Here is a 72,089-nt window from a genome sequence, read left to right on the forward strand (position 1 = left end):
CCTTCAATCTGGCCTGGAGCCAGGTGACGGGTTCAGCGCAGGAGCCTGGCCTTCTCTCCCAGCTCTCGATATACATACTTACTGCAATGGGTACATGTAGTTAGTGCTGAAAAAACAGGTGTGGTGTGGAGCAAGTCCAGTGGCTCTTTAATTATTTGCAAACTTGAAGTCAGTTAAGTTTCTTAATTATTAATGATCATCCTTTGGACATCAATATGCCAAGTACTGCACTTGTCACCCAGAAGAGGAGCCGGGATTGTGACGTTTCAGCGTTTCACTAGGATGGAAGAAGAATCAAGCATGAAGCCACCAAAGAAGGACATGGAAGGTCATCAGAATGGCAAAGAAAGCAGTGTGAAGGGAGTGCTAAAGGGAAAGTGTGTCAGTGTCCTGGCAGTGTAGCCAGGCTGAAGTTGGAAGGAGGCATGAACAAAGCCTGGTTCAGAGAAAAGGGTGACATTATTGTCACCCTTTGGTGACATGTGATGACATTATTGTCCAGGCAAAGGGCAAGAGTCTTCAGGTGCATGAATGACTGGATAAATAACAAACATGATTGGAGCCACAGGGCTGTATTGTGCCGCAGCAGGGGCTGACGAGGTGGGGGAGGGTGCTGGTGGAGATAACAGGAGCTATGCATGGGTTCTGAGCCAGATATGAAATGGACTTTGAACCTAGTTGGTCTGAGCAGCTGCATGTGGTATCAATTAGCATAAAAAACAGTTGAAACCAAAGAAATCTGCAAAAGGACAGCTCTCATAATCTAGCATTGAGAAACATAAAAACTGAACTTGTGTTGAGACATTTGGAATGGAGAAAAAGACCCTAAGACAGGACGTAGGGCAGAGGAACAATTAGCCAGGGCTCAGCAAAGAAATGGTGATGGAATTGGAGGAGAGATACTGCATGTGTTTTGTCGCCTCTTGGAATTTTTGAGCTGGAAGAGACCTTAGTCTAATATCATTATTTTGCAAATGAGAAAACCAAAGCCTAGAGAGGCCAGTGAAGAAGTTGTCCCTATAGACTTACACATGGGCCAATGAAATTCAATTAGGTCTATATTTTATTTGGAAAATGACATAAATATGTTTTAGGTTTCAGACACAGAAGCTTAATTAACTAACGCCGTGTGTCCAGCAGAGCAGTGGTTTTAGGCTTTTGACTTTTGCATTCTGATTCCAGAAAACTTGACCCTTGATAAGCTCTGACCCTTGATCCCTGGAGACTTTTGGGAGGTAGTGAGTTACTTTGCACTGGGGCTACTACGGATAGAGAGGATCAGGTTCTCCAAAAGCCATTGGAAAACATGGTGGGGCGGAAGACTGGCAGAATCTCAGAGCTACACCCTGCTCCCTGGGGTTCTGAGATCTGGGAACGGTCAGGCTAGACTGAATCTTTCTCAGGATGTCCCATTCTGGTCTGGGTCATCTGGCTTCTACCCAGACTCACGTCAGCCTCCACACTGTGATTATCCATGACACTTCAGCCAGCAGCATCTCCACAACACAGTTTATTAAAAAAAAAAAAAAAAAAAAAATTAAGATCCTTTCCCAGGAACTGGGAACGCGTTTCATTTAGCTTCATTTAAAATACATTGTTAAAGCAATGTGCCCCACAGAGCTGCCAAATGCTATAAATATGTATGAAGTCGCGGTGGCCTCCTACACCCATGGAGAGGCCAGTTTTGGGATGGATAACAGACAGGGGGAATTTTAAGTACATCCTGTTCCACTAACACTTGCTTCTTTTCCATTCTGTTCTTCCTTTTGCTCTCTCCTGCTCACCCCAGCAGAAAAAATAATTGTATGAAGGCAGAGCCTGAAAGATTTCTTCTTCTTTTTTTTTTTTCCTTAAAGTGTTGCAAAACCTTAAAACTGTAAGGGAATAACAGCTTTCCCCACGACACACAAACGCAGCTCTCCTCTGGCAAACAGGAAACCATCCCAGGGCTGTGGGCTCCTGAGCCAGGAAATCGGGCTTTGCTGCTCTGGCTACCTTCCCCTCAGGTTCTTCCTGGGCATTCAATGCAGTTAAAAATAGTAACCACCAAAACCAGAAAAAAAGATGATTTCATTGTCTAACCGCTGCAACTTGTGGCCTGATTTGGGTGGTGGCAGAGAGGGAGTTAATCCTCTGAGTTGGCACCTAGGGAATTCTCTTAGGGTCGAGCTGGTCCCTCCCCCCGCCCCCATGTCAACACCGGGTGTCCCTGAGGAGGAGCCCAGCTCAGGAGGGCGGCGTGTTAGGCAGGGCCAGCTTGCCACACTCGTGCACACTGTGGCTGAGGCAGCTGGTGGAAATGCAAGATCTCCCCGTGGCCCAGCCTGTGTGCCATGCAGGTGGTACACACCTGCCCTGGCTTGGGAAGGCAAGGCTGGGGGCAGAGCCGCTCTGCTATCTGAGCTAGTCACTCCTGCAGTGGTCTGGGCAGTGTGCATCCTCAGCTGGCCCTGGCAGGCTTAAGAATTTGTAGAATATGCTCAGTTCCACTCAGCATGGGGAGCTGTCACAGTGACAGGTGTGGAAGGGACCCAGTGGGCTTCTAAGGCTCTGTGAAGAGAAAGACAGCTTGAGAAGGTACTTGAGGGTCTCCAACAGTTAATCTCGTTGAATAAAAGAGAAATCAGTTTTTACCATGAAGAACCTTGCTCCACCCCTGCCATGCAGATTAAAATCCTCCAAAGCAGAGGTAAATTCACAATGATGAAAAGATCCACATCCCTCAAAATAGGCTTATGGTCCTTAATTTTTAATTTGAGTTTTTTTTTTTTTTTTTTTTTTTTTTGAGATAGGGTCTCACCCTGTCATCCAGGCTTGAGTGCAGTGATGTCATCATGACTCACTGCAGCCTTGGACTCTTGGGCTCAAGTGATCCTTCCATCTCAGCCTCCCAAGTAGCTGGGACTACGGGCATGAGTCATCATACCCAGCTATTAATTTTTTTTTTCTAGAGATATGAAAAAAAAGGGTCTTGCTATGTTGCCCAGGCTGGTGTCTAATTCCTGGCCTCAAGTAGGCTTCCCAAAGTGCTGGAATTACAAGAGTGAGCCACTGCACCCTGCCTTGCCACTCATTGGGCAAGAGTTTTAAAAATAGGTTCTGTGTGCCTGGCACCTCCTGAAGTGTTGTGGGGATACAGAATAGATATAAGAGCTGTTTGCCATCTTTGAGGACTTTATAGTGAAGGTGAGAGAACGAACTCAGCTGAAGCAAACTGGAGACAAGACACACCAAGCATTCAGCCAGGAAGCACTGAGTGCCGACCAGACACTGCTCCGGGGAGGGCAGCTGTGAAATAGCATAAAGAAATGCCTGCTCTCAGGAGCTCATGCTCCGTGCGGGGAGTAGGTGGAATAATAAGCAGGATATATGCCATATGCTGGGTAGTGCTGGATAATGGATAAGAGTTAAGCAGAAAAATAAAGTGGCAAAGGGGGATAGGAAGGGTTGGGGAAGGGTTGCAATTTTAGAATAAGTTTCTGGAAAAGTTCTTCCTGAGACGGTGACATTTGAGTCAAAACATGAAAGTACAAGTACTGAGACTGCATGGTTCAGGCTGGAAAAGGACAATCATAGAGGGGTAAATGGGGAAATAAGCAGAGGACACTCATGCAGAGGCTGAGGCTACATCCAAACCCTTGAAAGTCGGAAAGGCTTTAACTAGTAAGAAGAAGGGATAAGAGGGACAGAATTGATATCATTACCTTGAAATTTGTACAATCCAATAAATGTTTTCTCTGCTCTGTGTCTCATATGTTACACACTTTCAAGAAAAACAGTTCTATTGCCTACTTATGCCCTTTGGGTGGATACATCAGCACTTGGACTTTTCCCAGGGATGTCCGTCAGTCCCCATCACAGCACTGGGGACTGGGAGGCAGCACGGGGATGGGGTGTCCCTTGCTTAGCAGTGTCCACCGGGGAGGGGCCCTGGGTGGAAGGGCGGTGGCTCTACCCTCACCCAGAGAGATATGGGGTTGAGAGTTGCTCAGCCACTTTCTAACCTTGTGACTTGGTGTGCTAATTTTCTCATCTGTAAGTTGAGAATATTACCTTATTATTATTACTTTTTACAGGGTTGTTATTAGGCACACATTAAGAGCTCAGCAAGTCATACCCATCATTATTGTTATCATGATATCACGTAACTATGTGAAATAAAATGACGAGCTGACAATTGTTGTGAAATCTGTCATAAATCTGAAGGGTGCTAACATCAGTCAAACTTGTATTTCACTGTAGAACTGCCAGCCTCGGGTCAATTGGGCACAAAGAGAGGCTAAGCAATGCACCCCTGTCCACCACACTTGGTAGGTGTGGTTGGATGCATGTGCTGACCTGGGGCGCCAAGGTGGAGCACTTTGAGGGTTTGGGGCCAGTCCTGGGGGAGAGGAGTGGAGAAGAGGTGGGGAGGAGTCAGATGGGGCTGATCAAGATGTAGTTCTGAATCTGGCATCAGCCTCCGGGCCACGAGCTCCTGTGAACCTTCCTACCAGAAGGTGCTAGCTCACCAGCATCATGGGCTGTCCATCCACCCTTCCCTGGGGAGTGTCACTCAGGAGGGGACCTGGGGAGAGCTGGCACTGGGACTTCCACTTCCCCATGCACTACCTCTTTCCTTCTTACTGATCTTGACAGTTCACCCGTGTGAGTGCTCAAAAGCTTATGATAAGAAAACCTGATCAACCTGAGGGCAAAGCTGTAAGAAGTTTCAGGCATTTAAAACCGGTCTGGATAAGGCCTGGGGAAATCCTGTGGTCAGCGAGTTAAGAAGGATAGAAGGCCCTCGGAAGACTGAGAAAAGAAGCATGGGGCTGCAGAGAGCTGAGTGTTTCAGAGCAAATGAAAAGTCCATGGCGTGTGCTAGAGGCTCACACTCTGGGTGGCAGGGAGACCAAGTCCTGCCGCAAATTTAAAATGTGGCTTCTTGAGTGTTTAAGTCACTTTGCAATGTCAGGCTCATCACTGAACTCTGGTCTCCCTTTCAGCGCAAGGGACAAGCCAGGCTCCTCACATGCACAATTCTGTGTCCACTGCTGATGAAGGTTTCTCTTGACTTCCCACAGATAGAATGGGCAGGCATTCAAATACTTGCTGATTCATTGACCAACAAGGCAGTAACTAGGACTTTTTAACGATCTGTTTTTAAGGTTTATCAAGCACTTATTACATGCTAGGCACTGTGCTTTACACACATTATCTCAGTCTCATAAAAACTTTATGATACATGTACTCATATTTGTTTTGCAGGGAAGGAAATGAAGCCTCAGAGAGGGTATGTGATATGCCTCGGCCTCACAGTTTAGTAAGAAGGAGGACCCACATTCAAATTCTGCCTCACACAGTGGCTGTGAGCTTGAACACAGTGCAATATTGCCTCAGCATCCACCAGTGTTTAATTTTTGACTTGTTTATGTCCATAAAAGTAGGTTACCAAGGATGGGTAGATGTGTGATCCTTTGGGGCGAGTAGGATAAGGAGATAAACATATTTATATAGTGCGCTAATGTTACAACCAATCCATTTTCACAATCTTTCATTCACTTATAAATCGATTTTGTTCAATAAAAATAATAGAGCACCCACTATGCTTACGCATGGCTGGCCATTGTTGAGGGTTCAGAGACGAAAGATCATTCCTGCCTTCTGGATCTTGCCCTCTCTTGGAAACAGGGAGACAGAAAAGTGAATATTGGTAAACTCAGGTGTACTTAGAGGCTGTGGGAGCTCCAGGCGGGGCATCAGATTCACACTGGGGCTGCGGGTGTCTTCCTGGGGATGCTGATGCCCAGGCTGAGTCTTGTAGACTAGGCCAGGCAAGGGAGAGCAGGCCAGGGGAAAGGGCATTTCATCTGGCAGGACATGGAAGGCTTGGAGGTTTCAGGCTCAGGCACAGAGAGATTTCAGTATGGCTGGGACATAAGGCAGGGAGAAGAGGGTGACAGGCTTGTGGGCCTGAGAGATAGGGACAGTCAGGCCAGGGAAGGCCTTGTGTGCAGGCCAAATAGTGGGTCCATATCCTGGAAGCAACAGGGTGCCATTGAACAGCTTTCTATGGAGGAAAGACTTGGTAGTTTTAGAAAACCACTCCGAGAGCAGAGGGGATGAACCAGGACAGGGCAGCTGGAGAGGGGAGACAGGCTAGGAGGCAATGAGAGGATCCAGGACAGTGAGGTAGGAGCAGGCTGCAGAGGGCTTGAGTAGGGGAGACAGCTCTCAACACTCAATTGCCCTCCATCCCAAATCATAAAAATACATATAGTGTGTTTGTTCTCATAGCATTGTCATATTTAGTTCAAACTGGTATCTCTGTTTGTTTACATCTAATGCCTATTGGTTCTAACAAATAGTCTACAAACCACAGTATTGGGAGCCTCAGTGGCAGGTACTCTTCAAGGCCTTTACATATGTCATGTCATTTCATCCCCCTATCAACTTTGTGGGATAGATTTCATTGTCTTCACTTTACAGATAAAGAAGTTGAGGCTTAGAAAGGTTAAGAATATGGCCAGAGCTGGACGTGGAGAGAGGAATAATAGACACTGGAGACTCAGAAGGCGGGAGGGTGGGAAGGCAGTGAGGGATGAGGAATGAATCAATGGGCACGATGTGAACTGTTTGGGTGATGGTCACACTCATTGCCCAGCTTCCCTGCTGTGAACTATATCCATGTAATAAACTGCACTTGTGCTCCCTAAATCTACAAAAAGTACAAATAGAAAAGAATTTGCCCAGAGTCCTTCCAAGTGACAAAGCTGGGATTCCAAGCAATCACAGCATTCTCAGTGAAGTCCCATGGTGGGTTTTTGTATTTGTTTGGAAGGGGGTGAATTCCTCCCTTTTTCAGCCACATCCACACTTTATAACTGTATGTTAGCAATCCAGGTCCTTTAAGAAATTCGTTTTTATATCTTCAAATTCTCCTAATTAAAGAAGGGTCAAAGGTTGCACCAGACACTAAAATGGAGGTTTTGTAATCTGTAAAATGTTTTCATCTATGTTGCCTTTGTTGGGTCCTCCTATTTTCCACTGAGCTTGGAAAGACATTATTATCTCCATATTATTGATGAGGAAACTGAGGCAGAGAAGCAGACGTCATACTATTAAATGGCATAGCTTGTCCTTCATGCTATGAATTTATCCTTTGCCTTTTGTCTCTCACTGACTACACTCAGGCGGCAAATGGTGTCACATGAACATTCTTTGGCGCATAAAACTGGGGGGAAATGCCATTTAACTCTCCGAATGTTTCTGCCTTGGCCTCCAATGCAACTCATTCAAGAAACACTGGGTACCTAAGGTGTCCAGGCACTGGGTGTTCAAAGATGCCCAGATAGGCCCTTAGGGAGTAAGTGGTGCACAAAAGGATGGACACAGGGGAGCTGAAGGTGCATCAGGGTGGTAAGTGGCATCCTAGTGGTGTGGCCAGAATGAGCCAGCTCCTGGGGTGGGGTTACTCATTCTGCCTAGGGCGAGGTGGAGGGACGAGATGGCCTCACAGAGGAGGTGACATTGAGACCGGCTGTGGAGGTAGAACAGCATTTCTTTAGGGAAAGAAGGGCAGAGACAACAACAACAGGATGACTGGTTAAGTCCTTGCTATGCGCAAGTCCCTATGTTAAGAACTTTAGAGATATTATTCATTTGCTACTTTCAGTAACCCTGTAAGACATCAACTGGTATTAGGCCCATTTTATAAATGAGGAAATGAAGGCTTAGGGAGGATTTGCACCTAGGCAGTCTGATTCCAGCTCATTCTCTCGACCACTGCAGCACAGGGCAAGCACTCAAGCTGGAGAACAGAGCTTGAGTGATGCCTCAGAGGTGTAAAGGTGCCCGGCTCACTCAAGGTGCAGGGTGGGTGCAAGGAGGGAGGAGGGCATAGGCTTGAAAGGGGGATGGGGCCAGCGTGCCATGGGCCTTGCATGAGTTTATCTCCCCAGCAAAGTTAGATAGCAGTCATGTGATCCGATCTGATTGGGTCTGTGTTTCATCTAGATACTCTGGTGCCACAAACTCGGTGCCTAGAGGGGGCCAGGCCCATAAGGCAAATGAGGCAAGCAGGCCCAGCAAGAAGGAGGGGGTGTTTGGCAAACCAAAAATTTTATTTGAAACGTCCTGATTTTAAAATATAGGAGACTAATTCAGATTCCTTTTTTAGAACTCTTTCAGGACCAACCAAACTATGTGTGTGGGCTGCTAGTTTGCTACTGCTGACATGGAGGATGGATTGGAATAGAGAGAGCTCAGAGGCAAGGGGCTCAGTGTCAGGAGCCCATTGTAACAGTCTAGACAGAGGAAGAAGCCTGGAGCATCGGCCATAGCATAGGGAGAAGTGGAGGGGTCAGGACTCAGATAGGTTTTAAGTAGATTAAATAGTGTTAGTTGACTTTGGATGTGGAGAGTGGGAGAGGGAGGAGTAAAGATTGACCTGGTGGATGATGGAGCCATTCATTCATTTAATTTTTGAACAATTATTTATTGAGTACCTACTATATCCAAGATATGGCCTGAGGAGCACAGCTACCACAAGGAATAAGACATGATACCTTGCTGTGAAGAAGCTCCAAATCTACTGAGAAGGTTTGTTGAAAGATAAGTTCTGTTGAGAGATTTGGGGGCATGTAGGAAGAGCACCCACCCTAGTCTTAAGCAGCAGTGTGCTAGGGAAGGCTCTGCTGATGCAGGAGAAGTGCAGGTGTGAGGGAGAGGGGCACACATTGGATTCTGGATTTGTTGAGTCTTAGCTACAGCTCAGGTAGTTCTGTGATCTGATACCACTGCTCTGTGATGCTTTTAGTTTTTTTTTTTTTTTTTTTTTTTTTTTGAGACGGAGTCTCGCTTTGTCACCCAGGCTGGAGTGCAGTAGCATAATCTCCATTCACTGCAAGCTCCGCCTCCCAGGTTCAAGCCATTCTCCTGCCTCAGCCTCTGGTATAGCTGGGACTACAGGCACCTGCCACTGTGCCTGGCTAATTTTTGTATTTTTTTAGTAGAGACGGGGTTTCACCGTGTTAGCCAGGATGGTCTCGATCTCCTGACCTCGTGATCTGCCCGTCTCGGCCTCCCAAAGTGCTGGGATTACAGGCGTGAGCCACCGCGCCGGGCCGATGCTTTTAGTTTTACAACAGGTTAGAGTCCACACAGCTTGCTCACCCATATGACACATTCCTTTCTTGCGGTCATGCATTCCCTGTATCCTCTTTTAAGATACTTGGCATACATGTGTACACAGTTGAGAGTGTAGCAGTTGCTGGCGTTACTGTCAAAGTCCATGTCTTTCCTGGGTCCCTGCCCACTTGTCATCCATCTTAGGTGTTGCAATATTTGTAAGGTGAACCTGGGCTTGTTTGTTTAGTTTACTCATTGCTGTTGTGGAGAATGATCTGCTTTCTTCCAGGTATTATGACTATCGTATGGTGGATTAATTATGAGGAAGATACCCTGTGCCGTTCGTCACTCCACCTCGTATCTGAGAGTGCCACACATTCTTTGTCCAAACCTGGGCAAGATTTTGCTTCATTCATTGAACACACATCTGTTGGGCACCCACCATGTGCCAGGCACGGTTTTAGGAGTTTGGGATGCATTCATGAACAAAGAAGGGCTCCTACCCTCATGCAGTCTTGCTTTCCTGCAGCCTAAATGATTTGTTTGTGTGTATTTCTGTGTTGCTCTTTTGGGATGTGCACAGATGCATGGCCCCCTCTCAGCCAGGAGGATGTTCCCACCTGTCCCCTCTCAAGTGAGGCTGTGTTCCCCATCATCTGAGACTCTCCATTCTGTTCCCCTAATATGGATTGTCCGCAGCATGACAGCTTCTTAAATCTTGGCTGTTGAATCTCCACTGTCCCAAACAGAACCTTAAACACTTTGCCCAAGTTCTAAATATCACTGTTCCTCTATATACTCTGAAAACAATTTATGTTCTTTTTTGATAAGATAATTTAACTGTATCCTTATGTCAGACCCTTTGTCCTTCCCATGGACCTGCTCACCAGATGCACACATTCTGTCATAAAGCCCTTGTAGTCTTTTGTTTTCTGTCCTCAGCTAAAAGTCTTCCTATGGGAAAGTGTCCAGATAGACCCAAAAGAGGCCTGGAACTCAGGCTTGAGCTGGTACGCTGGTATGGATTTGGCACAGCAGGATACTCAAGAAGACTTTTCTAGGGAGGTTGGTTTTCACCAGGTCACCTGGGATGCAAAGATAACCTGGGGATGAGGAACCAAGAGGCCACTGCAGGAATCATTTGGGCTGGGTGAGTTCCCTGCTCAAAGAACAGGGGTGTAGAGATCTCTGAGTCATAAGCTGCTCTGTGAAGGTCTAGGAAGCTCTGGCTTGGATTGCTACCAACAGTCGTAGTTAAAAAAAAAACTACTCCTCATATCTGCAATTTCTTCACCTATTTGTACCATCTTTGATGTATGGCAGACACTTCATAGCTCCCAGGAGCCACGAAAAGGCAAGCAGTGTAAAGGAAAGAGAAAAGTTAACAGCAAATAAAGAGTTAAAAACTCTAAGAAACTTGGATGCTGTCCTTTAATAGGTCTGTGGCCTCGATCAAGCAAGTAGACTTCCCTTAGCCTTGATTTTACCTGCCCAGTAAGATTTTCTTTTAAAGGTTGGAATAGGAGCAGTGTGTGTGCATAAGATGTTATGCAAGTAGAAGTTGTTTTTGCTGTTGTTGCGATTATTATTTTTACTTTTAGCAGGCTTCCCTCCTAAAGCCTACATTAATCTGGACCTGGATCTTCAGGGCTGCTCCAAGGGCTGTCCTTCTGTAGCCGAGGACAGTCCAACAGCCATTACCCAGTGAGCCACCCCCTGTCCTGCCCATTAATCAGTCAGCACTGGGCTGAGGAATCTGTGTAGCTGTAACCTTGCCACCAGCTAGGACGGACCTTGCATTTTCTTGTTTCTGCACCAAGGCTGGAAATTCCTTGGCAGGGGTTCCACCCACTACAAACTTGCCTGTTTCACTGCCCCAAGGGTGCTGAAGGAACCCCACCATACCAGGATATAGGGAACCATAAGCTCATTAGGGACAATTCGCTAGCATACCTCCTGCTGCCCTGCAGAGCTCTGTGTGGGCTCCAGCCTGTGGAACTAACTAGGGTCACATGCTGAGCTGTGGGAGTTGAGGCATAAAGTGAGGTTCAAACGATGCCAGGAGTCTGAAATTTTGGGAAATGGATGTGCTGGAACTGAAAATGCTAATGGAGTAGTCTGTGGAGATTCAGCCAGAACTAAGGGATCTTTAAAATATCAGATTCCTGGCAACCACTCAGCCCTACGTCTTTAAGGTTAGGCAGACTCCTTTGGCTTCATGTTCTCAGATGAAAGATCAGAAGGACAGCAATATGAACTGTCAATCATTGCTCATGACATAAAAAGAGAAGGAAAGAGGCCAGAGAGAGCTGGTTGGCATCCATTTACACATGCTTCGCGTAAGGTTTTAGATTTGGGAAAGTGACCATATAATGTTAATACTAGAGGGGACCCTCAAGATCACGAGAAATGACCCCATGGAAGAAACTGAGACCTGGAGTGCTCAAGTAAGCTTTCTAAGATTGCACACCATTGAGTGATGTGATCAGTGCTGTACACAAGCCCAACGGATGGGAAACAGAATAGTTAATAAGGTGGTAAATATGTCATTACACGTACAGATACATTATGTACAGGAGTTCCACCATGGTATTGTTTATGGTAGCAAAAAATCGAAGCAGCATAAGTATCTATTATCCACTAATAAAGAATTGCTTAAATGCTTTATGACATATGCACTCAGTGGAATACTACATAGTCATTAAGGATAATGATGTCGATCTACATTTATTGACATGGGGTGCTGAGGGGCTTAGCTAGAGGGACATAAATTTTGGTATGAAATAATAATGGATGTCAAGGCAGCACGCACATCATTTTGGGTAAAATTTCATATGCGTATATGAATACATATATATGAAAGAGTGTTTATAATAATTACCAAAGAGGTGAGGTTTTGGATAATTTTAATTTTTTAATTTACATTTCCATGCATTGTTAGAATTGTGTTTGAAGATCATATATTACTTTTTATAACCAGAAATCAACCAGTAAAAGGACTTCCTCTTTTTTTTGGTCATGGAATTCCGTGTGCAGTTTCAGAGCTTCCCAGGATGGTGGGAGTGAATTTCCACACCCAGTTGGTTTATAATTGCTTTCCTCAATAATAGGCAAGTGCTGCCCAGCACGCAATCCAGGGGATGGCCATTCAGACAGCATGGTGCCTTGGATCTTCAAATGGATGTTGCTGGTGCAGGAAGTAGATTAAGATGTCCCCAGAACTTCAAGATAAAGTCTCTTTTGAAGAGTAAAAGTTGGAATGAATGGAATGGTTGCTTTGAGCTTCTGTGGAGGTGACTACCCTAAAAATAGTCACAAAAGGGTGGCAGGAGAGATTTAGGATCCCCCCAGCTCTAATTAAGATGACTGGGTATAGTCACAGGCAAGCATGACTAGAGTGGAATTATAGCTAGAAAAGTGAGACTGAATCAATTGCATTGATTAGTGCTGTAACTTGGCTGAGGACATAGTGTGTTAACCAAAGAGGGCTGATCAGTAACAAGTCCAGAGAGGAGAGCTTTGTGTGTTCGTCAGAGTTTATCTAGCTTTGTCCAAGGAAGAATAGCTGTGAATCCTATGGCCACGGACCCTGCCAGGTTAAGAGCATTGAAGTTCCTCCCTACAGATCTTCCTACAAGAGGAGGCTGGACCTGGCATCTGTGTTTGGAATGGCAAATGCCAACTTGTGTGCACGTGTGTGTCTCAAAGGGTGGAAAGAGGTCTTGTTTCATCCTGTAATTTTTTTAAAAAAATTGACCAATTGTCTTAAAATTTAACCGGGATGCATATCCCATTTTCCAGTGAGGCTGAATAATCAAGTCACTCTACTTAGTACTTGTTTATTTGTTTGTTTTCACCAAGAACCAATTTATGTCTCTGAAAGTGTTAACTTGGTCTCAAAGATCACTCCGGCTCATCTCTAGGTCTCGTGTGTTTTGTTGACCACATAGTCTCGTGGGGAATGTGCTTTAGGATCCTTAGACTGGACTGCCCCTTCCATGGCAATTTTTCTCGGACAAATTTAAAGATATGTACTAACTACTTTCCCCACAGCTACGAGGGCTTAGCTAGATGGGTGCTGTGACCAGCATCTGAGTTTGAGAAAAGAATCTTAAACGAGAACCAAGATCCTCTTACTTGGTTATTTGACACTTCATTGATTAAACGTACTACATTTTAATTGAATGCTTACTATGTAGCCACCATCTACTTACTGGACCTGCTGCTCACTGTATGCAAAGGCAGGGCTAGTCACTCTTTAGTTTCTTATGAATATTCAATTCTTTACCTGAAATGGCCCATTAAGCAGTAAGAACAATGCACTCAGTAACATGAGAGCTAAGGTACAAAAGAAAAACATTTATTCAGTATACCTTTAATATCTGTCTTCTAATATTACAGTTGGCATTGGCTGGAGAAAGGATCTCTTCATTTTTCATTTTGGCTGCAATTGCTTCTTACTTGTTTGCTTGTTATTCTTCTCTGGCCATAAAGCTGTATCCACACTGGAAATGGCTCAGGTCCCTTTGTCAGCCATTTGGATCAGTCATGCATATCCCAACTGCCTGAAAAAACTGGGTTTAGCAATTAGTATCAATCTGGTAACTGTCCAATGTGGCCAGGGTGGCTTATTTCTCCTACAAGTTTAGATGTCATTGTTGACATCACCACTTCTCCTCTCTAGCTACACGCTACTTTCCTCTCTGTTCCACCAAAAGTGTCAGGCCATGGCCCATATTCTAGAAAGGCTCTTGGTATTTCATCAGTGTTCTCTTTTCTAAGCAGTTTAAGGACCAGCTAGCTAAGAGACCAGAAAGCGGGGGACTAGGAGGATTTTAGAGACTTCTTGTTTTGTGAAACTATATTAAAATTACATCTTACTGAGAGGAATTTAAGAAAGTAAGCAATACACACCTGTAATCCCAGCACTTTGGGAGGCCAAGGCGGGTGGATCACCTGAGGTTGGGAGTTTGAGATCAGCCTGACCAACATGGAGAAACGCCATCTCTACTAAAAATACAAAATTAGCTGGGCATGGTGGTGCATGCCTGTAATCCCAGCTACTTGGGAGGCTGAGGCAGGAGAATCGCTTGAACTTGGGAGGCAGAGATTGCAGTGAGCTAAGATCTCACCATTGCACTCCAGCCTGGGCAACAAGAGAGACACCAAAAAAAAAAAAAAAAAAAAAAAGAAAGAAAGAAAACAAAAGAAAAAGAAAGAAAGCAATAACAGCCAGAAGAAAATGGGCTGGGTGTGGTGGCTTACACCTGTAATCCCAGCACTTTGGGAGACTGAGTTGGGTGGATTGTCTGAGCCCGGCTACTCTGGTGGTTGAGGTGGGAGAATTGCCAGAACCTGGGAGGCAGAGGCTTCAGTGAGCCAAGATCATGCCACTGCATACCAGCCTGGGAGACAGAGCGAGACTCTGTCTCAAAAACAAAGCAAAACAAAAAATTAGCCAGGTGTGGTGGCGCACGCCTGTAGTGCTAGCTACTCAGGAGGCTGAAGTGGGAGTCCGGGAGGTGGAGATTACAGTGGGTTGAGCTCGTGCCACTGTACTCCAGCCTGGGTGATGAAGCGAGACCCTGTCTCAAACAAAACAAAACAAAAACCACAACAACAACAAAAAACCCCCAAAAAATCATAAAGAAAGCCAGAAGAAAGCCTGAGAGAGAAATAAAGAGAGGAGTTTTGGAGAAAGAAATGAAGGAAAGGAAAGGAATACAACATTTCTGGTAAATTCTCAAATTTGAAAGAGGAGTGGTGAGGAACAAACATTCCTTTGACTTGGGAAGATACTGTGTAACTTCCCCTCCGTTCTATTTACCTTCCAAGCAGTATGTGCTAATATTAATATTGACATCCCTGTTCATGTAATAGCTTTGGGGAACATGTTGCATAGTTTAGGATTCTTTTTGGTTAACTGAGTTTGAACAAAAACAAGTTCAAGCTATTATTAATTTTCTTTTCTGTGGGCTGTAGGGGCCAGACCTGCCTTAGGAGACCTCTTGTATCAGTCATTAAAAGCCTTCATTTCATGCCTTCATTAAAATGTTTGCGCCGGTTCGAACTTGAAAATCTGCCCCAAATGGCATCATGCCAGAAGTTGATTCTTGTTGCTTCAGAAAAAGGGGAAAATATCCCTTTGCTGGAGTAACATTTGCACTGGGTGAGAGGGACATTCCCTCCCAAGAATATATGGCTTTATTGAGTGAGGTCAAATGAAACTTTGCCGGGTTCTTTGCCCATGCGGAAAATGAATGTGTCTAATTTACCTTCCAAATGGGGGAAATGGGAGCAGAAAGGCAGATTACTCGACATAGTTTGGAAAGACCATATAAACACCAGGGGAGTTGTAGCTCCAGCCCCATGTGGTTTTAGGCCCCGAACCGTTTACCGTCTGTAGTCTAAAAATTGGCAGCTCATGGCCACAGGAATACTCAGGCTTAACACTTTAATCACATCCAGAGGCACAATAAGCTAGAACTTCAGCCAGAACAGATCCAATTTCTTTCCCAGAATGGATAACTTTGTTTTATAAAATAAGCTCAGTGATATTTCAAGGGTTAATTATAAGTCTTTAGAAATCCTGGACTTGCATTTATCTTTTTAAAATATTTACACAACTTGGCTTTCTATGGCACCACTCTGTGTGTGTGCACGTGTGTGTGCGTGTGTGTGTGCATGTGTGTGCACGTGTGTGTGCATTTGTGTGCGTGCATGTGTGTGTGAGCATGTGTGCGTTTTAAGAGCTCAATACATTTAATATTTTCTCTCCAAACCTAGACATCTCCAAAAGCACACAGGAGATTTATCAGACCCATTTGGAAGGTGATGCTGTCTACTCACTTTAGGGTGAAATAGAGGCAGGCAGATGCCTCCTCACAGCCACTGCCAGGTAGTAGGAGCGGAAACTGGGCCTCCTGCTTTCTGAGTCCTGTTTTGAAAGCCCCTCCCTGAGTCCAGTATCTCTCTTTGTGAAATTCATGGAAATCCAGATAGACTGAAGGATTCCTTTACTCAAGTACTTTAAGAAAATTCCTGATTTTTTTCCCCTTGTTAAGCCTGAGAAGGAGGTAGGAGGGAGAATGCCTCCCCTCTGCTATTCCTTGGCTCCAGGTTTCTCTTTAAAAAATGCCATCAGACCACATACTCCTCAGCATCTGAGAACGCTTCCTCTGGAGTCCAGTTCTCCTTTCCAGGCAGCTGAGGGAAGAGAGACTTTAAAACTGGCAGAGGGCATCAGGGGTGAAAGGCAACCCTGAGAGCAGGAAAAGGCCAGGGAGACAGGCCGATTCCAGCAGGGGAGACTGGCCCATCTGGAGCACCAGGTCATGCCTGGGGATTCCCTGGCCTCACCTGCAGACAGCCTCCCCTCCCTCAGGGTTGGGCTGCTCAGAGATCACCGGGACTCTCAAACCACTGCTGGGAGTGGCCCCTCTCAGACAGGCACTTTTATTACCAAATGAGCAATGAGAGAGGGGAGAGGTGAGGAACTCTATGAGAAACATGCAGTCTTTTATCACATCATCAGTTTTCAGTGAGAAAATCCAGACCTTCTTACTTTTACAGAGCTAGAATTCTGTTCTCAGGGAAGTGCAGCATCCCTGTGAAGATGCAGCATCATCAAATGATTGTGTGTGTGTGTGTGTGTGTGTGTGTGTGTTATGTTTTCCTTATCATCCACCTTAGAAAATATTCTCTACATTCCCATGTTAAAATATTTTTTCCTAAAATCCATCCATCCTTACACATCCCAACCTCCTAAAGAAAGTAATATAGGTTCATTGCAGAAGATTTGGAAAATACAGAATTGTGACCAGATCAAACTAAAATGCACCCATAATTTTATCACAGAATTTGATCAACATTTTGATGAATAGCCACCAGTCTGTTTTCTATCTTTTTAGGGAATATAAGTTCCAAGAGGCAGGGGTGTTGTTCACTTCTGTGACTCAGTGCTCTGAACCAGGCCCAGTGAAGGTTGACGTGCAGGCTGTATTGACGGAATGAATGAAGAAATACTACACGTGCATATTTTGAATTGAAACAGGTCATCAGGGTGCAGCGGAGAATAACAGAAATAGAATTGCTTGGATGTGTTGACTTAGATCCAAGCTACTACTGGTAACGTACTGTATCTCCTAGAATAAGTCACTTCACCTCTCTGGGCCTGAGCTGCTGCTTCAGTAAAATAATTCTTGTAGCTAAGATTTGTTGAGTGCTCACTATGTACACTGTCATAAGCCCTATATGTGTATTTCTCATCATAGCTTTATGAGTTACGTACCTGCCATCTCCATTTTATGCATGAGAAAATAGGCATGGAGAAGTTAAGTGGTTCACCTAAAGTCACACAGCAAATTTGTGGAGAGCTGGGCTTGAACTCAGGCATCTGGGCTTTTACTCTCTCCAGTGGAATGCCTGGGCTGTGGGATGAGATGACTTCACAGGCCTCTCCCAGCTCCAGTGTCGAGAGAGAGGAGGGGAGTGGTGCAGGGAGGTAGTTCGGATGATTACGCTACTGGCCAAGTTCAAGAAAGTCAATTGTGGAACAAGGTCCGGCTGATTATTGCAGAGAGCAAAGTTCTTAACTAGAGGACTTCCTCCTGGAATGTGGAGAGTACACACAGGCACTAGCAGAGCATAATGAAAGACCAGGAATTCTCCGCTGTTCAATCAGTGCTCCATCACTCAGAGGCAGGGTTGCAAGGGCTCCTCATGTGTCCCCTTTGCCTTCAGGGCCTCCCTGTACAGCCACCCACAGGACAGTGCACCAGGGTCAGGCAGGGAAGTAAATAAAAGAAGGAATCTGATAATTCCTGACAGTGTGCAGCAGCTGATGCATTTAATGGGGGAGGAAGACTGGGAATCTCGCTTGATGATGACCTAGGACGTCAGTCAGCAGGACACTGGCCCCTTTACTCCCCCTCCCAGGCTGAAACCTTGTGTTTTGTCTTATGCCCATGGTAACCAATTCTCCTTTCTGGTGAGGAGGAATGGGCTTCAGTAAACAGATCTATTTGTGTGATCCTATTACTCATTTGAAGCAATGTCACTCCTTTTTCCACTGTGGTCTGTGTGTCTGAGTCAGAGACAGCCTACAACAGGGTTCTTTGAATTGATGGCTCACTCCCAGCCACTCTTGACTGACTGCCAGCTTAGCAGGGCGTAGCTTACCAACAAATCTTTTTTTTTTTTTTTTTTTTTTTTTTTAAAGCCAGACTGATTCATAGAAACTCCTTTAAAACACGGTGAAAAGAAACCGCCCATTACACACCCCAGTACACCAGCAGGGGAAACTTATAACCTCGGGAGGCAGGTCCCTCCCCTCAGTGCGGTCGCATACCTCCAGAAGAGCGGACCAGGGCTGCTGCCAGCACCCGCCACTCAGAGCGCCTCTGTCGCTGGGACTCTCCAGGTAAGACAGCTCCTAACGCTGAGGGGACTCTCAGCAAACCTTCTCCTTCCTTTCCACGGCTCTCCTTCTTCTGACCCCATCTAAGCTTTGCTTTTACTTTTTTCCTTTGCTATTTTTCTATGATCCTTGAAACTTTTGGCTCAAAGTGGATACAGAGACAACTTTTTCCAGAAAGTTCAGAGAAGTGTATTTTGAGGACGGAGTCTGGGGAAATCAGTGGGACGGGACTGAAATCGTGCCTGGCAGTGGCTGGGTTCTCGTTCTAGGATGTGGAGGGAGCAGGGACTTTGAAACAAACTGGCGTAGGATGCTGTTTATGGAGGAAACACCACACACCTTGGAAATGACATTGGGAACTGCCCAGATGGTTTTCACCTCAAATCAGTTTTGATTCTGATTGCTTCAGGACTTGAATTTTTTCTCTGCTCGCTGGTTGTTGGTTGGGATTTTTTGGGTGGTAGTGGATAGATAACTGGTTTTCAGTTTATTTTTGACATTGCTTTTCCTGCCTGTTTTCTTCTCTATTCATTTCTGTTTAAATTTAAGTATTTTTTTCTCCTCATAGGATGGGAAGAGGGGGATTGGTTTGTTTAAAGAAAACTGTTGGCCGGGCACGGTGGCTCACGCCTGTAATACTAGCACTTTGGGAGGCTGAGGCGGGTGGATCACCTGAGGTCAGGAGTTCAAGACCAACCTGGCCAACATGGTGAAACCCTGTCTCTACTAAAATGCAAAAATTAGCCAGGCATGATGGCAGGTGCCTGTAATTCTAGCTACTCAGTAGGCTGAGATGGGAGAATTGCTGGAATCCGGGAGACAGTGGTTGCAGTGAGCTGAGATTGCACCACTCAGCTGCCCAGGCTGGAGATCACTCTAGCCTGGGCAGCTGAGTGAGACTCCATCTCAAAAAAAAAGAAAAAAGAAAAAAAAAAGAAAACCGTTACAGAGTGAAAGAGAGGGAGGCAACTGGTGTTTCAAATGAAACGTGGGAGTGGTTCATTTGGTGGAAGCAGGAGCTGATGAGGATTCCAGATGCCTTCTCTTGGCCAGATGTGGAGGGCGGGGGAGGCAAAAGGGAAGCTGGGTTTGGAGAAGAGGGTGGGGCAGGAGAACATCTGTGCCTGTTAAAAATTGTTGAGTGGCTTTGTGCTTTCACCCCAGAAAAAGCTGCCTTTCAGTGCTCAGTGAAAAGATGGCATATCAGAAACGATAAAAGAACTTTTAAAAGCAAGTGGATGTGGAATTTCTCTGCATGGAAGGCAGTGATTGTTTTGAAATGCCTATCTTTTCTTTCGTTCCCAAAATGTGGTTGTATAAATGCAAATACTCATGCTAATCATGAAGTAAATCAGGAGGAATGAAGAAGGGTGCTTTTTCCTTTTTTTTTTTTTAGGTTAGCATATTGGGTGAGTGTCTACTGAGGTGTGGCCCATTTCAACGTAAGATACTGGTATATTTTTTTTCCCCAAGTAAACAAGATGAGAATGACAGGATTCAGCTTGTCTGACAAAGTTAGGCTTTTCCTTTAGAAGCGCAGTACGTTGGGAGAGAAGATTTAGATGTAATCAACCCTGTGTTGGGCAGGCAACGCGCCTTGTAAAACTGCCCCGGGGGGATGATTGAGTAGGCACCAGGGCAACTTTTCAAGATGAAGGGAACTCCTACATTTGCTTCAAATGTTTATTATTTCCACACTACATGGATGTGGATTAGAGAAGCCATTATTAAATCAATAGTGTTAATATCCTGCGAAAATTATACAAATCTTTTAGTTCTGTGCAGGTTAAAACTAATAAGCAATGTCTGTCTAACCAGTCAGCGCACGGAAAGCCCCGAAAACGTTGGGAGTGTAAACCATCATGAACTGCATTATTTGTGGCAACGTTTCACATGATACTGCAGCTTTATACATGAGAAAATATGCTACATGTTACTTTGCTGGAGTTTGAAGACAATTTAGCAAAACGCCGTTTTGATTCCTGCGCTCTGCTCTTCCTCCAAGAAGTCGTGAGAGAATCCCTTAGCTGTGAGAGTTTTTCTGGATTTCAGCTTTGACAATACAGAAATGTGAGGGTTATTCCCGCCACCTCCCGCCTCCCGCTCCACCCCTCCCACCCTCAGGGGCAGATCCAATTCCACCCAGACTCCGAAGAATGGGGCGGGGGCGGGGGCTGCAGGACATCCTGTCTGGCGCCCTGGTCAGAGGGCCCCCCACATTTTACATTGTTTGTGGGTACTACACTGTCTTGGGAGTTGGCAAAAGGCCATCAAGAACCAACTCAACTCGGAGCAGATCACATCCTTAGAATCTGGCTATCTCCCAGGACTGCTGGGCAGACCGCTGGGGAAAGGAAAGACGTCCCTTCTGTGGATTGTGGAAAGGACTTATTACGCCTTCCTCAGCCCTTCCTGCTTCCTCCAGAGACCAGATTAGGCCCATCAAGTTCCCAGCCTTGTCAGTGGGCTTCATGGAGACCCCCTGCCCGGGAATGCAGACCCTCTTGGCTTGCTCTGGGTGGTTCTAGGAATTTCAGGTAGTGCCAGATCCACAGGGGCTTCTGGAGAGAGACACCTTGAAGACCTAGCAAAACTTGGGGATGAGGCAAGACTGCTTTTCTGTAGACTCTATGGAGCCTGGTGGGGCACATAACTGAACCGTCGCCACAGGAAAGGGCACGAGGCAAGTCAGTTCCATTTCATCCTTCGTTTCGTTCACAGAATTCTAAATTTGGGAGGGATCTTGGATCTCATTCATTCTCCTACTGTGTGCAGAAATCTAACTTTTACACCATCTTGAACAGATGGCCATCCTACAGATCTTAAAATTTCCAGATGTGGGGAGCTCAGAACCTCAGTGTGTATCTCCACACTCATTCCCCCAGCAGGCCAGCTCTAATTTTATTAAAGTTCCTTAAATCCAGCAAAATCAACTTCCTTATAACTTCCTGATTCTGCTGACCTGAAACAACTCAGAAAATATCTATTCTGGTTTCGTTGTTGCTCCACCCAATGATCCTTATCCTCTAAACACTTAATGCCTATTTAATATTTAATGAATACAACTTGATGGATCTACATTGCATTATCTTTTCTTCTTCTTCTTTTTTTTTTTTTTTTTTTTAGCCTAAGGCTCAGAAGGGCAGGGAGCATTTTTGAAGCTTGGAATTATGCTCTTAGTCAATCATACTCACGGGGTTTTTGATTTGGAGGTATTTTCATTTTCTAAATGCATGGATATGGTTCCCTCTTTAACTTCCCACATGTATGTACATAGCTGCCTAACACAAAAGCTCAGGCATATTTGGGACTCTCAGATGTACATACTTGGAGGGACACACCCAGTGTTGCTACCTACTAAGTCATGGTTAGATCAATCCAATACCAGGACACAGGCTTCTAGCTAGGGGATTGTCCCATAACTTGGGGATTGTCCCATAACTTGGTCCATAGTTCACGTAGCCCACGCCTATACATTGTCACCACCCATCATAGTAACTATGGGAGCAGGCTGCCCATCAAATGTAGCCTCCTTGTAATTGCTGGCCAGCAATCTGGGTATCAACCCCTTGAGAAGAGCTCCTACATCTTAACCAGTGTAGAACAGGAATTTTCTCACCATAGGCTTCCCTTTTCTAATACTCTCCCCAGATCCGCCCAGGTGATCTTGAATTTCTGGACTGCACTTGCTATTCAGTAATGAAGGAAGCCCAAATATGGTTCCAGTTAGGGGTTTACTTGAATCTCCATCACCCAGCCCCGACATACACATGTCCTGAAACTACTCTTTGCAACACTTCAGTCCCTGGCATCCTGCCTGGGTAAAACCATTTCCTTCAATTTACCTGGGAGAGTCACTGATAGTGAAGGAGAAAGATGAAAGCACAAACACCTGTGGTGATTGCTGCTTCAGTCTTTTCCTTTTTAACAAAATGTTTGGGTCAAGGTTTTCTTTTGTGTGGTGGAGATGGCATTTCCCTGGAACTACGATGGACTCCTCTGCTGAATGGTGCCCTTGGCCTTATGTGGCTGTGACAGTTTTTCTATTTGCTGAGCCTGTTTCATGAATTGTTTCTTCAAAGAGGGTAGTTAAACTAGAGAGCCCCTTCGGCACAGCTTGAAACCGCGGCAAGAATCCTGGAGCAGATGTCAGACAGCTGACTAGGAAGACAGAGGGGCAGTGGTGTTATCTAGTGGTGTTATCACTAGATAAGTGGTGTTATCACTTGTCTTTTGCTTTCGGAAGTTGAACCTGTTGGTTCTTTCACACCCCTTATGGCTCTGAGATTCTAAGATTCAGCCAGGCGTGGTAATCGAGCTACTTGGGAGACTGAGGTGGGAGGATCACTTGAACCCAGGAGTTTGAGAACAGTCTGGGCAACATAGACCTGTCTCTGAAAAAAGAATTTTAAACAGCAGGGCGGGGTGGTGCATGCGGGTAGTCCCAGCTACTTGGGAAGCTGAGGCAGGATGATTGATTGAGCCCAGGGCTTTGAGGCTGCAGTCAGCTATGATTGTACCATTGCACTCCAGCCTGGGTGACGAAACAAGACCCTTCTCAAAACAAAACAAACCAACCAAACAAAACACCAAAAAAGAAACGAAAAACAAAAAAATTAAGATCCTACCATTTCTGTTTTGAGGAATCCCTTGGGCTGACGCTAGCAGCTAGTTTAATCTGTAAAAATTGATAGAAAAGTGAAACAGGGCAACGCGTGGCATTGAAATGGGCATTTTTCAGAGGATTCTCATCTCCTAGGTTCCTTGAGGACCCACACAGCCTCCTCTGCCCCATCCACTCACAGATTCTTTAGGCATGGTGTTCCCCGGACTTACTCTCAGCCATGAGCGTTCACCCGGCACTAGGAATAAAAGAAAGAGGTTTGAGTAATTAAACGTAAAGGGTGCCAGCTCACATGAGGAGGGCAGGCTGAGTCTGCGAAGACATTGACAACAGCAAAGCATTCACCAGGAACAGAATCAGGCTCAGGGAGAAACTGAGCTGGCCCTGGGAACAAACTCCACCCTCTTCTCGAGGAGGGAGACCCTGCAGCATGAGGGTGTGGTGTATAGGTGTGGACAGGAGCCAATGAGGAACAATTTGAGAGGAGGAAGAGGAAGGTGTGACTAAGACAGGAGGGAGGGAGGGAGAGCAAGTGGGATGCTATTTCCCAGGCTGTGTGTTGAGGGAGGAGGCAGACAGAAAGACCTAGAAGCGGGAGAAAGAGCTAAGTTGATAGAGAAAGACAAAGTGGATAGACAAAAAGCTAAGTGGATGGAGAAAGAGCAAGGGAGAAGTGATGAGGCTGTTACCCCTCCCATCCTTCCGCTCTTTTTTGGGGACCACCTACCCTCAATGTTTCAGGACAGTCCTTCGGTCAGAATTGTATTCTTTGTCCCCTGTGAAGAATCTTTTGTTGCACTGGTTTCCTCTTGTTTTTTTCAGGATAGTTGACACCTCTTTGGTATCATTTGAGTTTCCGCTATGGGTGCCCACCAGGCTGGAACCTCTTCAATGTTTCTCCTCTTCCAGGTCAGATCAGAGCTGAGAGCAAAACGGGGTCCTTGATCCTTAGACCTCTCGTTTCAAAGACTCAAAGACCCTTCCCCAGGACGCTGGAGAAGGGGAGTTGGAGAGAGGTTTGCGACCCTGAAACAACTAGCTTGGGGCAAGCCAGTGTGTTCACATTGATCTCAGAGAAAGTTCTGAAGCTGAGACCTGGAGCTTCCCTTTACTGAAAGATAGTTTCCAGGTCTGGGTGGGGTGGGGATTCCTGTGGTTAGAAGGTTAGAAGCTTGCTTGGAGTTTGCAGGGGGATCTGGTTCGGGCCTGTGGTGGCCAGGCAGGCTGGCTCTGCTGGGTGGGCCTTCTCCACAAAATGAAGGGAGAAGCAGTGGCCTCTGAAGACCATGTGTTTTTATAATTGACACAGTTTTAAGGGGTGTATGCTGACTCTCTGATTAACTCAGAGAATGTAGGAGGAAAAGAGAGAACAGTAGATCTGGTAGAAGTTCTAGAACTTCCACCAAACCCTAAGCCAAGAGACAGGAGAGAGAAAATCATGCCAGGTGGAAGAGCCCTGCCTGGAAGGTGCGAAATGGCTTCAGTTCTGATTCGATTCCATTTCTCCTTTGGGGACGTGCATTTCCTTCTTATCAAGGGGTTGGACTGAATGACCTCAGTGCCTCTCAACCTCTAAAGAACGAATTGAAATGAAGCCCTGAGCCCACCTGATGGGTCTGGGGTGTCTGTAGGCAAGGGGCCTCCCCTCCCAGCTTGCCGCCTTCCAGGAGGCTGCAGCTTTGCTGGTTGAAGCATGTTGCCGCCATCTACTGTTGGTCCCGCCCAAGCGCCGCTGGGGCTGGGCCACACCTAGGTTTTCTTCCCAAACCCCTAGTTATTATCTTGGCAGCTTCTCCCTTGAAGACATTCTGGCTGCCAGAACACTCCTTTGTCAAAAGCAGAAGGCAACTCACGCTTCCGTCCTCACCCAGGGAACATCGCCCGATCCCTTAACCAGCTGCAGTCTGGGGGAGTGGGCTGGGCCCCAACTTCACAGCCCAGGTCTGGCCTCAGTCTTTGCAACTGTTGCCCAAATCCACCCCCTCCCTTGGACACAAAAGAGGACAAGCGGAAATAAGAGAGCGAGGTTATTCTCCTTGGGAGCATTTGCAAAAACAATATTCATGCCGCTTGTTTGCTTTTAGCATAATCGTTGGTCTTCAGGCTCTGCCAGGGAAGCATAAGGGCCATTTCCCTGGCCTGAGCCTCTCACTTTACACAGAGGAAGAGACCAACCAACCAGGAACTGTGTGGCCCCCGCTCTGTGCCTGGCACAGGCCTTCAGCCCTCACGCTAATCCTTTGAGGTCTACAGGTCACAGTTCAGGTGTGATGGAACCAGGATTGGAGCTGAGAAGCCCTGCTCTGTGCTACTTTGAACTCTGTGCCTCTAGGAGCCACTGACGAGAGAAGTTATGTGATTTTTCCAAAGTCAGCAGTTGGTAGGAGGCAGATTTATTATAAGAATCTGGTTCTCCAATAGGTTCTCTCTCATATAGCGGGCTTGCCCCACTCGCAACCCACCCCTTGGCTCCTCACCCCTAACTATGTGAGACTCTGTGCTAGTCTACACAGCACTAGACAAACACGACTTGCTGTATAATCACCCCCATTTATGATAGCCTGCATTTGGGAGATGAAAAAAATAATTGTTTTCCCTGCAGCATGTAGGTTCCTATTACTTTTGCTGCTTGATTGACGATGCTTCCCCTGGTTGTAAAAACTGCCCTGTATTTTCCAACATCAAGTCCTACCTGAGGTTCCTTCCTTCCACACCAAACATGAGCTATGCAGAGGCCGAAGGAAATGGCCCCTGAGAATTCTTTTTCTTTGCATGTTTCCCATGGAAAAATTAATACCCTGCTTTCCCACTCCTGCATAAAAACAATATTGAGAATGGAAAAGTACACTTGATATAAAACAACAATAACAATGGCCAGAGAGGCTCATCCAAGGTCTCATCCACTCAGCCTGCCTTTAATCCCAGTCTTTTCCTCCTCCAGACACATCCTTTCTGGCTGCCCCCAGAAAGGAGTGCTTCCTTTTCTGCTTTTGTGGTAACATGAGCATCCATTTTGCCAACCAAATGATCCTTCATGGGAAACAAACACATCAAAAGCAAACCAACAAAAGCAAAATGCTCCTGACGTGCGCAGAGGACAGAAAGGCTTTCGTGCCACCCTGCGCGGTGTCCTTAGGAAGGAGAGGCAGCTGCGGAGTTTCAGGTGTCACGCTGAGGAAGGTGGTGTGGGGATGGCTGACTCATGGGGGTCAGTTGACCAGAAGCGGCGGCTACGCCTCTCTCTCCCTCCTCATGCCTTGGAGGAAGGGCCATGTCTTTGGTCAGATGCTGTGAGAAAGCTTTCTCCAAAGTTTACAGTTATCCAGAAAGAGATCAGAATTTCACTGTCAGAAAAACATTGTCCAACAAAAAGGGAGTGTCTAGCAGTAATCTCAGGACTGTGTTATGACTTGACTGAGATTTTGAGATCTAAGGTGAGGGCCTCTGGTGAATCTTCTGATAACCTGGTAGTTCTTCTGTGAAGACAACCATGCTAGAAAGAGGAAGAATTAGTCTAGTAGGGTAATGTCACCGGCAGAATTAAAAGTGGTGGTGGTCGTTGCCAAGAGCACACTTGGACGTATTGTCAGAAAAATCTTTCTAACTGGGGAGGGGATCCTGGTAGGTAGTGAGCTCTCCATGACTGGAGGAGGTTAAGCATGATTTAGATAGTTCTTTGGTCTAGATCTGTAGATGACTTTCTTGAACTGAAAAGGAATTTTAAAGACCTCCCTCTTCAGTCCTGAGATTCTGTAATTCAAAGAAGTAGAGAGAAAGGTTAAATCTGCAGACAAACTAGCGTTTAGAAATTTAAGACATTCTCTTTGGATTCACTTATTTCCTCTTGAACAAAAGGCAACACACACATATATACCCGTGTGTATTCAAATGCACTCAGGAAACAGTCACATATTTACATAGGTATTTATATAGAAATATATAATAAAGTTTGCATACAATAAGATGCTCAATACATAGTTGTAGTAAAGTATTAAACAATTTCTGAAAAATAATAAAGGACTAAAGTCTATGTATGTTAAAAAAAAAAAAGGAAATATTTTCCCTCTAGAATTCTGTGGTTATTATGAAGTCTTCAGTCATTTTGACATTATTTTTCCATAGGGAAGAAATTATGGGCATCCTTAATTCATTTATTTGTTCATTGAACAGATATTTATTTGGTACCTGTCATAGGCAAGACTCTCCCTTCAGGGACTTAAAATCTTAGGACTATCATTAGCGGTTTTAATGAAAAGCTATGTGAGGGCAATAAAATAAGAGAGAAAAGAAAACTACTCCTAACCTATGGATCTGGGAAGGCATTTTGGAAGAGGTAGGATTTTAGCTTGGTTGAAAAGAATGATAGACTGTCACAGAAAGAAGAATACAAAGCAAGGCTTTTATTTTTGGAAATCCGAGACCTGGGATTGCAGGGGCTGGCTTGAGGTGCTTGGAGCCTCTTTCCTGGTGATTGGTGGTGGTTAGTGGTGGGAGTTTGGAGGTTCTTGAGCAGGGGAGTGCCATGGTCAGATAACCCAGTAGCAGGGTAGAAGATATGTTAGAGGGGAGGCGTTCAGAGACAGGGTCATGGGTGAGGCTGATGCCTTGGTCAGGCTAGGACCTGAACTGGACAGTGGCAGTGGGAATGGAACATAAGGAAGGATGTGAGAGGAGTAATAGAGGTAGAAACTCAGGGTAGGACTGTGAGGTTTTGGGCAACAAAAGTGGAATGAGGGGAAGGGAAGATAGGACATTTGGCAGTGGTCATTACTGCTCTCTTCTCCCCAGAAAAACACCTGGTCTTTCTTAAGCTGCCATGGAAATGCCAGCCAGATCCATCCCTGCTTCTCAGAAAGCTCTCTCGTGCCCTCTTGTAGAGAAGGCCTCCATGATGCCTCTCATCTGGGAGAATCTTACCCATACTCAAATGAATCATGGAAATCTGAGCCCCGAGGGCCTCCCCCAGTGTTTGCATCGTCTTCAGTCCCTGATTTCTGAGCACGCTCCCCTCTCACCCCTCGGCTAAGGCTAATTCTTCAGTGACTCAAGCCCCAGGATTTTGACCACTTCCTTCACTGAAGAAGTGGGTTTTTGGTTGCTCTGTTCTATTGTATTGCTCCCAGTTATTGTGTTTTAGGCCACACTTAAAGAATTGCTGCTGCCTCCAGGCCCCATGGCAGTTCAATAAGCACACACACTTCTGGACAGGAGAAAGTTATCTGATTCCTAGCTTAGCAATCACGGAGCCAAATTATGCACCTCTAAACTTCCCTTCTGTTTCTTAGAAGTCAATTATTCTCAAAGTCGCTGCAGATTTAGTTACCCACCAGAAAAGGAAAGGCTCCCATGTGGCCCTGAGTAATTTCTCACTGGTCAGAGAACCCTAAAAGTGTAGGCTGCCTGAACAAAGGCAACAAAGCAATGTATGGCAGTCTCAGGTCTGTGTTCCTTTGATTGTTTCATTTGTGTGTGTGTATGTGTGTGTGTGTGTGTGTGCGTGTGTGTGTGTGTGCGTGTGTGTGTGTGTGGTGCAAGAGGGAGGCAAGAAGCCAATAAAGATTTAAATGGATGGAGATAACTTGAGAGGTTTGGTTATCCCTCTTTCCCTTCTCTCATGTCTCGTATTAGTTAGCCCTTTGGAGCTATAGCCATGAGCAATTTTAATCTTCTTTATTTTATTTTATTTTGAGATGGAGTCTTGCTCTGTTGCCCAGGCTGGAGTGCAATGGAGCGATCTCAGCTCCTTGCAACCTCCACCTACCTGGTTCAAGCGATTTTCCTGCCTCAGCCTCCCCAGTAGCTGGGACTACAGGCGTGTGCCACCACACCCGGCTAATGTCTTGTATTTTTAGTAGAGACTAGGTTTCACCATGTCAGCCAGGATGGTCTCGAACTCCCTCAGGGTTATTTCTATTAACTATAACTATATTAGCTATTCTGTTAGCTAAGAACTTTATCTAAATACTGAATGGTCAGTGTTTGTGAGGTTTGCATTAGAGCTAGGAGCACAAAGACATGTCTGCTGTAGTGCGGTCTGGGCAATGCGGAAAGAAAAGGAAGAACAGTGGTCAGAAACAAAAGATGGTGATCAGAGGTAGGGAACTGCAAGCCTGTCCATTAGGGCAGAAAAAACAGAAAAGGGATATCAGAGACCCGTGTGTGGCTCTGAGGTGCTGATCTCCATTTCTGTTAACAATACTTCTCTCCAGAGTCACCATACATGGCTCCTATACCTTCCTCAGTTTCCCACCCAGCCCCTGACTGCCCCTGTGCCACGTATGTTAGGTAGGTGAGGCTTAAGAAAGAGATCATCCTCCACTCACAGCGGTGGGTACAGAAATGTGTTCCTGGCATCCACATAGAAGTCAGTGGATGGCCTGTTCTTTAAAAATGCAATGAATTGATAAGCTCTGCTGGCCTAGGTCTGGGAGTCTAAGCACCACAAATGAACGCTGTTATGAGCATTCCCCTACAACTTTGGGACTGCCCAGTGCACCAAATGCTCTGCAAAAAGCAGGTTTTGCTTCAAAGTATTCAGAATTGCAATGCTGTGATTCTCTGCATCTTGGTTTGCGCTGCCTCACTAGGACTGGGGTATGCTTTCCACTGGAGAGTGCCACCCATAGCATTTTGGAGAGGGGTGACGGAGAAGTCTACTATTGTTTTAGTGAAACACACTGCTAAGAAGTAAGTAGTAGCCACCAACACTTCCAATGTATAAATTCTCATACATGGTATTTTTTTCAGTGCCTTTGTATGAAGCAAGATTCACAGTGGGGCAGGGAATGAATCTCCCCACAAGCTACCCTGCAAGTAATGGGTGGGTGGAAGTTTTAGGAGCAAGGGTTCTTCTGCTATTCTACTCTGCTATTTGATAAGTGCATAGACATTTACCCATTAGGTACCACTAATGGCTTTTTCATAAAGACCTCAATGATCACCCCCTCCCAGACTGAGGGGTCCCCTGGGGGCAAGAGGTATCTAGCCCAGTATAGAGACTGGGTAACTAGGGATGATTCAGCCCAGAAACTCAAGATGATAATTCATTCTGTTTTCACCTGTGTTGGGGGAAGGCCATTGAAAGTAATGGAAGCCCCTCTAAACTGACAGTGATATTAGTAAAACCTGACAAATAATGGGCCAGTGAAAAGATGGAGAAGTTGTAGCTCAAGCTAAACAGCCTCTCCTTCTGGCTGGATACAGCAGCTAAAAGCAGAGAGAACTGTGTGTTTCGCACAAGAAGACCACTTGCTAACTCCAGACATTTTGCTTCTTTCCGTGGTGAAAAGACAGGGAGGGCACAATCACAAAAATCCAAGATGAAAGAGAGTTGCTCTTTTGCTTGATTCTCACATCCATTCTTCCAGCCTGCAATGGGCGGGGCATATGGTCAGCTGGATCCAGGGGCCAGGAACTCACACACACCACCAGGGCTGTGACGCATGGGTCCAGGTAGAGGTGCCGTGGGAGGGGTCATTGAGACAGAGAGTGTGAGCTGGGCAGAGGAAATCAGACTTGACTTTAGGGGTTACAGAGCAACCCAAGGAGACAAAATGCCGCTGAATTCCCAACACCCTATCAGGGAGGGAATGTTTTCTGTGACTCATTTAAGTGGCTTCACTTGGTGGATTATATTCTGTTATTGGCCCCTCCAGCCTTTCCCGCTTTTAAGAAGAGGATGTTTGTAAATTAGAAGCAACAGGAACAAGAAAGTCATTTGAAGAGCCCGAGGAGGATTAAACATCAGTATTTGTTATGTAATATTTGCAATTCTCTGCAATCAGCCTGTTCCTTTCCCCATAGGGGGCAAGGAGATCAGGATCTGGTGAGGTGTGAATCTTGGGGCGTATGAGGAAGTTGGGCTGAGAAAGTGAACTGTCTCCTGGTCTTTCCCGAGGGTGTGCTCTTAAAGGTCTCCCCGCTTAAGGAGCAAGGGTCAGACAAATGACAATTTCTAAGAGGACTGAAAGGATTTTATACACCCTGCCTCGTGGACTACACAGCAGATACCTTATTACTTGCACTTAACATGGGGCAGCCTAGCGATTGAGTAACTGGGTTGAGTTGGCAACAGCTACCTGGCTTCACTTATGAATAATAGTAATAATAATAACCACAGCTAAAGCAACCCCATTATTAGTAGCTGCCATGTGCCAGACACTAGGTGTTTTACATAAACAATCTGAATTCATCCTCACACTTCCCTTTGCAATTGACATTGCGACTTCCACTTTCTAAATGAGGAAACTGAGATGAGCGGTCAAATAACTGGATACGATTCTAATTCAACCTCCGATTCAAAAAACTCTTTTTGCTGTGCATTTAAGTCAAGCAGAAAATTGTGGAGGTGTGCTAGAACCCGAGAAAAGCAAAAATGAATTTGAATGTGTGGGGAGATTATTAATAGCAGACATGAAAGCTCCAACCTCTCCCCTGAAAAGGCAGGATAAACGTCATAATTTTTGCATTCGCAGTTAAATTGGACACATAAAAAAACAACCTGGTTTGGAAGGAAGTGGCCAGATTGGGAAGGGGCTGCTGGAGAGGGTCAGGGAGAATGGTGGAAGCAGTGTCTGCCTCTCATTCCTTGCTTGCAGAGAGCAAGGCACCCTGATGTATATTAGATCATTCTAGATTTTTGGTTGCCTGATGAAGAAAGTGAGAGGAGATAAAAGGCATGTGAAGTGTTGGAATTATAGTATCAGTGCTCTCTAATAAATACTGGTATGGCATTAAAGTGGCTCAAGCACATTCAAGGCATCAATTAAATTAGGTGGAGTGAGAGAGGGCAGTGGAACAACTGCAGGACGCGCCTGGCCATCTCCTCCCTTGGTTAGGGCATCCACACATCCATTCTGCCTAGGGTGTGAATAACCTCAAGCCCTTTCCTTTTGATGTCCCTCTGAGCCTGCACTGCTTTGTGACAGTCTTAGGCATGACAAAGCTCTCCTTCTGTAGCTGACATAAATCAGAATAGCCTCCCCCATGTGTATCCTTCACACTTCCTTTATTTCCTAGGCTTTATGATCAATGGGCTCCCTTCTTCTCTGCTGCCATTACGGCTGTAAACTTTTGTTTATCCATGTACATTCTTAATCAATGTTAGTTCCCAATCCTCCCATCCTGTGATTTATGCATTTGCCTATCTTCTGTATTGAGTCCTGAAGGGTTGGAATTTGTGTAAATGTCATGTACAAGAAGGCACATTTGGTGGTATCTCAAGTTGCATACAGAACCATCACACTGAGCTGTGGAAAATATGACTCTCTGCCCAGACCAATGGCAGGCTTTCTGCCATGAGGCACACAGAGTCCAGAGGCTCAGGTATAGTAATACTAGTCTGAAATGCTCAGTCGGGAGTGACTAGACCATTAAACTGTAATTAGGTTGTTATAATTATTGAAAACCAAACAGCATTATAATAATAGAATTGTGTCTTTCACATTTTATATCTCATCCGGGATCAAATTAGTAGCCTATTCAGTATATGGGCATTGAGTAATAGCTGCTATTCTTCAGAAGGCATTCGCTTCTATTAAAAGTGCTGGGTGAGCAATTCGATGAAAGCATGGACATTTTCCTAGTGGAAAATGGACATTTATATGACATTGTTGCACAGAGACCTGGAAATTATAAAGGTCTACTTCTTTGAAAATCACAGTCCTATTTGTAACCTCTAAAACACAAACAAAATAAAATAGTAGCAGTTATCATAAAATGTTCTTGTTCCTTACTTGAAATAGACAGTATTAGAGAACTGAGTATGTAAATGCCTAAGAAGAAACCAAATTCTGTTTCCATGTAGGTATGTATAACTGGATGAATAGGCACTTAGGCAAATCAGAGCTAGGTTACAGGGGTGTTTTCAGGAATTTATGATTCGATTGTGATGGTTTTTAGAGCAGCTCTTCCCCAGGTTAGCAGAGAGCCCACATGTGTGGGAAAACTGAGTCGTCTTATCGAATCCAACAGTAACCGTTTTTGTCCCTTTCTTTTTCTTTTCAGAACTCTTTGCTCACGAGTTACCAAAAAACCAAAAGCCAAGATGTTGGTATTGCTGGCTGGTATATTTGTGGTCCACATCGCCACTGTTATTATGCTATTTGTTTGCACCATTGCCAATGTGAGTAATATGCTTTTGTTTATTCACTCATTGAGAAATCATTCGAATATTTACATCAAGTGCACAAAAGAAGTTTAAGCCACAGCCCTTGCCCTTCATGAACTTACAGCTCAGTTGTGGGAAAACAAAATAAACACACGCTTGCCCTTCAAACAATTAAATAACAAGAGGATAAAGGTGAATGGCCACAGGAGCGATCCTGCCAGAGCTGTAGGTGGTTAAGGGCTGGAGGATCTAGTGTGGCTTCTTCGGGCTCTAGAAGAGCCTTCCCAGAAGCAGGTGTGAGTGGAGCTTGAGGTGAACCTGGAGGACTGGTAGATGACTGAGGTTTCTCTTAGTGAAAGAGGGAAGGTGGAAGGATCATAGGGATGCATTCAGGTGGGAGTGCTAGCAAAGGAGCACATGTAGGAAGGACAAGCTTTGGTCAGAGGATAAGGAGGACACACACCTAAGTGGCCGGAGCCGGACTTCCCCTTCTGAGAAGCTTGATTAGAAGGATAGATAGGAAGGAGAGGATGACAGGCTTTGACTGCCAGACCAGCGAATTCAAATTTTGAGCAAAGAGTAGCCTGTGAAAGCGGAGTTTTGCAAGATTAACCCAGTGCCACTTAATTAACTAACTCAGACAAAACAAGAAAAAAAAAAAAAGTGGAGGGAGTCTTTTCTCTCTGAACCCTGGGCTACTCTGACCTCTAGTGATGGCTTATAGCACCCAATTTGCTTTTACTTGTGCTTTTCTCAGAAAAAACAAGCCAGCTCCTTGGACTTAAAAACCAAGGCCACCAATCACTAGGCCGGCAAACCATGGTTTCAGAATCTGTTTAGGTCCCTATCACAGTTAAAGTATAAATGAGTTTTAAAGTTCAGTTAGAAGAGCTTTGCAAACATTGGTGGGTGTGATCATAAGCAAGGCTAATTTAAGAATAACTGTGATAAGGCAACCTCCACCCATGCAACCTCCTCATTTTGTAATTTAGCCATTCTATATGTCAACTCTTACATCTATCCAGATAAATCTGATAAGCTTCTTCAAAGTGTATTAATGAGCTCCAAAGTGCTGTGTGTCTGTGAATTACCAGCCCCTAATATACGGCTCGGCACACAGCTGTTTATTGAATGAAGAGCAGGGATTGGCGCAGGTGATTGCATGTGCCTGGCCCCGCCTTTCCAGTGTGTGCATTTGTGTGTATGTAGACAGAACCCTGCACTTGTTTTCTATTCTAGAAGGATGATTCCTTTTCTTGGGCCAGGCAGGAAGGGATGGCGGCACCATCATGAGCCTGGGGGAATCCATTCAAGTCACCCTTCAACTTTTAGTAGCCCCTACAGGAAAGCACTTGCTGTAGTATTTTACTATCAAATTACTTTGCATGTTGTGACAGTGAAGTTTGATCCTTCTGTTTAGATGAAAGGGGCTTATTAACCACCAGATTCATTGTTATTTTCCCAGTAGGTCTTATGTTTTTTAATTGTTTCCAGTTGGACATTTCACTTTTTTTTCCTGGTCAACCAGGGATTTAAAAGAAACAATCTTGTTAGAGTATATGAATTGCACACACTTAAGCCAGCTTCTTCATCCTGGATTTCTGTTTCTCAGAACCTTAGAATTTTAAACCACTGTGGTTGAATTACTTCCGTTTATTTTAAGTCATGAAGATCGTAGAACCCAAAGAGGGCTAGGTGATTTCTTTCTGGGTTTCACATTCTTCTGTCTCTCTTCTCTTGGGATCTTTGTGACTTCAGTTTTAATCGGACCTTATTTCCACCCACAGATAGGCTGCTTAGACATCGTTATGGCTAGATAAAGTGTCTTCATTAATATTTGATCCCGATGTAAGCTGATTTGTTATTTTCTTTTTAAATCAGAGGGTCAGCTTTCAATCAACATTTTCTTTCCTTCTGGTTTCAGGTCTGGGTGGTTTCCAACGCGGGAAATGCATCAGTAGGTCTTTGGAATAACTGTACCAACACTCTCTGCAATGGGACCCTGTCATACGCCCATGAAGGTATATATAAAGATATTGACCCAGTGCTGACAATAGGTGTGGTCAGGGAATGTTCGGCCCCTGGAGTGACCCCATGCCCTTGTTCTCCTCGCCCTGTGTCTACAGATGCCCTGAAGACAGTGCAGGCCTTCATGATTCTCTCTATCATCTTCTCTGCCATCTCTCTCCTGGTCTTCGTGTTCCAGCTCTTCACCATGGAGAAGGGAAACCGGTTCTTCCTCTCGGGGGCCACCATGCTGGTGTGCTGTGAGTATCTCATGGGTTGAGTCCAGTTTACATTGTTAAGTCCATCTTACCATGGGGGCTACTGGCAACTTGGACAGATTAGCACATGGTTCAGTGAAACTTCCTTGTGCAATTTTCTCCTCTGGTTATTTGTTCTCTCATGGAAAACCTTGAACTGCTGCTTGGGTTAAGAACCCTCATCTTCTTCATTGTTCAAAACCAGTGCTCCTTGGTAGCTACCAAGTGGCAGCGCATTATCTGTCAATAGCACGTGTATACAAGACACTTGAAGAAGGCAGAAAGGTAGGAGTTCTCAGAAAGATGAAACCACTGCCACAATGCACACAATGATTGTGATTCTCATTTAATTGTTGTTCTTTCCCAATATACTCGGGTTGGTGGAAGGACGTGCTCTTTTTCATCCCTGATTAGCTTTCCTAGACCCACAAGGGCCAGACAGAACAGCTGGGTGGTAGGCATGAGGTTCTGTGTTTTACATCACACTATGGACACACAAATGAGCGCAGATATGAGAGCCCAGACACCTCTAATTTATCGACATACCATTGAGCTTGGCCCAGGGGACATCCATCAGAACTCCTGTTTAGGGACAAACAACCAGAGTTCATTTTCCTATTGCTAATGAGGGAAATAGGATCTTCTTAAAATTAGAAAAACTTTTTCTCGATGTTAATGTAAGAAAACACACTGACACATCTCCTTTTCCCCTGCAGGGCTGTGCGTGCTGGTGGGGGTGTCCATCTACACTAATCGTTATGCGAATGACTATAACACCTACTACGGGTCGGAAGATCACCACGGCTATTCCTATATCCTGGCCTGGATCTGCTTCTGCTTCAGCTTCATCATCGGCGTTCTCTATCTGGTCCTGAGAAAGAAATAAGGCCAGACGAGTTCATGGGGATCTGGGGGGTGGGGAGGAGGAAGCCGTTGAATCTGGGAGGGAAGTGGAGGTTGCTGTACAGGAAAAACCAAGATGGGGAGGGGGGAGGGGGAAGAAAAGGGGGAGCTCAAATCCCAAACCATTACCGAGGAGATTGTCTGCTGCCAAGCCCCCGCCCTGGGGAGAAAGTAGTTGGCTAGTACTTTGATGCTCCCTTGATGGGGGCCAGAGAGCCTCCCTGCAGCCACCAGACTTGGCCTCCAGCTGTTCTCAGTGACACACACTGTCTGGGGCCCCATCAGCTGCCACAACACTAGCCCCACTTCCGAGGTGAATTCTGGGTCATGCACTGAGGTCCACAGACCTACTGCACCGAGTTAAAATAGCGGTACAAGTTCTGGCAAGAGCAGATATTGTCTTTGTGATGAATACGATAAGCCTGGAAGCCATCCTGCCCTTCTGACCCAAAGCAAAACATCACATTCCAGTTTGAAGTGCCTCCTGGGGGGGCTTTGGCCTGCGAGCCATTGTCCCTCTTTGGAACAGATACTTAGCTCTGTGGAATTCAGTGACAAAATGGGAGGAGGAGAGAGAGTTTGTAAGGTCACCTTGGTGGGTTAGCTAAACCAAGAAGGAGAGCTTTTCACAATGGAAAACCTGGGGGATGCTCAGAGCCCAGTCCAGACCTCACACACGGCTGTCCCTCATGGAGACCTCAAGCCATGGTCTTTGCTAGGCCTCTCGCTTAAAGCCAAGTCAGTTCTTCTGGAGTTTCTCTAAAGTTACTAGTGAACAATTTGGTGGTGAAAGTACTACACAAACTGTGGGATCCAAGGGGCAGTCTTGCAACAGTGCCATATTAGGGTTATATTTTTAGGATTCCCCTCAATGCAGTCAATGTTTCTTTTAAGTATACAACAGGAAAGAGATGGACATGGCTGCTTGTAGCACAATCCTATTACTCTTCCTGTTAACTGTTTTTGAAGAAGTTTTGTCTAATGATCAATATTGAGGATCAGGGCTCCTAGGCTCAGTAGTAGCTCTGGCTTAGACACCAGCTGGAGTGATCAACTCTTAGGGACCCTGCCTATCCCACTTCACAGGTGAGGCATGGCAATTCTGGGAGCTGATTAAAACACACGTAAACCAAAACCAAACAACAGGCCCTTGGGTGAAAGGTGCTATATAATTGTGAAGTATTAAGCATACTATATTTCAGCCATGATAAGAACAGAGTGCCTGCATTCCCAGGAAAATGAGAAAATCCCATGAGATAAATAAAAATCTAGGTGATGGGCAGATCTTTTCTTTAAAATAGAAAAGGAAAAACTCTTGTAGTACCTAGTCAGATGGTAGATGAGCTGCCTGCAGCTGCAGGAGCATCTCTATATAGTACTTAGAAGTAGTATGTTATTCCTGGTTAAGCAGGCATTGCTCTGCCCTGGAGCAGCTATTTTAAGCCATCTCAGATTCTGTCTAAAGGGGTTTTTTGGGAAAACTTTTTGTTTATTGCCCTGAGAAGGTCTACCCCAGGGAGAATCTGAGACATCTTGCCTACTTTTCTTTATTAGCTTTCGCCTCATCCATTTCTTTTATACCTTTCATTTTTGGGGATTTGTTATGCCATGATTTCTGGTATTTATGTAAAAGGATTATTACTAATTCTATTTCTTTATGTTTATTCTGGTTAAGGAAATGTTGAGGGCAAGCCACCAAGTTACCTGGGTTGGGGTTAGAGAGATTGGCCAGCAAAAACTGTGGGAAGATGAACTTTGTTATTATGATTTAATTATCACATGGTTATAGAAGGCTGTCTTAGTGCAGAAGTATACTTACATATCAGACATATCCAACGGAAATACTCAAATTTTGTTAAGAAGTTGAACTATGACTGGAGTAAACCATGTATCCCTTATCTTTTACTTACTGTTCTGTGACATTTATGTCTCATGTAATTTGCATTATTTTGGTGGATTGTTCTAGTACTGTATTGGGCTTCTTCGTTAATAGATTATTTCATATACTATAATTGTAAATATTTTGATACAAATGTTTATAACTCTAGGGATATAAAAACAGATTCTGATTCCCTTCATTGTGTGAATGTTTTCTTTCTAAAAAAAATGTGGAAAAATATGGATAGTTGTGACATTTATCCCTCATTAATTGCCTATCAGTTTGATTTGGACAACTTGACATTTATTTGAGACATTAAGCTACTTTCTGGTAATATATTAGGCATTTCTGCAATAGCTCTTTCAGGCAACTGAATGTTATTAAGCATAGTTTTATCTTGCTTTAATTAAACCTCTTAGGCAAAACATGAAACTTCATAAGCTAATACATTAGAAAGAGTTTATGATTTTAAATCAGAAATGCTTGTGACATTAAGAAATGAGGCACTTGTAAAGTTTCTTTGAAATAGCCAGCTCCTCTAGTGTGTCTTCAAAATATAAAGTGATTCACAAAGGCACGCATCACACCTATTTGTAGCAGCCCATTCATTACATAAACCAGGGCATACCTCTGTGGGCCCTGTGAGTGAAGGGAGGCTTCACTACTTTCTGTGAGCAGTAAGGACTGGCAACTTTCTGTGAGCGATTAGGACCAGGTAAAGACTGCATATCCTTGTGTCATGTCAGCACCAATACGATAAGGAGGGTTTGAATGTGGAGCAGGCAATCTTCCAGCCCCTTCTTGTCTCGGATGAAATAACTGCACAGAGTAATGCACCAAAAATACACAATGGAGGCTGAAAAGTTCAACATATTTTAAATCAATTAATCAAATTGCATTGATTCCTGATGCCTTCTCAGAGGCCTACATGATTTCTTAGATTGCTCTGAGAAATTATCATAAGAGGTCCACTTCCCTCACTTAGCTCCCCCAGGGATTTCTTTTCTCCTGTGTCATACACCCAGTCCTAAATCAACCCCCCAGACTATCTTTCCATCCCTTCTCCAGAGGGAAGTTTTCTCAGACTCTGCAACAAACTCCTGGCTCTATCCAGAGTGTCCTCTGCTTCAAAGATTGGTATCTTTCTCCTCAAAAGCCTGGATGGTGAATGGGGGTGTATTAGTCAGAATTCTCCAGAGAAACAGAAACAATAAGATTCGCATGTGTGTGCATATATATAAAGGAATTGACTCACATGATTATGAAGACAGGCAAGCCCAAAGTCTGCAGGGGGTGGGCCAGCAGAGAGCTGGTGCTGCAGTGCAGGTCTGAAAGTTGCCAGAGTCCCTTTTATAGAGAAGCTTAATAAATATTTGTTGAATTAAATGTCTTAGGTGGAGACAAATAGAATTAAAGTGGTTAAGTAAATACTCTTAGGTGAAATTTGTGCAAATTATGAGTGTAAAGAGGGTGAGCTACAGAGCTCTCCATGACCACTCAAGAATGGGACCCACAGGCAAATGATAACTTATTCATTGATCAAGGTGATAAACTTGAGTTATCAAATGATTAATAGATAACGATCTCACTTTGCCTTGGAATTAGCCATCGCAGTCCCTGTGTTAAAACCCCACTGGCTTTCAGGCATGGAAAAAAATTTCAGAAAGGCCTTGAAAGAAGGCACATGAAGACCAAAAGGATATCGAGCAGGGCTCCATACTTGAATAAAGGAAGAAACTCTCTTCAATGTTTACTAAGAAATAGATAGATGTCCTAGCGAAAATGTTTAAAAGTATTTGAAGAAGAGCTAGATTTTGCAGGGGGAGAGAAGGGAATAGGATAGGCTGCTGGGAGGCAAAATGAAAAGAAGAAAATTTGTTGGAAATTTTGGAGTAGATTGTGAGGAGAGGTGACCCATTTTAAAGATGTACTGTTTGGAGGTGAACACGACTTTCAGAGCACACAGCAGATGAGGAAAGATATACACTGATTGTGTGGAGCCCAAGGCAAGGAGGGTTTTTGGAGTCTTAAGTGGCCTTGTTTCTGAAAGGGAGACATGTGGAGCCTACTCCTGGGGTGGGAGGCTGGGGAGGTGACCATCAAGACCTATACTGATAAACAGCTAGGGGCTGGGTGCTGCACCTACATGCTGGGGTAATAGAAAATGAAGCAGACATGTGTCCCATCTTCCTCCAGCTTTCAGTCTAGCTTGGAAATCAGTTTCATACCTAGAGAAAATGGAGGCTCTGTGGGATGTAGATGAGGTGGGATCATGGATGCCTAGGGAAGGGAAGAAGAAAGATTTTTCAGGTCTTTGCTCTTCCTTGTGACCCTATCTCATGCCATGAGCAATTGCCTGGCATCTCCTGTGGATTGGACCACTGCTGCATTTCTTATTTGCCAACATTACTTTGTCCCAAATGCCATTCCTTTGTTCCAGGGCCTCCTTGTCTTCCATCTGGGGAACTCCAGGTGAGGAGCATTATAATAGCTTCTCTGCCTTTATCTACAATCTCTCCAACCTGTCCTTTATGCTGATGTCAGGACAGGCATTGATGGATGCTTCTACCACTGTCAGGGCAGGGAGGGCCAGAACACTAGCATAAGATGTCAATGTGTATATCCATATGTCAGGTCCATACTCAACTCAAGCTTCTGGTTAACTCCTGATCTATTGGCAGCTCCAGTTCCCAATAAGTTCCTCATCTCCATCTGAGACCACCTCAGCCTGGACTTAATTGTCCACATCACTATCAGCATTTTGGTTAAACCCATTCAACAAGTCTCCAGGAAGCTCCAAACTTTCCCTCATCTTCCTGTCTTCTTCCGAGCCCTCCAAACTCTTCCAACCTCTGCCCGTTACTGAGTTCCAAAGTCGCTTCCACATTTTCAAGTATCTTTATAGCAATGCCCCACTCCAGGTACCAATTTCCTGTATTAGTCTGTTTACACACTGCTATAAAGACATACCTGAGACTGGGTAATTTATATAGAAAAGAGGTTTAATTGAAAAAAGGTAACAAAGTGAGCCCTGATTAAAAAATGACTGTCTACACATGACACATGAGGGACTTTATGATATTAAGAGATTCATTAAACAACAGTGGGTGGGGAGGAAGAACAGACTTTTGAGCTCTTCCCAATATAGGAATGTGTTAGTTCTAAAAATTTTCTTAAGTTGTTTGCTTGGAACTTAGAGTATATTTTTCTATAGGAAAAATTCCGAGCTATTTTATTTATGATATGGGCTAAAAAGACTTCTGTAATCTAGCCTGGAAACTTAATAATCATTCAACTTATTTTCAATGAGATATGACTGTTTACATTCTGAAACCTGGAACCCTCTGTTGCCCTGCAAATGCTTTAGGAAAAGAAGAGTGTGTCTGATGGAGGCTAAGATGGAAAGTGAATATGGATCCATATTCAGAAGACACGGCTGCCTTAGGGCAAGGAACAGCTTTTCCCTGGCCATGCTAAGCGTTTGACATTGATGTGGGAGAATATGGCATTCAGTATGACTCTGTCTGGATATATATAGTTTTGTAAATTGGGTGTTCTTAAGTTGAGACTGCATGTTTCATTCCAAAATCAATCTTAGTTTTCCCACTTTCATTAGCATATTGTATTAGTCCGTTTTCACACTACTAGAAAGACATATCCGAGACTGGGTAATTTATGAAGAAAAGAGGTTTAAATGACTCACAGTTCTACATGGCTGGGGAGGCCTCGGGAAACTTATAATCATGACAAAAGGGGAAGAGGTACATCTTACATGGTGACAGGGGAGAGAGAACGTGCAAGAGAAGGGAAAACTGCCTTATAAAACCATAAATGTTGTGAGAACTCACTATCACAAGAACAGCTTGGGGGAACCACCCTTGTGATCCAATCATCTTCCACCGGGTCCCTCCCTCTACACACCAGGATTTTGGGGATTACAATTCAAGATGAGATTTGGGTGGGGGATCAGACAAACCATATCACATATCAATGCTTAAATTCAGTTTACCTGAGAATTTTGAATGATTCCAACTCCTTAGTATAGTCATTTACAGGCTTTTAGGCATTATGAAATCGTACTATTTTTAATTTGATTTCACCACCTCTCCTCTGCCTTATAAAAAGCTGACATCGAGCACATACGTACTTCTAATTTTTAAGGTGAATCAAAAGTAAACCTGTTTTGAGTATTTGAATATAGTTTTGCAACAGCTCTTGAGGTACTAGGGTCGCAGAATCAAGTATGAGAATTGTAGTGGTAGATTTATGGGTGAAATGGCTTACATTAATTAATCTGACATTTAGTCACCTTGTTTTAAAAAAGCAAGGCAGTATTCTGGCAGTGATATTGAACTCCAGATTTCTTTCTATATACTCACTTATGAAATTCACTTCAACATGGCATACCAGAACTGACTACTAATTTCTTTCCCCAGAATAATTTAAATTCTTTACGTCTCGTTGTATTTAGTACTTGTCAGAGCTCCTGGAAGGACAGATAAAAGATAAATGCAGACAATTATTCATTGTTCAGCTTAGGTTCATTTCAGCCAATCATTTTCTTGACCTTACCCTGGACCTCCTCATTCCCCAGAACCGCTCTTCCTAATTCAGAGGAACGTGCATGGCTCCTAATTTCTGGAGCTAACACCCACTACCACCATTTTTGAACTCCATGCTCTTTTTTATTTTTGAGATAGAGTCTTGCTCTGTCACCCATGCTGGAGGACAGTGGTGCCATTTCCGCTCACTGAAACCGCCTCCTCCTGGGTTCAAGCAATTCTCCTACCTTAGCCCCCCAAGTAGCTGGGATTACAGGCACTCGCCACCACACCTGGCTAATTTTTGTATTTTTAGTAGAGATGGGATTTCACCATGTTGGCCAGGCTGGTCTCCAACTCCTGACCTCAAGTGATCCATCCGCCTTGGCCTCCAAAAGTGCTGGGATTACAGGCGTGAGCCACCGGGCCTGGCTGGAACGCCATACTCTTTTAGCTCTTCAGGGATGCTCTGTTGTTATTCTCCTTCTCCCTGTATCTCTACTGGAAATTTTCTCTTGTGGGTAAAATACGCTTAAGTTGACCATATCTTAAGCAAAAGAAAACACATAAACAACAACAAAAAAACCCACTCCTCCCTACCCTAATACTTTGCCTCTTGCTCTCTTATTATCCATCTCCACCAGGCCCTGTCTCTGGGGTCGAGGGTAAGAGCTCACACACTATATACCTACATACTTAAAAGTTGTATATCAAGTTAACAAGTCACATTTAATAAAAGGTGTTCTATTGTCCTACCTTGATAAAGATACCTAGAAGGTCAGGTTAAATTGAAAAAGCTCAGACTCCTTGGAGTCCTGGGGTAGAAGTCGGCTTATGGGGGGAGTGGGTGTCAGGCTTTCTGCTCGTAGCTTGACTTTCTTCTTCCTCCCTCCTCTGCCCCATCTTCCACCATGAGAGACATGGAGTGCATATGAGTGGGTTCTCCAGCCCACACATACGAGAACAGCCCTCACCCCTGTCCCATCCTGCAGACAGCTGCCCCTGGGCCATCTCATGGGCCATCCCGTAACACAGTCCAGGGAATGGTATTATGGTATTATGTAAACATTTGACAGGCCCAGGGAAAGGGGCCTACTCATGAGCATGAGGACATTTGGCCAGGGACTTTGGCAGCATGGGCAATCAAAATGCAGTCTGACAGCAAGGTGTGGCCTCCAGGTGGGTGTGCTCCTTTGGTCCTGAGCCCAGGGACTTCTTGCCCCGAGAAGGGTGTGGCTGGAGGAAGATTGGAGCAAAGCCAGGAAAGCACAGGCCTGGAGAAGGCCTCCTGCCTGATCTGAGGGCTCAAGGCTCTGGCCTCACTTCCCATTCCCTCACCTCGGGCCTCCCTGGAGCCAATCAGCTTCTGCCCTCAGCACTCCAAAGTGATCACTCTGCTGAGGATCAATAGTCACTTTATATTCTCCAGTCCAATGGGCACTCTTAGCCTGTACATTTTTGTTTTATTTTCTTTGCCTTCTGCTCATTGTATCTTTGTATTTTGCATGGGTTTTCATTAAAATTCATATAATGAATGATCACCTATATTGGAATGAATCCAAAAATCTGCATCTTGACTCAGATCAGCTTTCTGAAGTCAGGGCTGTAAGAACTACAAATTCAACTGAACCTCTGAGGCTCCCCTCCCCTTCTTTGACTTCCCCATGTCAGGAAATAGTCACCTATCACTCAGACTTACAGGCCAGCTATCCAGGTGTCACTCACCATTCCTCCTTCTCCCTCATTCTTCACATTTAATTAATAACTGTATCTTGGTGATTATAACTCCCAAATATTTCTAGACTCCATTTCTTTCCATTCCCTTCGGGGTGATCTTAGTTTAGACCTTTAATTGCATTTATTTAAAGTAGCTGAATGGGCTCATAAGAATTCACTGCTCCAACTCATTTTCCACTCTGTTGCAAAAACTGATTTTCTTGCAATGCAAATATGAGCGTGACGTTCCCCTGCTTTTAATCCTCCATTTGCTCCTTCAGGTTGTGCAGGATAAAATTCAGAACTTGTCTATTGCTGCCTCTTTTCCCCCATGCCCAATCTATCCCAGGGCTAAAACACACTACTTCTACCACGTTGTGGGGAGTTTTCCCCACATGCCATTTCTTTCTCTGAAGGTCCTTCCTCTGGTATCTGGCTACCTCATCCTGATTTCACAGGATCAGAGCACATTCCTCATCTCCAAAAGGGTGGCCTGATGCCCCAGACCCTGCTGAAATGAGCTTTGTCAACGTTTACATAATACCATATGCGTATTTCATCAGAGCATTTGTCACAGAGTATTTGAATAGTGGGTTAAACAGCACGCTTCCCTCACTGGACCATGAGCTCCAAGAGGGCAGGGAACTCATATTTCATTTCCTTCCCCTCAGCATTTAGCCGGATGCCTGGCAATTAGCAGATGTTCAATACAATTGTGTGAGAAGGGCTGGGGAAGGTGTTGGGATGCATCATCACGGGTGACAGAACCCGTCCCTGTGGCACTCACTGTCTCGGGGGATTGGACAGGTGGTTCCAATGCAGGTGGAGTGCCGTTGACGCTGAGAGAGAAGGGAGGAAAGGTGCCTCTGGGGGTTGTCTCTTACTATTTTTAGGGTCATTAAAAGTGATTAAAGCCCTCTCTGTAAAAGTGTCCACATAAATATTTTTTTCATAAAATTCTCCTAAAACATCCATGGGTTTCCTAAGTAGTACAGCCCTTAGGCCTGAGCAGAATGACCTCTGCTTTTAGAGCATTGCATTTATTTAAAGTAGCTGAATAGGCTCTGGTCCTCATCCAGCTGTGCATGCATTTAAGATGAACTTCAAGGGTGAATAAAACGATGGAAGTTGTAAAGAAGTCGGAAGTTGAAAGATCAGCCAACAAAATCATAGTGACGGAAAAGCTGGCTGGAGCAAGTGACCCATTTGGAAAGGTAGACTGGGGGCTTTACTGCAGAAGGTCCTGACTCTCAGGGTTAGGAATTTCACAATGATTTGGAGGGATAATGGGAATTCCTGAAGTGTTTTTGAGCAATGATATCACTGGAATGTGCTCTGAAAGGATGAATTTGGCAGATTACAGAGGGGGTTGCAAGGGTAGCGAAGAAGGTGGAGAAACAGCTGGGAGGCTACTGTAGTAGTGGAGGGAAGAGGTAAAAAGAACTGGACAAAGTGGGTGGGATGGGAATAGAAGAGATTAATATAATACAAAAGGTATGATTTAGATGTCATGTGATTCAGCAAGATTTCGGGGAGAAGGCAACAAAGATTACTCTGATTTACCAGACTGGAGTTGGGGGAACTGGCCACGCCATCAACAAAACAGGGAAGCTGAAGGAAGAATTTGAGGGAGAAGATTATAAACTCAGATCTAGATATGTTAAGTACAAGGAGCTGGCTGGACATTTACATATCTTGCTCCTTAAAGTCTAAAGATGTCTTAGGTTACTTGTGAAGGGTTCCTTTCTAGAGGGATCCAGGGGGTTCCCCAGAGCACCCACAAATGTAAGTCTCTAGGAGGCTGCACAGTTCCCACCTTTAGACTCTAGCTAGGTAAGCTTTTCATAGCACATCCATCAGTCTGGGTCAACTCACTTGGGACTGACCTTATATCCATTTGAATTCAGCTGTCTTTTGTTTTAAATTTTACTTTTAAATTGTTTTATTGCCAATTTTAGCTCCCCCAAATTAGCATCACACTTTCTCCTTGTGCTAGTTCCAACCTGGATCCTGTAGGGGTGGACACGGAAGGGTGATGGGAGGACAGGGCATGGATCTGGGACACACTTGGAGTTTTAATTTAGTATCCCATGAAACTTCTTGTTTAAAATATCTGATTTGCTAAAATTTGCTTTTCAAAAATGTTGGCCTTTTACTAAATTTCCCTTTTCAACATTTTAAACATCTGCTTTAGTTTTAAAATGGCTGTCTTTTTTCTTTTTTTAAAAACATCTTTTACGTGTGTCCAAACTTTCCTATCCCTCAAAACAGAGGCTTCTTTTGGGCAAATTATTTTGATGTGAAATCTCTGAAGAATCTCATCAGCAAGAGATCTGGAATGATGTCTGAACACAGGTAACAGTGACCTGGCATGGATGTAAGTCAAAGAATATTGTGAACAACCCCATGTAATACCCGGGCATATGAAGAAATATGAAGTTGAGAGGCAATCATGCCTTTAGATTTTGAATTAGTCAAATTATGGTCTGAGTTATAGAGTACTATGTTCACTGTTGGTCACCACTGTTCAAAGAGATGTGAAGAAATTAGAGTGATTGCAGAAACAAGCAACCAAGATGATTAAAGGGTTGGATAATAGGTTCCAGGATAAAAGATAAAAAGGTTTGTTGCTGTTTCCAGAAGAGAAGACTAAAGTAGATCGTGATTCTGAAAGGTTTTTATAAGGCATGGTTAACAGAAACAACATATGATGGAGAAAGACTATGAGCAAAGCTAAAAGAAGAGAAAATGCCTCATTTTGGATAAGTCAGGCCAGAATCAACATTTTACCCTTTCCTATACCGTTACTAATTAATCACAACCTTTTTTTCCTGCAGAGCTTGGGCCAACCATATAAAATCCCCCAAAGGGAACTCCAGGTAGCCTCTTTCAGTTCTTTGAAATTTTTCCTTCGAAAGAAATCTGTTTTGTCCTCTATTTTGGATAGCGAACGTTTTGAGAACTTAGACTTTACCAATGGATTTCTCAAAGATCTTTCTAGCACCATGATTCTACCAAATCATTTGATTAAATGAGTTTCATGAGGAATGGACTTAATTTGTAGATGATAATGGATCTAGGCCCTTTGACGAAACTGAGACATCTCTGGAATCCCTTTTAGTGAAGGGCTTGGAGACTCGGCTACTCTTTTAACACATAAAGTTTAATTGTCTTCTCAAAGAAACTCTTCACAGACAGCCTAGAAAGCCTCATAATGCTGAACAAAAAGAAATATTTGGATGGAGCCAGAAGTAAGGAAAGAACTTCTACCAGGATCTCCGGTGTAGAGTCTCCTATTTGGCCCAGGAGAGGAAAATTGGGCTTTAGGAGGATCCTGAACACTGATTGCCGGAGGAAGGCATTGAGATGCCCGAATGAAGCTAGTTGAAGTCTTTGCTTTTTCTGTAGCTGTTTGTGTGCTGTTATGGAAAAGCCTGATGAACAGTGGTTTTCTGACATGAAGTTTCTGGGAGGTAACAGTGATAAATGGCAGTTCAAGAAGCTGAAGGGCAGAAATCAATACTTGCTGTTACTCTGCAGTAAATTATGAGACGCCTTCAATGAGAGGGACAGATGTGGTTTTTCCAATTGCATAGTTTGAATTTTAGTTGTTTATAAATTTTCTTTCTCCCTGTGGGTCTAAGTTTCTGTCTTTGCCATATATACCCTAAATGTATGGTGATATGTATGAGACCACTTAAAAAGGTGGCAGGCAATTCACCATTACCATCTGAATTTTCTTCTCTACCATTGACTTTCTCTAACTTTTCTAATGATGACTAGCATATTTTGTTTTGTTGAAGGACGGCCTTTGAACCACAAAATGGATGAAAATAAAATAAAAATAGCTAAACTGCTTTAAAAAACCCTTAAGAATCTCTTAATACTAAGTTTCAAGGGCAGAGTCTTTCTCAGTGCCATTTGGCTCACAGGCATGCATTCCAGAGCCACCAAATTTGACATACAAAAATAAAAAAAGATTTTACAAAAGCCATTTCTTCCAATGAGGTCAGCAACGGTTCTCGTCATTTCTTTTTTAAACAAATTCATCATGTTCCACCAAGTCAGATATTTACATATACTAACTTGAAATTTCACTCCTGAAAAAATAATAAAGGAAAAGTCTTCTGGAATATTTTTGCTATTTTATGGCAGTTGTTGATCTTTAGTGTTTATTAATTTTTTAGTCTTTTCCTTATTTATAGCCACCCCTCCCTTTTACAAAATATAGACCAACTTCCTAAAACTTGAGCTAAGAAGTCTGCTCTTAGATGGTGCTCCTGTTTTATAGCTGCTGATTAGGCTGGTAATCAGGAGAAATGTACGAGACTGCATTGGAGGAGACTTCTTGCAGCCTGTCCATCACACACACACATAGATAGCACTTCTGTTGCTACTTACCTGAGACAGTCACATGATACTTTCTAGGACAAGTTCAGATAGGAGTCTCGAGCCATGATGGCAGAGAGAATATACGCACCACACTGCTCCAGTGTTCTAGGGGCATTGCAATCACAGAGGGAGGAGTTGGCTCTTCCTGCCCCTTCTCTACCCCTGCTCGCTAACTGCAGGTTCGCCTGGCCAACCTACAGACTAACCTGTGAGAAGCACTCAGATGGGGGGAGAACCTCCTGCCAGATGTAATAACCATTATTTTGAAAGGCAGAGGGGAGAAGGAGGGCAACCAGGAGAACCTTATAAGACTTCAGGGCTTTCAGGCAAATAGATGATTGTTTGACGGTTTGAGGGGCTGTGACTTACAGTCAGATCATACAGATTCCTGAGACATAATCTAATCAACACCAAGCATACCTCCTTTGACTGTAAGTAACCTGAGTGCTTGTTCTAGGACTTTTGTCTCCTCTGTTTTCCCAGAACCAGACACATTGCCTGGTTCGTAGACACTGAGTAACATTACATTAGACCAATGAAAGGATAAAAGAATCTCAGGTTCTACTGAAGGAGAAAAGGGCTTACACTGCAATATCGGGAAGAGAGGGTATAGAGGGGGAATTTCTTGGCAAGGAATGTTGTTGTGTTATTATAGGTCTGTTATGGGTTATTGAGGAAGTGCCATGTAATCTAAGGAGATGCATCATCACAGCAGAATTTCAACTGTTCTGGAATGATTTCAGTGGGCTGCCTGGAGGAGGGCATGAACTAACTACTGTAGGCTTTCAACCTTCCCTTGATGTTGAAGATTTTCATTCTCAGGAAGGTGCCCCACACCCACCCCACCCACAATTTTCTTGGACAATTCTAATATCCTACACTCCCTGCAGTACAGAAGCCACTGATTCTGGACATTTTTGGCAGTATGGTATTGGTATGGTATCAACCAATGCTTTTTCAGAGCAAAGATACTTTATCAAATACCATTAAGTATTGATTACATTAAGTCCTCACTTAATGTAATGGGTTTTTTTTTTCTGTTTTAATTTAAGAAGGGGTCTTGCTATGTTACCCAGGCTGGTCTTGAACTCCTGGGCTCAAGGGATCCTCCTGCCTCAGCCTCCATAGTAGCTGGAATTACCACTGTGCCCAGTCACCAATAGGTTCTTGGAAACTGCAACTTCAAGTGTAACCACATACAACAAAGCCAATTTGATCACACGCTAATTGAGATAAATAAGAGTTAAGGTCCTGTGGCGTATTTCTGTCCACAAAAGCACCACCAAACTTCTAAATAAAGACCAAAACACTTCTTTTTTTTTTTTTTTTTTTTTTTGAGACTGAGTCTGGCTCTGTCGCCCAGGCTGGAGTGCAGTGGCCGGATCTCAGTTCACTGCAAGCTCCGCCTCCCGGGTTTACGCCATTCTCCTGCCTCAGCCTCCGGAGTAGCTGGGACCACAGGCGCCCGCCACCTCGCCCGGCTAGTTTTTTGTATTTTTTAGTAGAGACGGGGTTTCACCGTGTTAGCCAGGATGGTCTCGATCTCCTGACCTTGTGATCCGCCCGTCTCAGCCTCCCAAAGTGCTGGGATTACAGGCTTGAGCCACCGTGCCCGGCTAAAACACTTCTTAAACATTGAAATAAATATAAGCTATACAGACAATTAAGAAAGATTAATAAAAATAATTATTTACCCAATTATTTCAGTTCAGGTTTAGGATGGCTGGAGCCTCCTGGAACAGCTCAGGACACAAGGTGAACTCGGACAGGACACCATCCCACCGCAGGACGCACTCACGCTCACATCCACACCCATACCCACACTCACACTGGCACCACGTAGACAAGCCGGTTCACCTAATGTGCACAGCTTTGGGATAGGGAAGGAAAGTGGAGTACCCAGAGGAAAGCCACGCAGACATGGGGAAAATGTGCGAACTCCACACAAACAGTGGCTCCAGCTGGGAAGATATTTTATTTTTCTCATCAATGTTATAACGAAACGATGACGTTATTCCAGCACTCTCTGTACGTTAATGGCGCCATCTGCTGAGATGCTTAAGAAGCTAAAATGTGAGAAGGACCCAACGACTCCTCTGCCAAAAAATGGACGTGCATCATTGTGTCCTGGTGCTAGCAAGTGTCGAGAAACAGAAGTTAAAAGCTTCTCCTACCTTTTTTTTCTTTTTTTTTTTTTGCATTGGCATCTGCTGACCTATATTGTGCATTCTGTGTAAATTTCATATGCCAGAAAAATCAAGAGTAAAAAGGTCATGAGAAGGCAGAAGAGTGGGTGGGAGAGGACTCTGAATAAGAGAACCTGGGATAAAAGAGTTTATCAAGATATAAGCAATGATTTCTGACTTTTTTCAGCCAGGAGATACGTAAGCACAGAGGATGTGATCAGTAAGGGATCTTGTACAATGAGGAAAGTTGTACTGATCCCTTGGATCAGTAAGGGATCTTGTACAATGAGGAAAGTGATGCATTTTCATCTTCCAGGTGCCTCTCCACCCTTTCTGTCTGGGAGCTGTGAGGTAGGGAATCTGCAGGCTGTTCCCTGATGGACCCTTAAGGTTACTAGACCAATAGGCGACCTTGAGGAATGCTACTCATTAACCCAGTTAACAAATAAGGTTAACATCCTTGTCCTAGTGGGTGTCTGATTTCCAGTCTGTCATTTCACACGTTGACACTAGATGTCAGGGAAAGACTTAGCGTTCTGCTTTGCAGGTCTCACATCTCTTCAGCAGGAAGGAAAGCTGCCTGAGACAGAAATCAGGTATTGAAGACTGGCAGATTTCCCACTGTGAGCCACTGGGGACACCAGGGCTCTTATGCCAAAACATCACTATCCTGCTCACACCCTGTTAGACATACTCTTGATGCTGTTAAAGCTCATTGACAGAACGGGTTGGATCAAGGTCATTTCATCAAAAAAGTATTTTTTTTTTGAGTGGGGGGGGAGGGGGAATGAAAGTCATTAATTTACCCTTTCAATTTTATTATAAAAGAGATTCAATTTTACTTTTCAAAAAAGGACAGAAGGTATAACATAGTCATGTTTTTGTAATCCTTTTCATTAGTAAATTAGGAAGGAGGTAAACCAGTTAAAAATTATATGGGAGTCTCATAAGATCATTCTGATACTCTGTAGTACTTTCTTTCATTTTGCAAAAGTGATATTTTGTTTTAAATGATATTAAGCAAAAATGTGTTTTTACTGCAGAATAGCTAAATTCTGACATGCTTTCATTATGTTGCCATTATGATTCCCAAGGCTCTCGGCCCCTTCACAGGCTTCCTGATATAATAAAAAACGATGGGCTTTTATAAAAAGTATGGATAACACATTCAGAAATTTTCCTTTCTTCTTCCTTCTTTTCTTCCCTCCTTCCTTCCTTCCTTCCCTCCTTCCTTCCTTCCCTCCTTTCTTCCTTCCTTCCTTCCTGCCTTCCTTCCTTCCTGCCTTCCTTCCTTCCTGCCTTCCTTCCTGCCTTCCTTCTTTCCTTCCTTCCTGCCTGCTTGCCTGCCTGCCTGCCTTCCTGCCTTCCTGCCTGCCTGCCTTCCTTCTCTTCTTTTTTTTTTTTTAGCTTGCAAGAAGGCAATGTGAACAAACTGGAACCAGGAAGGATGGTGGTAAAGGACAAAGCCAGAAAAGGGTACAGGATTTTCCTTGTCACGCACATATTTTTGCTGTAGTCCAAAGGGTCATGGCCATCGTGTTCTCAGCCACTCTTTGGAAATAACTAGTCATCTACCCACCCAAGGTTAAAAATAGCACTTTCTTGGTAGGAGGAGCCCACAGTGGGAGGAGGGCCCACCCAGATGCTGGAGAGCAGCCCCGCCTATGGAAAGATGTTCCAGGAACCCCCTTGGTGGATCTGGAAGCCATTATATCATCACCAAAAATAGTATTATTAATACCATATGGGTGTGTCCTTCATTTATTTGTGAGCTGGATGTTGCGCAAGTCACAGGGGACTTGAAAAGAAAAAGACAAGTTTTCTGCTGGCTCACAATGGAGGCAGGAGAGAGACATGCTAGAAAACCATTCTAATGCTTATGATAGATATTTACAATGGTTGGTCATTGTTACCTGCTACAATCCAGACAACCCCATCTTCTTGGAACTTTCAGATAAAGACTGATGTGGGGTGTGGTGACTCACGCCTATAATCCCAGCACTTTGGGAGGCTGAGGCAGGAGGATTGCTCTGGGTCCAGGAGATCAAGTCCAGTGTAGGCAACATGGTGAGGCCTCATCTTTACAAAAAAATCAAGATCAATGTAGACAAAGACAGTTTCAAAGTGTAAGGCAGATTAGAGAATTACTTGAGCAGGAATAAAAATATGGAGAGATGTCAGTACTACTGATTTATTGATCAAGTTTTAACTGGTTTATTTATAAAAATACCTATATGACACATACTATGTGCTAGGCATCATTTTAAGCATTTTGCAACTATAAGCTCCTTTCATCCTTACAACTCTCTAAGTAGGTACTGATATTAGTCCCATGTTGGAGATAAATAAACTGAATCACAAAGCACCCAAATATTCACAGATAGAGCTAGAATCCTGGGGGTCATTTCACTTATATTTTCTTCTACTCAACCTGAACACTCACCTAACAACATGCCTTCTCTTTTCACCTAGGAAGAGAGCATTATGTAGTTTAAAAGCTTGTGAGTTTGGAGTAAGTCAGATCTGTGCTTGACAATTAGCTCTGCCATGTAATAACTGAGTTTGGGGTAACTTTTACTGAAGTTCTCTGAGCTTATTCTTTCTTATAAGGAACAGTGGTAACTAATTCCTATAGTTGTTGGAAGAATAAAAGGCGATATCATAGTAAGATTACATACTCTTGATAAATGTTCTTACTTCTTGTGGAAGCCACACTCTAAGATCACCCACACAGATTCTCATTTCCTGGTGATCAGGCCCTCGTGTAGTTCTTTCCACTTGGATAAGGCTGACCTATGTAACCAGTAGAATATTGTAGAGTGACTTCCGAGGTTAGAGCATAAAAGACACAGCAGCCTTGCCCCCTCATTCATCTGGGGAAAGCCAGCTGCCATGCCATGGTGATATGGTTTGCCTGTGTCCTCACCCAAATCTCAACTTGAATTGTAGCTCCCCGGATTCCCATGTGTTGTGGGAGGGACCCGGGGTAGGTAACTGAATCATGGGGGCTGGTCTTTCCCATGCTATTCTCGTGATAGGTATGAGTCTTACAAAATCTGATGGTTTTATCAGGGGTTCCTGCTTTGGTTTCTTTCTCATTTTTCTCTTGCCACCTCCATGTAAGAAGTACCTTTCATCTCCCACCATGATTCTGAGGCCTCCCCAGCCATATGGAACTGTAAGTCAGATTAAACCTCTTTTTCTTCCCAGTCTCAGTTATGTCTTTATCAGCAGCGTGAAAACAGGCTAATACACGTGGGGGCCCCTAGGCAGCCCAGTGGAAAGTTCTGGTAACAGAAGCCTCCTGCTTCTTTCATCCTGCCAGCCAGGTAAGTGGACCATTTTAGAAGCAGATCTTCTAGCCTCAGTCAAGCCTTCAGATGATGGCAGCACTGGCCAAGATCTCGACTGGAGCCTCATAAGAGATGCTAAACCTGAACTGCTCAGCCAAGCCACTTGTGGATTCCTGACCCATAGAAACGGTATGAGATAATAAATACTGACTGTTGCTTTACACCGCTATGTTTGGAGCAGTTTGTAACATAGCAACAGATAACCAATATACTCTCCCTCATCTATTCTTTCTCCAGTAGTTCAAGCTGGACTCTTATCTTGTCTCCGCCTCTCACAGCACATTCTGCTCCAGACACAACTGCAGTGGGTGAAGTTTGTCCTGGAAACATAGCCCCTTGTAATCCATTTCACTTGCCCTTTCTGCTGCCAGCTGAAAATGTCTTGGCCTCCTCGCATGGTCAACCAGTCTTCACTGGCATTCAGCAGCCCACTAGTTGTTAATGGGCATGAACTCTCATGTGTCTCTTTCTGGGGACATTCATACTGGAATAGTGGACACAGAGGATGTTACAACATAGCCTGGGGTTTCCCTTTAAACTCTTGTTTTGGGCCTCAAAAATGTTAGGTATGGGTCTGGACCTACGTTGGAATAATTGCCTGTAAAAAAATCTAAATTCCTTGTAATCACCTTCTTGGTCAATTGGGCTCTGGCTGCCCCACCCTTCTAATTCATCTTTAACCAGTTGTTCCTCACTCACTGCGCCCAGCCCACCCTGACCTTCCCTTCTCCCCTCCCCTCCCTTCCCCTCCCCTCCCCTCCCCTCCTCTCCCCTCCCCTCCCCTCCTCTCCCCTCCCCTTTCTTCTCCTCCCCTCTCCTCTTCTTCTTTCCCTTTCTTTCTGACAGGGTCTCACTCTGTCTCCCAGGCTGGAGTGCAGTGGTGCAATCATGGTTCACTGCAGCCTCGATCTCCTGGGATCAACTGATCCTTCCACCTCTGCCTCCTGAGTAGCAGGGACTATGGAAACACGTCATTATGCCCAGTTGATTTTTGTATTTTTGGTAGAGATGGGGTTCCGCCATGTTGCCCAGGCTAGTCTTGAACTCCTGAGCTCAAGCGATCTGCCCACCTTGGCGTCCCAAAGTGCTGGGATTACTGGCATGAGCCACGGTGCCCAGCCCACTCTGCCCTTACTGTCCCAGGAGAATGTCAAGGTTATTCTCTCCACTGGGCTTTTGCACCTGCTGTTCTCCCTGCCTGCAGTCCTCTTTCTGCAGGTCTTCACTTGATTGGTTTTTTTCTCATCATTCAGATTTCAACTCAGTGGCACCTGCTCAGAGAGGCTTTCATTTATTAACTAAATGAAGCCCTCCCAGCCCCACCATTCCTGCTATACTCTACAATACTACCATGCTGTTACCTTCATAGCAGTTACCATTAGTGAATTATCTTATTCATTGGTTTGCTCACTTGATCTTTGATTATCTCCCACTCCCTTGCTTCATGACAGCAGGATTGTCTTGGTCACACACCACATGTCAAGTTCTTGGTGCATCTATATATGTATATATAGTATCTCAGCAATTTATTCACTGAGATGCAATATGTGTGTAACTCAGACTTCGTTTTGTTGGCTATAAGACGAGATTATGCCTAGTACTTGTGTACAATTCACTTATAGATTAGAAACAATAGAAATGCTCATAGCACATGTGAATGGTATGCTGTATAGTAGTAACAACATTAATGCGATTTTCCATCGTCTCTGGTCTGTTTTGCAAACTCATCTGAAGTTTCCTGAAACTGTATAAATTCCATGCATTGGGCCCAGCCTCCCCCACCTGGACAACCCCACTGCCCCTCACCCTTCCCATCCATGTTCTGCTCTAATTCTCTGCATCTACACCCCTGCAGGACCTTTTTCTTTTCTGGTTTCTACTGCAGTTGTTAATGTAACTGCGTCTCCTAGTGGCCACTACTGATATGACACATTGTGGAGTTGGGAGGACATTATTGGAAACCTGTTTATGGATCATTCTCCAGTCGTTTGAGGAGGAGAAACACCAGCCTCAAGTTCAGATAAAAAGTCTAGGCCACAGAAATTATGGTCTCCGTATCAATCCTTTCCTGAAATCTGCATCCCCCTCTGTGACCTTACTGTCTGGCCTCATTCAAACTCCAGCGTCTTATCTGGCTTACTGCCTCTTCCCATCTAGAAATATCAGCTTGTAATTGATCTCCCCTCCACACATTCTCCTTCTCTGCATATACATTTTCCTGATGTTCATATTTTCTCAGGGCACTGCTCTGCTTAAAAACAAACAATGGCTCCCTACTGTATGAAGAATAAAGTCCCAGCTTCTCAGCCTGGCATCCTGGACACTTCAAAGTCTGGGTCCAACCTGGCTTTCTAGTTTCACTCACTTCTACACTCCTGCCTCCTCAACCATCGCATGCTCATGCATAAGGCATCTGGACCATTTCTTGAAACTACGCCTCTACATCATCAAAGTCCTGTTGGCCTTCATGCTGTTCTCTCTACCTGAAGTGCTCTGCTTCCACTTTTACCTGACAGTTGAATCTCATCCCACTCAGAGCCAGCTTCCAGGCTCTGGCTTCCATGAACTGCCTCCTGCCCCACCTTCCCCTGCACCATCATGTCTTGGTGGAAATATAACAATTCCGCCTACCAACCTATCGAACAATGCTAATGGGCATAATTGTTCATATTTCCACCAAGACATGATGGAGTTTTATTTACTTTAACACTGTCATGTGCACAGTAGGTCATTAACGTCTGTTAAATGGGTCAATGAATATTGGAAGCTAGAGTCCATGTTTCCCAGAGCCCAGTTCAGGCTAGTCTGAGAAGTGAGAGGGCACATATGGTGATATTGGGACAGAATCTTTGAAATTGGCATGGCCGTGGGCAACCTGGGGTGCAGAGTTACTTTAAACTGGAAGCAGAGCTTCCATTGAAATTCTATGAGCTTTAGTTTCCTTAGGGGAATACTGGGCACAATTATTTCTGAATCTCCTTTTTTTATCTTGAGAGAATGAAGGTGAAGGTCTTAGAATAATGGTTTATGTACTCTGACGTGCCAAGATAAAAGGCAAAGTGTAAAAGTTAATACTAGAATATTAACTAACATGTGTTTGGGAAATTGTATTCCTGTAACACTATTTCTTTTTTGAAATTTCGTTGTATTTCATATTTCTTTGGTTTGTATTCCAAGATAACTGTGTGTTACTAGTAGCTGAGATGAATGGAGCTTATGCAATGATACAATCTTTCAGTGGATTTTGAGACAAAGCATTTAGTAGTCTGCAGTGAACACAATAGTCCTAGAGATTCAGAACCCAGATACATAAATTCATCTTTTTTTCCCAAGTCATTTTGTTGTGTCTGTTAGTGATCTTTTGACTCAGTTTTCTCACCTGAAATTTGGAAATATTGTTTGATTTCCAATATTTCCAATAAGTTAAATGTTCAGTAAACACTAATTGAGTCACACCCATAGAGCTGAAGTTTTCCAGAAAAATGCCTCAGAAGAAGCTAAATTTGAAGTTACATATTTGGGGCCTATTTTTCTATCTCATACACCTAATACACCCCAAGGCCAGCATTATAGGGTGCACATCTTCTGTTCCTCTTCTTGGCTACTGGGGAGATTATTTGCCTGGTTCAGAGAGGAAACCTTCTTACATTCTTTGATAGATTTTATACATTAGAGCCCCTTCTTGTTCAGAAGAGAGCAGCAGGTGGCTAAGGTTGGAATATCTGCTGCCAATTCCATGTAGAGAGCTACATCAGACCAGGTCCCAACAACCCAACTTCCATCAGAGACCCAACCTCCATCAGAGACCCAACCTCCATCAGAGATCCAACTTCCATCAGAGATCCAACCTCCATCAGAGATCCAACCTCCATCAGAGACCCAACTTCCATCAGAGACCCAACCTCCATCAGAGATCCAACTTCCATCAGAGATCCAACCTCCATCAGAGACCCAACTTCCATCCGAGACTCAACTTCCATCAGAGACCCAACCTCCATCAGAGACCCAACTTCCATCAGAGACCCAACCTCCATCAGAGACCCAACTTCCATCAGAGACCCAGCCTCCATCAGAGACACAGCTTCCATCAGAGACCCAACCTCCATCAGAGACCCAACCTCCATCAGAGATCCAACCTCCATCAGAGACCCAACTTCCATCAGAGATCCAACCTCCATCAGAGACCCAACTTCCATCAGAGACCCAACCTCCATCAGAGACCCAACTTCCATCAGAGACCCAGCCTCCATCAGAGACACAGCTTCCATCAGAGACCCAACCTTCATCAGAGACCCAACCTCCATCAGAGACCCAACTTCCATCAGAGACCCAGCCTCCATCAGAGACACAGCTTCCATCAGAGACCCAACCTCCATCAGAGACCCAACCTCCATCAGAGACACAGCTTCCATCAGAGACCCAACCTCCATCAGAGACCCAACCTCCATCAGAGACCCAACCTCCATCAGAGATCCTACCACCATAAAGATTGGTAGGAGTCTCATGGTAGGCATTAAGCATGAACCTGTCTCTGGGTCTCTGTCTCTATTTCTGGGTGAAGGAATATATATATACATAGACTTTTTTTTTCTCATGGGCATGTCCTACTAAAAAAAAAAAAGGAGATTAACCATATTACATCCCTGACTTGCACCATGTGGCTTAATAAGCAAGACATGTCATATAAAGTCAACACTTAGTTCTATGGCTTATAAGAGTATAAACTAAATACCTGAGTGTAGTTTCTACAGTAATTAGAGTCTAGTGGGATTGGGACAGGTTTCCACATTCCCTAGGGTTTCTGAAAAATCCTAGGCCAATCTTGGATCTTAAGTACTTTTTTTTTTTTTGAGACAGCAACTCAGTCTGTCACCCAGGCTGGAATTCAGTGACATCATCATGGCTCACTGCAGCCTTGACCTCCCTGGCTCAATCGATCCTCCCACCTCAGCCTCCTGGGCAGCTGGGACTATGGGTGTACACCACCATGCCCCCTTATTTCTTGTATTTTTTGTAGAGATGGGATTTTGCCATGTTGCCCAGGCTGGTCTTGAACTCCTGGGCTCAAGCAATCCACCTGCCTAGGCCTCCCAAAGTGCTGAGATTACATGTGTGAGCCACTGTGCCTTGCCTGATCTTAGGTACTTTGAAGACCAATTAACTGGGATTTCTTTTTGACTGTCTAGGGAAACTTTTAGTTTAGTACTGATCTGTCAGAGACCTTGAAAATCATCCCAGGCCAATGCTCAGAGGTTTCTTAAGGGCACCAGCTAGAGCTTGGCATTATCAAGGCTCGCCATGAGGAGAAAATGCCCCCAAGACCCACTCAGGGTCAGATCTTTCATGCTCATGTGAACTTGTAAAATAATTATTCCAACAGTCCCAGCCACGACCCAGAAAACAGTATATAGTTAATATGTTCCTGCAAATATAAGCCCCTCTGTGTGGCTCTGTAATTTAGACTACCACCCATGAGAATAACACCAAGGCCTATACCAATAGCATTGCGTATGTACCCTGGAAAATACTTTGGATCTCATTGATTCATCTCCCAACCAGATCAGGTATGTGAGATAAACAGCCAGTCCCATGGGATATGGTTGCTTTGTTTTATTTGAGATTGTGTCTCAAACACACCACCTACCAGTACTACTACCAGTGCTGGAGTATTTGGGGGACCCATTCCTAGGCTATATGTGAGCCAAGTTCAACAGGTTGTATGATTCTCCCCCAAGTTCGGAAGAAGGGCTGCCCACCAGGTACCTGCTGGTCTGAGCTAAGCAACTGCAGAGTGAGGGAAACACACTTAACAGATGAGGCCGTGAACGCTGGTGCCGATGTCCTCTGTTCTAAGAGCAAATGATGTCTTCCATAATATGGATGCAGTCATGGCCAAATGTATATTCAGCAGTATGTTCCTCCCATCGCTGTTCTGGGGAGATAACGGATAATGCAATTCCTCCAGTAGTGTGAAGTGAGAGGGGGTCAAGAAAACATTTTCAGCTTAGAGCAACAGGGCGTGAGATGCATCCAATCTTATGCAATCCTAAGTCCCTGGGCACAAACGGAATTTGTAACCAGCAAATAAATTCTTTATAATAATTTAATTTGTATGTGAGATTGAGCTTGTGAGAGTGAGTGACAGAGAGGTAGAGGGGAAAAGACAGAGGGAATGAGAGGGGAGAAAGACAATGAACAAGATGAATGAGAATGAATAATGGGAGGCAAAGATAAAGGAAAAGCAATATAAAGCAGAGAGGGGAGAGAAAAGAAGTAATAACTTTTGATAATTGTGGAAATGTATCACAAACATAATTGTATAAAAGGAGGGATTTAGACAGTGAACAGGAAAGTTGAGAGCATGGCTGAAGGTAGAAGAAAGAAAGAAGAAATGAATAACAGGAAAACAAAGAGAGAAAAAAAGGGAAAACACTTCAAGGAATAGGTAGGAAGCAAGATGTGCCTTGGGAATTTCAATGAGTTATTTTGTCTCCCAAGTTTTAAAATTACAATGTGTTCTGCCATGACAGTCTAATTCTCAATTAAGATATGCTAATAAGGCTGACCACATACCATAGACTCACCATGCCTGATAAGCAGTTTAGTTTCTTTTTGGGCTTGGTGGGAGGGCAGTTATCTTTTCACACCGAAGTTTCTCATTGGCATTCCTCCTATAAAGGCACAAAATGACCATATATTGTTCTTACTAATATTTGTTTTAGTCTGACACACTTTCATCTCTGCCGAATTGACTACTAACTGCTTTGTACAAACTTCTTATTCCTGCATCTGCTTTCAGTTACCTTTATTAAAAATATTCACATAAATCTTTATTAATGGAGAAAAATGGATTCACTCTGGTTTATTTATCTGTGGGTAAGTTTAATTATTTTCCAGTATGCAAAGCATCTGAGGAGGGTGCAAACACAGCTCAGAAGTAGCATTACCAGAAAAGGGGAAGCTTGTGCCATAGAGTCAACTTGCTGACCTGCAAGTAGCAGACAGTGAATATTAGCTGAATGATGGTAATTGAGTGAAAATTTGGATTGCCCTTCAAGGGATGTTAGAAAGAGTATCAGAAAAGGGCAGGAAGACTTAACATATATAGTGACCAATTACTGAGCATCCAAGCATAATGAAAATCACCGTGCATGTATTATCACATTTCACAGAAGCAGAACCCATTCTTTTTTGTATGCAAATTTCTCTTTAAGAGTCCCTGACCTAAGATACTGTGGGAACTCTTGGCTACTTCTCGATGGCTTCTAGGCATCCCCAGGAAGTGCATATATTCTCCTGAAATCATTGCCAAGTGCTTGCTGCAGATTCTCCCAGATTTCTCTTGCTGGGCTCACCTTCCCTCTCCACAGTGCACCACAATTTTTGGTCCTCTCTACTGCAAGATGTCATTGTAGATCCTCCCTTTACTTCCAAAGCCAACACAATCACAAAGATATGGAGAGTAGCAATGGTTAAGATTAAAAGCTTTGCAGTCAAACTTCTTGAGTTCAAATCCAGGCTCTGAATCTTACTAGTTGTATGACCTTAAGTTACTTCACCTCCTGTACCTCAGTTTTTTACTCTGTGAAATGAGGTTGATAATAATACTTTTTCCCCTGGGTTGCTATAAAGATTAAATAAGTTAACTTATTCTATGGGTTAATTTTTATGTGAGATTGAGCCTGTGAGAATGAGTGACAGAGAGGTAGAAGAAAGAAATGGAGGGACTGAGAGAGGAGAAAGTGGGAAAGACAATGAAAAAGATAAATGAGAATGAATAATGGGAAGTAGGGATAAAGGAAAAGCAATAGAAAGCAGAGAAGTTAATTCATTATAATACGTAGAGCACTTTGAAGAATGCTTACTATGTTGTGAGTACTTAATAAAGTTAGTTATTAGTGACAGGTTGTAATGGTTAGGAAATTTCTTACTGAACACATGCATTTCTTAGGTTATAAAAAAGTATAGCTTTGAGGAGAAACAATGTGAAATTGGAAAACAGATTCTGTTGCTGCTAGAATCCATTGGCTAGTCCCTAATGCAGTCTCCCAGGGTTGTCTCCTTCCTTAGTCTCCACCACCTTGCTGGAGTCATACTCTTCTGTAGTCCATGCATTCTTGTCTCCCATTATTCCCCATGTCTTGAATCACACTCCCACAGTCTCAAAGAAGCCAAAAGCAAGTAAACAGCATGACAGTCTCTGCCCCCAAGGCCTACAACTCTTTCACTTTTGCTGTTTAGGAGTCAGAGGTCTTTATGGTATTAAGCCCTCTCCCTAGATAGGGCACTGAGTCTTACATCTGCATAACCACAAGTCCCACTCAAGTGTTTCACAATTAAAATGACAGTCTTCTCCCCAAAGATGAATTCTCCTGGCATTCCTAGGATGGGGATGGGATTGTAGTGGGGGTGGGAACCCCTCCAGAGGCTCAGGATTTGTCATTGCATTGAACATATTAAAAACATATCCTTTGACTAAGGCAGGCTTGTTCTGAGCCCTTGAAGCATGTTTGGTGTTCTTGATGGTCATCATCTTGAAGAAAAATCTGAGGTGCTTCCAAAAATGTTCCAGGCACTAAATGAGTGAAGAGGTACACTTGGTGGCAATGACTGCAACGGTTCCTTGAAAACATCTGATGAGGCTAGAAAATATGGTAAATGATTATATAATTATATATCTATATGTATATAAATGCTTCCCTTTGCTACAAAATATACTGCCTTAATCATCCTGGCTTGTATTTCCATCGCTTTGCAGAAATGTTTTTTTTGAAAACTGTTAGTGCTCTCCAAGTTGCTGTGTCACATGGCTTTTCTTAACCTACATCTCCCTTCTTGACTCTTTAGGACATTTGACATTATTGAAATTCAGTTTTTATTGGATCTCCCGGTCCTTCAATCTCCTGATTTTCCTTGAACCTCTGTTGCTCCTTCTTAATTTTTTTTTTTTTTGGCCTTCTCTTCTTTCCCCTTTCCTTCAAATGTTATTATGGCCAAGGTTTTGTCTTGGATTTTTTTTTTCTGTTTCTTACATTTTCTCCTTTAGTAACCTGATTCATTGCTATAGCTTCACATATAATTTCTCTGTAAATGAATCCCAAATTTGTATCTCTAGCTTTGACACTTCCCCTGTCCATTTCATTTCACCTTTGTTTTTAGATATTCAACTGATATTTTAATCTCAAAATCTTTATTTTTAAAATCAATGGCATCTGTTAATGTCTTTTTTCCTTACTAACAATATCACAGTCTTCCGCTGACACAGATTTAAAATCTCTAAGCCATTTTTTAAAAAATCATGATGCACTGTAAGAAATGCATTTTATATAATGACCCTGTGTGTGTGTGCACATATATATGTGTGTGTGTGTGTATGTATATATACACACACCCACACACACACACATACATATATATACATGTGCAGACAAACACACATGTAACTGAAACAAAATTTCCCCCAAGAGTACTTGCCCTTATTATGTTTGATGTACTCTAATCTGTTTTATTCCAATCTATTTCATTCCATTAAAGAATTTGGTTGTAAACCATTAAATTAATTTCATGACCCACTAAAGATATGAATTGCTGTTCCGCAAATACTACTTTTAAATACTTTTTCATTCATCTTTCTCTTTTAACTCCCAAATCTAATCAGTAATGAGTTTATTTTCAAAATGTCTTGCATATTCAATCTTTTTCTAAAATTTTCTCTCTGATGCTTTCAAAAGTTTACCTTTGTTGGGAGGCCTTCCCCAGTTTCTTCAGCTACAGGCAATTTTACTCTCCTCTAAGTAACTGTATTTATCTGATTGTGTCTCTCTTAAATTACTTAATCACTGAAAATATCACACCCCATAACTCTGTTTTCTTATCTTGCTTTATTTTTTCTTCTTAGGTTTTGTCACTGGACAATTATATTAGCCAGGATTCTCCAGAGGGGCAGAACAAATGGGATATTTCTGTGTTTATATGTGGATGTGGATATAGATGTAGATAGATGAGAGGCGATTTATTAGGGAAATTGGCTCACATGATTTTGGAGGCTGAGAAGTCCCATGACCAGACATCTATAAACCAGAGACCCGAAGACACAAGTAGCGTGGCTCAGTCCAAATCCGAAGTTCTCAGAACTAGGAAAGCCCGGGTGTAACTCTCAGTCTGAGACTGTAGGTTTGGGAACCTGGGTGATTGCCGGTTTAAGTCCTGGAGTCCCAAGGCTGGAGAGCCTGGAGTTCTCATGTCTAAGGGCAGGAGGAAGAGTGTGTCCCAGCTCCAGGAGGGAGAGTGAGGAAATCCTTTTCTCTCTGTTTTTTTTTCTTGTTCTATCCTCACCCCAGCTGACTGGACGGTGCCTGTCCACATTGACAGCAGATCTTCCCTACTCAGTCCACAGGTTCACACACCAATCTCATCTGGAAACACCCTCACAGAAACACCCAGAAGTAATGCCTTACCAGTTCTCTAGGCATTCCCTAATTCAGTCAAGTTGACACCTAAAATTAGCCAACATTAAGTCTACCCCTAGCCCCAACTTGGCACTCATACATCTCCTTAAGCCATACCTGACCTCCAAAAAAAAGACACTAACAAGGTATTAGTTTCGCTTAATGTGGTATAACTATCCTGCATACACTGAAAATGGACTAATCCTGTCCTCAGAAGAGGAAGTAAAGTCCCTGGGTGATGTTTACTCTTCTCTGATACGCTATAATTAAATACTATGATTTAAATTTACAATGCTTAAATATTATGATATAAAGTCATATCTTATGTTACATGATAAAGGAATAAGAGAGAAATGAAAACAAAGATATTTGCTTAATATATGTAAATATACGCACAAACATAACAAAATAGGGAGGAAATGCTCATGACAATCACAGTCCTTGTTTCTGTAACTATTCCCATGGTCATAGCTGGTATTTACAACCACGCATTCAGCTGTGGTGCTTTACTTGGTAGGGTGATCCAAAACTTCATGCCTGAAGTGTCTGGGCCATTTGTAGTCCTGCCTAAGTTGGGTTGTTGTCATTTCCCAGTTACCTTAATCACAGGGCATGATAATATGAAGAGACACTGTAAGAGCTCTCCAGACACTCTTCCTTATCCCCATTGTGGAGTAATAGTCCAATTTCCCCTCGGTAGTCTGAATCAGTCACCCTAGTCAACACTGTAACTCCCTCCTTAGCCTGTTGATTCAGAGGCACGCAGAGCCCAAAGTGACTGGGAGGCAGTCTTGACTTCCAGTTAAATGCGCTCATTATTGTGTCTCCTGCTGGTAGCATTCCTCTTTCTGGAACCAAAATCTCTAGGCCAGCAGAAGACAAAGTCATGGGAGCAGGAAGCAAAAATTTTGCTAGTGGATCACTTGGTATAATATTGAGTGGTGCTACTCCTGTTTCCACTTCTTGATTCCTGCCCATGAATCTTGGCTATGGGAGGAACAGCACTATATATTGGACCCTGATTTAGAGCATGTATAGCCATCTGGGGAGACTTGCCCCAATCCTGCAAAGTATTGTCACCTACCTGGCACTGTAACTACATCCTCAAAAGGTCATTCCACTGTTCTGTCAAGCTAGCTGCTTCAGGATAGTGGAGAACATGGTAAGAACATTGAATTTCATGAGCATTAGTCCACTGCTGTGGAGTGAGTTTCATAATGAGAAGCAGAGCTGTGTATGTCAACCTAAATAGCAGAGAGGGAGACTCACCAGAAGAAAATGATGTTTATTTGAGAATAGGCATTGCAATGGGAATATGCATACCCTAGTAAATGATGTGCATTTCCAGGGAAGTAAAGGAAGACAAATATTTTTAAAGAAAAAATGAGGAGGATTGCATAATTGTTTTGGGATAGATATCCTTGGCTACAAGGATCAATAACAAACCAGTCAAGGTTGGAAAAGTAGTTTCTGTACAGATGTTCTCACGGAAGTATTTTTTTGTGTAAGATTGTGATGGCATTTGTGCAAGGCTACGGTTTTTGCAGAGTGTTTTGTGATAGTTCTTGTTATCAGACATTCATGCATGAGAATGTTCCCTCCATGGCTTTCCTCAGCTCTATTTGTTAAGGTTATATTTTAAAAAAATGTATTATCTGTCTATCTATCTATTTATTTTTATTTTTTGGGACAGAGTCTCGCTCTGTCATCCAGGTTGGAGTGCAGTGGCATGATCTTGGCTCACTGCAACCTCCATCTCCTGGTCCAAGCGATTCTCCTGCCTCAGCCTCCCGAGTAGCTAGGACTACAGGCGCATGCCACCATGCCTGGCTGAGTTTTGTATTTTTGTAGAGACAGGGTTTTGCCATGTTGCTCAGGCTGGTCTCAAACTCCTGGCCTCAAACGATCCACCTCCCAAAGTGCTGGGATTACAGATGTGAACCACCGCACCCAGCCTCTACTTGTCAAGGTTATTTAAACATGACTCAATTTTTATTCTGACAGCTTTCACATGTGGAATACCATGATGATGGACAAAACATTCTGTGAGACCATCAATGGTAGTTTTGGCAGAAGTACTGTGTGCAGGGAAGGCAAATCCATATCCAGAGTGTCTATTCCAGTAAGGATAAAATGCTACCCCTTCCATGATGGAAATGGTCCAAGTAATCGACCTGCCACCAGGTAGGCTGATCACCCTGGGGAATGGGGCCATATCGGAAACTCAGTGTTAGTCTCTGCTGCTGGCAGATTGAGCACTCAGAGGTGGCTGTAGCCAGGTTGGCATTAGTGGGTGGAAGTCCTTGTTGCTGAGCCCATGCATCACTCCATCCCAGCCACGATGGCCACATCTTTCATGGGTCCACTGGGCAATGACAAGAGTGGCTGGGGAAAGAGGATGGCCAGTATCCATAGAACAGGTCATCTTATCCACTTGATTATTGAATTTCTTCTCCTCTGAGGTCACCTTTTGTTAGCATTCACATGGGACACAAATATCTTCACAACTTCTGCCCACTCAGAGAAGTCTATCCACATGCCTCTTTCCCACATTTCTTTGTCACCAATTTTTCAATCATGTCCTTTCCACGTCCCTGACCCTCTGGTCAAACCACTGCCCACAGCCCAAGATTTGGCATACAATTGCACTTCCTTCCAAGAGAAGTGCACGACCAGGTGCACTGCCCCAAATTCTGCCCATTGAGAAGACTTCCCTTCACCACTGCCTTCAAGAATGTCCCAGAAAGGGGCTGTAGTGCTGCAGTTGTCCACTTTCAAGTGGTGCCTGCATATCCTGCAGAAATATCTGTAAGCCAGAACTTACTCTTCTGTCAACTGGTTATAGGGTACTACCCAAAAGGTCATAGGTGCAGGCAGGGAGAGAGAAGGCAGTGTAGCAAGAGTAGGAACCATTTGCGCCAGTTCTTCATGTAACTTCCCTGTGCCTTCAAGACCCAATGGATCTGGTCACATATATATCACTTCCATTTGATGATGGAGTGCTGCTGTGCACATCCAACCTCATGGCTTGGTGGGCCTGAAAACACCCAGTTTATGGCAGGAATTTCAGATTTATGAAATTTATGGCATGGTAACTTTGTGGCCCGTGGTCAGACCTTCAGTTTCTACTGTGGTCCAGTGGCAGGCCAAAACTGTCTCTCAAAAGGAGAGTAACTGTCTACAGATGATGGCAGGGCCTTGCTTCAAAATCCTAAGGGCTTTTGCTGTGATTCACCTATAGGGGCCTGCCAAAGGCTCCAAACAGAATCCCTGTCTGCCACTGACAACACCTCAAGCCTTATTGCATCTGCTGGATCATATAGCCCAAGTGGCAGAGCAGCTTGCACAACAGTCTGTACCTGTTGCAGAGCCTTCTTCCATTCTGGGCCCCACTCAAAACTAGCAGCTGTTCCAGTCACTTGGTAGATAGGCTGGAGTAACATACCCACTGGACCCCTAGAAATTTCAATGAGGCAGAAGTCCCCTGAATTTCAGTTAGATTTTCACCCTCTGACATGCAAATGACTTACCAATAAATCCAGGATAATTACTACTTCACGCTTACTAGGTCCAATCAGCATAATGTCATCAATGTAATGGACCAGTGTGATAGCTTGTGGAAGGGGAAGGTGATCAAGATCCCTTCAAACTAAATTGTGACACAGGGCTGGATCTACCCCTGAGATAGGACAGTGAGGGAGTACTGCTGGCCTCATCAGCTGAAAGCACACTGCTTCTGGTGGGCTTTGTGGACAGGTATGGAGAAACAGGTATTTTCCAGGTCAATAGCTGCATACTGGTACGAGGATATGTGTTAATTTGCTCAAGCAATGGAAACACGTCTGGTATGGCAGCAGCAATTGGAGTTACCACTTGGTTAAGCTTAATAATTTACTGTCATCCTCCAGGATCCATCTGTCTTCTGCACAGGCCATAAAGGAGAGTCGAATGGGGATCTGGTGGAACTCGTCACCCTTGCATCCTTCAAGTCCTTGATGGTGGCACTCATCTTGGTAATCCCTCCAGGGATGTGATGCTGGTTTTGAGTTACTGTTTTCCTAGGTAGGGGCAGCTCTAATGGGCTTCCATTTAGCGTTTCTCACCATAATAACCCTCACCCTACTGGTCAGGGAACCAAGATGGGATTCTGCCAGCTACCAAATATATCTATTCCAATCGTGCATCTGGAACAGGGGAAATGACCACAGGATGGGTCCAGAGACCCACTGAGCCCACTGTGAGTTGGACCTGAGCTCAAACTCTATTGATCCCCTAACTTCCGTAAGCTCCTACTCTGACTGGTGAACCACAGTGATGTTTTGGGTCTCCTGGAATTGATGTCAGTTCAGAGCCAATGTCCAGTAGTCCTCAAAATGTCTGATTTTCCTTTCCCAAGTGCACAGTTACCCTGGTAAAAGGTCGGAGGTCTCTTTGCGGGGAAAGATGAGAGAAAGATTAACAGTGTATATGTTTGGTAGTGTACCAGGCTCCTTCCTGGAGGGGCCCTGGCCCCCACTTCATTCAAGGGGTTTTGGGTCTGTAAACTGGCTCAAGCCTGGGAACTGACTGAGAGGCCATGATTTTCTGTTTTTATGATTCAAGTTAGATTTTTGTTCACTTGACCTGGAAGTGTTCCGCTTACATAAATCAAGTAAGAATGTAGTAGGCTTCCCATCTGTTTCACTTCTAGGAACACCATGATTAACTAGCCAATGCCACAGATCTACATAAGTCAGACTATTCCGGTTGTTGCTTTGCCTCTTCTGTTCATTATGGTAAACACGCCCACCTTGCTTTAGTGATTGTGAGCTGCAGCTTGGCCCCAGCCACCCAGGATCCAATGATTCCCATCGCATTTATGTTTTCCAATCACGTAACTGTGCCTCCCACTGCAAGGTCCATCCTATGGAGAAGAACAATCACGGAGTTCTTCAGGGATGCTGGGGCTCTGCTCACAAATCTATTTCTCAAAGTATTGGTGAAAGGTATGTCTTCAGACCCTCCCTTTATAGGTGAGCAGATTTTAAGTGATAAATCCAGTACAGGCTTCCATTCTCTCTAGGCATTTTAATCCCTCCCTCTGCAATAAACCAAGGGAGAGCAGGCATCTCTACTCCCTCACAGTGGGCCACCTTTTGATCCATGTTTCAGCCAACCAACCAAACAGATGGTTAGCACCTTTCCTAACTCCCGGAGCTGCAACATTAAGCACAGAATCTCTGCTTCGTGGGCCCGTATCAATAAATTCAGCCTGATCCAACTTTATGTTCCTTCCACCATTATCTCACACCCTTAATATCCATCCCTCACATTTCCCAGATTTTGCTTGTATAAATTAGAAAACTCAGGTCGTTCTTTTGGAGTGTAGCCTACCTCCTTATGAGTCACATTTTCTACCTCACCTTTAGGGGCCTGCTGGGACTTGAGTCTGGTTATAGGGCTACAAACAAAGAGGGGAGGCAAGGGTGGGTCCTGAGGAGAATCAGCCTGGTCTTGCTCAGAAACTGCCTTGGGAGGCCATTACTGTTCCCTTGGGCAATGAAGGGCTAACCCCCTCAGATACAGGTGGAAAGGCTGATATTCATACTGTTGTGGGTGGGAACGCTGCTGCCTGGGGGTGAGGGGTATGAGACCACCTCTGCTTGGAAAACAAGTCTCATCAGAATTTAGGGGCTCAATGTCCCTGTTTGATCAGAATCTTTCCGTACATCCTCACCCCAACTTACAGAATCCCATTCTCTCCCAATCAATGCCCTTAATTTCACACCAGACACTCTGAGAGGCTGAGTCCAACTTTTGTTGTAAATCAGCCAATCAGATGATAAGGGCTTGTGTTTGATTTTCAGCAATTTCAGCCCTGTGGTCACAGAAGAGAAGATTCTGGCTCAGGGCACACTTAGAAGCTCGTAGGCTATTTATGCGGAACTGGAGCTGGAAATTTGAATCCCTGTTATTTTTTTCCATCACTTTGACCAGTGACATTAGAAGCAGCCCATCAATGTTATTATACTAGTTTTCCACAAATGTTTAGAGGTGTCATGTACAGAGTCATCAAGTTCCTTGCATTAATTTGGATTTAGATTTGGAGTATCAAATGCAGATATTTTGTGTATCTCTTTAAACAGCTTAGGACATGAATTAGCAGTGCTCTCTGTAGAAGTAGAGTTCTGAGCATTTTTAGGTGTGGTCAGGTTAAAGAGACAATTCCAGAAACCCAAAAACCAATTAGGGGAACTCATCCTTAAAATTCTGTTCCTCTAGAACCACTCCTGGTACCAAAATCTGTACTAATCAGAGTATGGCAGACAAATAATACCCTAAGCCTCCCAATTGACCTAACAGACCCCCTTTTGGCCAAGAGGACCCAGAGAAACCTAAAAAACTGAATTCTGGCCAGGACAGGATGGGAGTTCGGACATGTCTCAGTATAATCCTTCTTTATGAACCTTTTTTTCACTTCACTCTGTCACCCAGGCTGGAGTCTAGTGTCATGATCATAGCTCATTGGAGTCTCAAACTCCTGAGCTCAAGCAATCTTTACTGAGTAGCTGGGACTACATGCACCATCATGCCCAGCTAATTAACTACATGCACCATCATGCCCAGCTTTGTTTTTTTTTTTTTTTTTTTTATTTATAGAGATGGGGTCTCCCTATGTTGCTCAGGCAGGTCTCAAACTCCTGGCCTCAAGCAATTCTCCTGCCTCAGCCTCCTAAACTGCTGTAATTATAGGTGTGAGCAACTGTACTGATCCTTATTAATCTTTAGCCAGAATTGCTTCCTAAGGAGTAAGAAGAAACCAGTTATGAAAAACAAGACACAGACAACTCATTCTTTTTTTTTTTTTTTTTTTTTTTTTTTGAGACGGAGTCTCACGCTGTGTCACCCAGGCTGGAGTGCAGTGGTGCAATCTCGGCTCACTGCAAGCTCCGCCTCCCAGGTTCACGCCATTCTCCTGCCTCAGCCTCCGAGTAGCTGGGACTACAGGCACCCGCCACCACGCCCGGCTAGTTTTTTGTATTTTTAGTAGAGACGGGGTTTCACCATGTTAGCCAGGATGGTCTCGATCTCCTGACCTCGTGATCCACCCGCCTCGGCCTCCCAAAGTGATGGGATTACAGGCTTGAGCCACCGCGCCCGGCCTGG

General features: G+C 44.0%; 1 protein-coding gene across 1 annotated transcript; it reads left to right on the plus strand.

Moving 5' to 3' along the window:
- Positions 1-18,445: 18,445 nt before the first annotated feature.
- EMP1 (epithelial membrane protein 1) lies at positions 18,446-38,506 on the plus strand. Its single transcript, XM_005570201.4, has 5 exons — positions 18,446-18,532; positions 33,159-33,276; positions 35,186-35,282; positions 35,388-35,528; positions 36,242-38,506. Exons 2-5 carry the CDS (start codon positions 33,199-33,201, stop codon positions 36,409-36,411), a joined length of 486 nt encoding a protein of 161 aa, XP_005570258.3. The 5' UTR covers positions 18,446-18,532; positions 33,159-33,198; the 3' UTR covers positions 36,412-38,506.
- The last annotated feature ends 33,583 nt before the right edge of the window (positions 38,507-72,089 follow it).

Source organism: Macaca fascicularis, chromosome 11 (genome assembly GCF_037993035.2).
Source record: "Macaca fascicularis isolate 582-1 chromosome 11, T2T-MFA8v1.1".
Taxonomy (NCBI): Eukaryota; Metazoa; Chordata; class Mammalia; order Primates; family Cercopithecidae; genus Macaca; species Macaca fascicularis.

What these genes read in the sequence shown, in the direction of transcription:
- EMP1 (XM_005570201.4), top strand. Translation starts at nt 33,199, where the DNA reads ATGTTGGTATTGCTGGCTGGTATATTTGTGGTCCACATCGCCACTGTT. An exon ending in TTGTTTGCACCATTGCCAAT is followed by an intron (nt 33,277 to 35,185) that starts GTGAGTAATATG and finishes TTCTGGTTTCAG; the next exon opens with GTCTGGGTGGTTTCCAACGC. An exon ending in GGCCACCATGCTGGTGTGCT is followed by an intron (nt 35,529 to 36,241) that starts GTGAGTATCTCA and finishes TTTCCCCTGCAG; the next exon opens with GGCTGTGCGTGCTGGTGGGG.